The 72,089-nt window shown below is 41.9% G+C and overlaps 2 protein-coding genes and 1 pseudogene across 2 annotated transcripts; 2 read left to right on the top strand and 1 right to left on the bottom strand.

Annotated features, from left to right (window-relative positions):
- Nucleotides 1-6,373: 6,373 nt before the first annotated feature.
- Nucleotides 6,374-11,320, top strand: LOC100763432 (phospholipase A2). Its single transcript, XM_027416071.2, has 4 exons — nucleotides 6,374-6,407; nucleotides 8,331-8,490; nucleotides 9,576-9,703; nucleotides 11,151-11,320. The coding sequence occupies exons 1-4, from the start codon at nucleotides 6,374-6,376 to the stop codon at nucleotides 11,318-11,320; spliced, it is 492 nt and encodes a 163-aa protein (XP_027271872.1).
- Nucleotides 11,321-21,027: 9,707 nt separating this feature from the next.
- On the bottom strand, nucleotides 21,028-38,006 carry LOC100766341 (phospholipase A2). The gene is made up of 4 exons (XM_027416069.1): nucleotides 37,973-38,006; nucleotides 30,484-30,643; nucleotides 22,364-22,491; nucleotides 21,028-21,101 (listed from the first exon to the last, which is right to left on the bottom strand). The coding sequence occupies exons 1-4, from the start codon at nucleotides 38,004-38,006 to the stop codon at nucleotides 21,028-21,030; spliced, it is 396 nt and encodes a 131-aa protein (XP_027271870.1).
- Nucleotides 38,007-47,709: 9,703 nt separating this feature from the next.
- Nucleotides 47,710-59,559, top strand: LOC100766047 (annotated as a pseudogene).
- The last annotated feature ends 12,530 nt before the right edge of the window (nucleotides 59,560-72,089 follow it).

Raw genomic sequence — 72,089 nt, 5'->3', positions numbered from 1 at the left:
ATGTCAAATACAGATGTTACACATGATGATCTCATCACTGGTCATGTATATGAGCTGTGCATTGTCATAGAACAGATTCTTTCTAATTCTCCCAATGGAAAGCAATAAGCATATTGCTGGCTGCTTCTCTGGCTCAAGGTCTCAGCTAGAATTGTGATGACTCCCACTGCTGGCTAAGGCTTGAGTAGAGGTGAGGCATCTTTCAAACTCAAGAGATGGTTGGATTGTTCAGTAATTGAACTAAGAGGTCAGTCCATTCCTGGCTGCTGACAGCAGAGTGTTATCAGCTCCTCAACACAGGGACCATAGGGTAACTCACAGTGTGGTGGCTGTCTGTCCTGACAGGGAGAAATGAAAGGCAAAAGGCAATCTCTGTAGAACTTATTTAAGAGAGTCAGCACAGCTCAGTAGAATAGTATTGATTTATAATCCTCCCACTCAGGAGGCTGAAGGTGAATGGTTGCTACATAGTCAGAGGATAGCCTGGGTTACAGGGCACCTCTCTGTCTCAAATAGGTAGACAACATCCCCAGTCAAGCTTGGTGACTTGAGGTTGCTCTCCAAGACCCACAGAGTGGAGATAGAAAACATACTCCCTAAAGCTGAGCACTGACCTCATGTGTAGCATGACATTTATGAGTGCCCCCAAGTTCATTCTCTCAACACACACACACACACACACACACACACACACACACACACACACACCTTTATTCACTGCTATCCTGATGCAGCAGCTGGTAGAAGTCAAGGAGGAAGCTAGCAAGCAGACATCAGACCCCTGGTAAAGCCAAGTGGGATTGTTGGAATGTGCTGTGCATTCTTGCAGCAGGCGCTACTGCACAGAGCATCAGCACTCAGGCTGTGTGGCAGTTCGGCAATGTGTTCAACTGTAACTTACATTGGAGTCATCCCTTTGAGTACAGCTACTATGGATGCTACTGTGGCTTGTTTAGCTGGGACAACCCAATGGTGAGTGGTCCATCTGGGGAGAGACTAGAGTGTCTGGCCTGGGGTGGGGACATGGCACAAGCACAGCATTGCGTGAGACAGGAATGAGTAATTCATATTCACTAACAGCATAGATTTTATCTTGTTTATTTATTTATTTTGTTTGTTTGTTTCCAGAAAGGGATTCACTGTGTGGCCCTATTTGCCCTGGAACTCTCTCTAAAGACCAGGCAGGATTTGAATTCAGAGATCTTCCAGACTCTGCCTCCTGAGTCCCGAGATGAAAGGTGTGCATTACAAACCCCAGCATGCATTTTTCCCTCTAGCCGTGTAAAGAAATCACCCCTATAAGATCATGCATCTCATGGTCCTTGAAAGCACAATGTGTGAGGTGTAAATAGTGGAGAATGCTGGCATCAGGCACCAGACTAGGGCACAGAGAACCATCATAGCTACCAACAAAGTGTCAGCCTTGGGGATCTCTGTGAGCTCAAGCCAGCCTGGTCTACAGAGCATGTTCCAGCACAGCCAGAGATACACAGAGACCCACTCTTTAAAACAAACAAACAAACAAACAAACAAAAAGTGTCAGCCAGGTCTTTAAAAAGTCATCAAAACTGCAGAATATTTACTTTCACTATACTCCTACAGCTTTGTTTTTTAAAAAATCACTTTTTTGAGACAATGTCTCACTTATGTATCCCTGCCTGATCCCAGACTCAGAGATCCAACTCCCTCTGCTTCTCAGTACTAGGATTAAAGACCAAAGCTGATGACACTCCACAGGAGTTCCTTTCAATAAATGTGTACTAATAGAAATCACAGATTCTCAAGCCTTAGGAACATTTCTTCAGAAACATTGTGATTAAGTTATCCTCACATGTTTGAGAAGGACTACAGGTGAGAACTCCTGGGGCTCCATGCTCCTTCCTCAGGGGTTCCTTCCTCTCTCCAGGTTCTTCAGGACTCCGGACAACTGCTACTCTCAGGACTATAACCTAGGAAACTGTGGATTGCTCATAAAAAGTGCCTACTCATAATCCTGCTCTGGGAATGAGGTCACCTTCAGTGGTAGGTTTACCCTCAGGAACCTCTGGATTCTGCTTGGCCCTCTGTAGATTTGGAAGGGGCAGAGAAGTAACAAGGACAGTCACCATTTAGTGGTCATTAGCTTCATCATTTGACATCACAACAGTCTTACCAGGTGGATACTAAGATATAGATGAGTTCCCTGATACAGAAGATGAGGAAGCCTGGTCCAGATGCCCCAGGTGACCTAGGCTAGAAGTGATGTCACATGGTTCTGGAACAAAGAGCTACATCATATCAATGTCCTTTTCAAAGAAGTTAAAGATTTTACATAATTGTGAGGAAGTTATGCCTATGTGAAAACACACCTGTGGATCTCTGAGGACAACATGCAGGAGTCTATTTTGCCCTTGAACCATGTGAGTTCTTGGGATAGAATTCAGATTCAGACGTGGCAGCAAGTGCCCTCTTTATTCCCTGAGCCATCTTGTCAGCCAAAGCCTCTCCTATTAGCTGCTTGTTATACTGATTCCATATTTACTAAACAACTGAAAGCTGTGTCGTTGACTGTAAGCCAAACTCTGGACTAAACACCTATGCAGGGCAAGATTTATCATTCCCATTTTACAAGTGAGGATTCAGAGAAATGGAATATAGCTCAGCTGCTAGAGAGCTTGTCTAGTATGCACAGAGCCCTGGGTTCCACCTCCAGAACCCATACATTGAGCATCATGATGCACGCCTGCAATCCCAGTTCTTGGGAGGTGGAGGCAGAAAGATTGTCTTAACTCATATGATTTTTGAAGTGGTAGTTAATATTTGTACTTTTCTTGGATTTTAGAACCAAATATCTGTGTTTCTTTATTTTTATGTGTAGGAATGAGTTGGCATCCAGTGTCATCTTCAGTCATTTTTTACCATGTCTTTAGAGTCTGGGTCCCTCACTAAACAGGACATTCATTTTTAGCTAGCCTGATGGACCAACAAGTTTTGGGGATCCATACTCTCCACTTCCCAATAAAGTTACAGATGCCCCAAGCCCACCTTGGTTTTTACATGGTCTCTGAGTATCCTAGCTCAGGCCTTCATGCTTGTATGGCAACTGGTTCACCAATTGTGCTGCCTTCCCAGCCCCATAACAACTAATTTTTTTATTGTAAGGTTGTTCCAGCAATTTGGGCAACCCCAATGTCCTTTTGTGTGCTTTGTCTCTCAATCCTGAGTCTGCGCCTGTGGGAGGGTCACCGATGTCTTTTGCTTATGAACCATATGGAGCAGAGTCATGGAATCCACTCAACTTCCTTTCTTCTGCTCTGCAGAAAAAAACAACACCTATGAGACCTTCATCTGCAACTGTGACCAACAGGCCGCCATCTGCTTCTCCAAGGCTCTGGACAAGAACAACAAAGTCATTCACTGTTAGACTTGTCACCTCAGTTACTGCCTACACCACCCCTGCCTGCTTGGTTGTGTTCACTACACACTGTGCCTTCTGATAAAGAGCCTATAGGAAAATCTCAGCTTTGGTGATTATATTCTCTGCCTACCAAACATAACTAGATCCTCAGAGAGCATCATTCTCTTTACCCCTGGAAACTGAGATTAATGGGAAAGATATTTCCAGGAAGCAAGCACCTTGAGGTGTGGATTATGGGCCTGGCCATGCCTTTCACCCCAGCACTCTGGGATGCAGAGGAAGAAGCAGAGTCAGAGGTAGACAGATCTCTTCTTGAGTTCAAGGCAAACATGATCTGAAAGGCAAATTCCAGGACAGCCAGGACTATTAAACAAAAAAACCTTGTCTCAAAGATCTAAAGAAGAAGAAGAAGCACGTCTGAGACATACAGGGGTAGGGGGCACGTCAAGGAGAAGAGGGGAGGGAAGAATATAAAAGAGGGCCGCCGGGCGTTGATGACGCACTCCTTTAATCCCAGCACTTGAGAGGCAGAGGCAGGTGGATCTCTGTGAGTTCGAGGCCAGCCTGGTCTTCAAGAGCAAGTGCCAGGATAGGCTCCAAAGCTACACAGAGAAACCCTGTCTTGAAAAATAAAAAAAAAGAAAAGATAAAGAGGTAGCTGGGCAGTAGTGGCACACGCCTTTAATCCCAGCACTGGGGAGGCAGAGGCAGGTGGATGTCTATGAGTTCGAGGCCAGCCTGGTCTACAAAGCTACACAGAGAAATCCAATCTCAATAATTAAAAACAAAAAGATAGGGAGGAAGAATAGGAGAGAAGAGAGAAAGATGAAGTGTCACATGGGCACAGAAGCAACATCTTATACCTAAAAATACTGAACTTCTGGGGGTGCTGGTGGCCCACACTTTTTTTAAAAATTTATTTATTAGTTCTAGTTAGGGAACAAGCTTGTTTCACATGTAAGTCCCTTCTCCCTCTCCCTCGCCTCACCCCCATCCCTCCTCCCCAACTCCCAGCCTACCCCATCCACCCACCACTCCCCAGGCAGGGTAGGGCCCTCAACAGGGGCTCTGCAAAGTCCACCAAATCTTCCTGTGCTGGGCCTGGGCCCTTCCCCATGTGCCCAGGACCAGAGTGTATCCCTTCATGTGGGATGTGGCCCACACTTTTAATCCCAGCACTCTGTACACAGAGTTACGTGGATCTATGTGGATCTGAGGCCACTGGTCTACAAAGCCAGTTCCAGGATAGGGTCCAAAGCTACAGAGAAACCTTATCTTGAAAACAACAACAAAATACTACTGGACACAAAGAGCCTCTGCTGTGTGCTCCTCATAGGAAGCAGGGTACAGGAAACCAAACTGGAGTGACAGTAAATGACATGAAGGCACTTCTTTCATCCTGGTGGCCTTCAAGTTGTCACAGTGCCTAAACACAACACAGGATAATTGTTCTGCTCAAGTACATAGCAGCCTAACTTTTCCCATCTAACAAAAGAGAACATGTCATCTCCTCTAACTTTTATTTTAAGTAAACCTGTAGATAAAGCCATGTTAATCTCTGGTTTCCTGGCCAACCAGATTGGCTGGTTTAAGGCTCCCTGGTTCTCAGTCTCTCATTTCCTTTAGTGAACAGCTGCCCAGTCCCCCCCCCTTTCCACCCCACTTGTGTCCCAAAGCTCAGGCATGGCCCCACCCAAGTTCAGGCCTAGTGAGAAAAAGGTGCAGCCAGGGCCTGCGCAGGTGCAGTGAGTGATAGTACTTGCAGTGGCTGTCCAGAGTCCTGCTGGAAGGACAGGGGGATCCTGAGTGTGGAGACAACCAACTCAACTCACCCCTACATGGTTTTTATCCAGGGAAGAGGTGAGAAGTGGGGAAAAGGAGGTGCTAGGGCTAAGTTAGATGGTACATGAGAGATGGCAAAGTGCAGAGGCAACAGGGCATTGGGCCAGCAGACATTATTCACCAGTCACTATGTTGTCAGTAAAACCTGAACTCTGGTCCTCAGCAAAAGCAGAAAGTGCTCTTAAGTGCTGAGCCATCTCTCCAGTGCCTGTAATGGTTGATTGTCAGCTTCACACACTGGGGAGGGAGAGCCTCAGCTGAAGGGATTGCCTGTTTTATATTGGCCTGTGGGCGCAGCTGCTGGGCATTTGCTGTCTTTTTCTTTCATTTTTAAAAATAGTTTTTGAAACAGGGTTACTTTGTATATTTCTAGCTGTTTTGGGACACTCCTGTAGATAGTCTGGCCTGGAACTCAGATAGTGGTCTGCCTCTGCCTCCTGAGTGCTGACATTAAAGGCATGCACCAACAACAACATCTGGCCACATTCCCAGTGTTTAAATGGAGTAAGAGGCTTCCTACAATGCAAGCCTGTAGGTCTGACTTCAATTTCTAAAACCCAAATAAAAGTAGAAGGAGAGAACTGACACCAGAGTTGTCCCCTGACCTCCACATGTGTGTGTGCTCGAACACACATTAATTAATCAATTAGCTGATTAATTAAAGATGGAATTTGTAAATGGATTTACCTCAAAGGCTGTGTCAGGTCTTGGAACAGACTTAGCACTTTGTTTATACAGTTAACATGGAGGATTGCTGGGGCCAGATACTTCTACCTTGGACCACATGTCACTGTCAGCATCCCTCAGACCCAACCCCAGGAGCAATGTCTATATCTTCTTGTGACCTCAAAGTATCCATGGAGGACAGGACTTGGCACTTTGTAAGTCACTGCATTTGAGCTGCTGTAGGGCATTGAGCCAGCCCTTTCTCTTTGCCTCTGTGACAGTGCTGATTCATGCTCTGCCACCATCTACAGTAGCTCTGTCAGCTGCAACTGTCTGTGAGGGTGGACACATTCTACTTTTGTGCTTCACACACAGTAGTCACAGGCCTTGTGTGTTGACTGGACACTGTCAGAGCACAGCTACAGGACTATACAGAGAGAAGTCACTTGAGTCCTCCCCTAACTCAAGATGAAACTCCTTCTTCTGGTCACTCTGCTCACAGGTAGGACCCTTGTCCCCTCTGAGTGCCCCACCATCTCCCTTGTCTTCTATGCTAATGCCCACTGGTCACACCTGAAGTTCTAGTTTGGGGTCCCATTGGTATCTAATGGCCTCTGGGTTGGGGCTCCCTCCTCAGCACCCTGTCCTCAACAGCTGGTATCTTTAGCCTCTAGGTCTGAACTGAGATGATTCCTTAGAAAAGTCCACTACATTCACCTACACAAGCAAAGAAAGGCCCTCCGGCTCTGCCATATTGCCCTGGCACCCATTTCTCTGGTGCTAAGCTGCCCTGGCAATTTGCTTCTTCTTCTTATCCTTTTAAAAAATATATACTCTTATTTTATTTTATGTGTATGACTATTTTACCTGTGTTTTGTCATGAACCATGTGTGAGCAGTGCCTACAGAGGACAGAAGGGGGGTTTGAACCTTCAAAATTGGAGTCAGACAGTCATGACTTACATGTGGGTGCTGGAACAGATCCTGGGTCCTACACAAACTCAGAAAATGCTCCTGACTGCAGAACCATCTCTCTAGCCCTTATTATTATGTTTGGCACAATGTTATTGTGCAGTTGAGGATGTCCTCCAATTCAACATTATTGCCCAGACTTGATTCAACCTCCCAAGAATTAGTATTACATGAATGCCTGGCTGGAGTCTGCAATTCTTTCTTCTTCTCCTTCTCCTCCTTCTCCTTCTTCTTCTTTTCATTTTACAAGACAGGATTTCTCTGTGTAGCCCTGTCTGTCCTGGAACTCACTCTATAGATAAGGTTGGCTTTGATCTCAAATATCCACCTGACTGTCTGTCCAGAGTTCTGGGATTAAAATCTGGGAACCTTGAACTTCTGATCCTCTTGCATCTGCCTTCACAGTGCTGGGATTACCCAGTGTGTGTTCACTGTACCTCGCTTCTTTTTCATTTTAATGTTGACCAAGTATCTCACTGTAGACTAAATCCTGGCTTATTTACCTACTCCTCAGATGGTGAATAGTTTCTTATGGCAAATGCTAACATTACACATGATAAGTTGACCATTAACCTTGTATATTGCTGTGCATGGCCATACAACAGATTCCTTCTAATTCTCCAGTGTAAAACAATAAGCATGTGTTGGCTGTATCTCTGACTCAAGGTCTCAGCTAGAACTGTGATGAATCCCCCTGCTGGCTAAGGCTGGGGTTTCACCTAGGCTTGAGTAGGGGTGGGGCAGGTTCCACACTCAAGAGACAGTTGGGTTGTGGGGTTATTGAACTAAGAGATCCCTGGCTGCTGACTGAAGAGTGTTCTCAGTTCCTCAACACAGGGACTACAGGGCATCTCACAGCGTGGCAGCTGTCTGTTCTGACAGTGAGAAATGAGAAGGCAAGTAAGGCAAAAGGCAATGTGCATAGAACTTAATCTTGGAGACTCAGCCCAGCCTGGTACAGTGTGTTTATTTATAATCCTACCACTTGGGAGGCTGAGAACACAGGGTTGCCAAAGAGTTGGAGAATAGCCTGGATTACAGGGCAACTCACTGTCTCAAATAGGTAGACACCTTCCTGCTCAGGCCTGGTGACTAGCGTTTGGTCTCCAAGACCACATAGTAGAAGGAGAAAAACACCTCACTATAGCTATCCTCTGACTTCCTCATGTGTAGCATGACATTTATGAGTGCTCCCAAGTGTGTGCTTGCTTACTTGTCTTCCAGCAAGCACAAGCACAAACACAGACACACAGACACAGACACACACACACAGACACATACACACACACACACACACACACACACACACACACACACACACACACACACACCCCTCTATTTACTGCTTTCCCAATGCAGCAGCTGTTAGGAGTCAAGAAGGAAGCTAGCAGGCAGGAATCAGACCCCTGGTAAAGCCAAGTGGGATTGATGGAATGTGCTGTGCATTCTTACAGCAGGCACAACTGCACAGAGCATCAGCCCTCAGCCTGTGTGGCAGTTCCACAATATGATCAAGTGTATCATCCCCAGGAGTCATCCCTTGTTGGCGAACAATGACTATGCCTGCTACTGTGGCACTGGGGGCTCAGACACCCCAATGGATGACTTAGACAGGTGAGTGATTCATCTGGTGGGACACTGGAGTGTCTGGGTTGGGGTAGGGACAAGATACAAGCAGAGACTGTCACGAGGCATGAATAGGAGACATGCATATTCACCAAACTGTGTAGCCCTAGTTGTCCTGGAATTCTCTCTGGAGACCAGGCTGGCCTTGAATTCAGATCTTGCAGCCTCTGCCTCCTGACTGCTGACATTAAAGGTGTGCATCACCATGTTCAGGATGTATTTACCCCTCTTCTCGTGTAATGAAATCAGTCAAGAGGACCATGTATATAAGTGAGTCCTGAAAGCAGAATGTGTGAGATCTAAATAGCAGGCAATGATGGCCTCAGGCACCAGAGTAGGGCATGGCTATCACAGTCAACATCAAAGTGTCAGTCTTGGCTTTAAACAGTTATCACAGCTTCACAGTGTATAATTTCACTGTATTACTTGATAAGTATTTTGAAAATACCCTGGTTAGTGGGTTTTTCTGCCAATGTAATAAGTCAAATAAATAAAGCCAGATTTAATCAGCAGAGCTAAGCAGCTCCTGGTTGGCTCTTGGGGAAGGCAGGAGAGAAATCACACCATGAGTCTAGGGGCCAGGTCTTAAGTACCCTTTAGTTGTGGTCTTGAGTGGCTCTGGGGAGGAGCTAACCCTTAGTGGGCTTTCTGAGGCGTGAGATCTGGAATAGGAGGACTGGGGCTGGGGTCTCAGGGAACTTCTGGATGGGGTTTGGAATGGGGGAATAAGACCAGAGTAGAGAATCCCAGGACTCCTGAAGCTTTGTTTTAAAAAAATCACTTGTTTTAAGAAAAGGTCTCACTTATGTATCCCTGGTTGACCCCAAACTCAGAGATCAATCTGCCTCTGCCTCCCAAGTACTGGGACTAATGGCAGACAGCACCACACTCCACAGAAGTTGCTTTTTCAGTAAATATATGCTTAATAGATATCAGAAATTCTCAAGCCTCAGGACCATTTCTTCTGGAACAACATCTTTAAACCATCCCGGCATGTTTGAGGAAGACTGCAATTGAGAACTGACCTCCTGTGGGTCCATGCTCCTCTCTTAGCTGTTCCTTCCTCTCTCCAGGTGCTGCCAGACTCAGGAGCACTGCTATGATCAGGTCAAGGGCCTGGGAAGATGCAAACAACTCATAAATAACCCCTACACCACCTCCTATTCATACTCATGCTCTGGAAGTGAGATCACCTGCAGTGGTAGGTGTACCCTACAGGATATCTGGACTCTGCTTGGCTCTCAGTGGATTTGGAAGGGGCAGGGAAGTAACAAGGACAGCCACCATTTAGTGGTCATTTCTTGGTCTCATTTGACCTCACAACAACCTTATCAGGTAAATAGTAACATATAGACAAGGATGTTGATGAGGAAGTTGAGGAAGAATGGGCCACTTGCCCAAGGTCACCCAGCTTAGAAGTTATAGCATTTGGTTCTGAAACAAAGGTCGACATCATTCCAAAGCCTCTTTTAAAAAAACATTTAAAGATTTTATGTATTTCTGGTAGGGCATGCCTGTGCCACAGCACAAGTGTGGAGCTCTGAGGACAGCAAGCAGGAGTCTGTTGTTTCCTGAGTCCTAGGGATGCAACTCGGGCTCAGACTTGGTGGCAAGTGCCTTTATTCCCTGAGCCATCTTGCCTGCCCAAAATCTGTCCTAGTAGCTGATATGTTTATTGATTCCATATTAGCTAAACTATTGGAAGCTGCATCATTGTCTATAAGCCCAACACTGGACTAAACACCTATGCAGGGAAAGATTTACCATTCCCATTTTACAGGTGAGGATTCAGAGCCCCGGGAAATACAGCTCAGTTGCTAGAGAGCTTGTCTTGTATGCACAGAGCCCTCGGTTCCACCTCCAGAACCCATACATTGAGTGTGGCTGTGCACACCTCCAATCCCAGCACTTGGGAAGTGGAAACAGGAGGAATGTCTTAAAGCATATGATTTTATATGTGGTATTTGATATTTGTAGTTTACCTTGTTTTAGGATGAAGCACACAGGTTTATTTACTTTTATATATAGGAATAAGTTGGCATCCTCTGTTTTCCTTAGTCACTCTCCACCATGTCTTTAGAGATTGGGTCTCTCACTAAAGAGGATACTCACCTTAGCCCACCTGACTTACCTCAAGTTTTGGGGATCTGTGCTCCCCACTTCCTCAGTATAGTTACAGATGCCCCAAACACACCTTGCTTTTTATTTATTTTTTAATTTTATGTTATATACATTAGCTTGAGTGTTGCTGATTCCCTGGAAGTGGTGCTATACACAGTTGTGAGCTGCCATGTGTGTGCTGGGAATTGAACCTGGGTCCTCTACAAGAGCAATCAGTGCTCTTTACCATTGAGCCATCACTACAGGCCCAGACCTTGCTTTATTAATGGGCTCTTGGCATCCTAGATCAGGCCCTCATGCTTGTACGGCAACAACTTTACCAACTGAGCCATCTTTTCAGCTCCATATCAACTAATTTTTTATTATATGTATGTTCTAGTAATTTGGGCTACCCAATATACTTTAGTTTGCTTTGTCTCTCAAGGATAAGTCTGCGTCTGTGGGAGGACCACCAATTTCTTTTTGTTAAGAATCATAGGGAGCAGAGTCATGGGCTCCACTCAACTTCCTTTCTTGTTTCTCTGAAGACAAAAACAATGTCTGTGAGGACTTCATCTGCAACTGTGACCGACAGGCCGCCATCTGCTTCTCCAGGGTTCTATCAACAAGCAGTACAAGGGCTTTAACTATTAGACTTGCCATCACTGATAATACTGACACCATCCCCACTTGCCTGATTGTCTTCATTACAAGCTAAAACCTCTAATAAAGTGTCTATTGAAAGAGCTCGGGTCTGTCTGTCTAACAAACCTATTTAGATCCTCAGAGAACATCATTCATTCTAGTCCTGGAAGCTGAAGATTAATAGAAAAGACATTGCCTTTAGGGGAGCACCTTGAAGAATGGGTGATGAGCCAGACATGCTTTTCATCCCAGCACTCTGGGGTAGAGAGGCAGAGGCAGGCAGATCTCTTGAGTTCAAGTCAACCTGGGCTTGAAAGGGAGTTCCAGGACAGCCAGGATTATTACAAAACGTAACCCTACCTCTAAATCCCCCTTTAAAATAAAAGAAGTATGATGTTGGAGGCACATACTTTAATCCCAGGACTCAGGAGGTAGCAACAGGTGGGTCACTGTGTGTTCAAGGCCAGCCTAATCTACAGAGCGAGTTCCAGCACAGGTACCGAAGCTACAGAGAAATCCTGTCTCAAAACACCAGAAGAGGAGCATTAGGAAAAGGAAGAGGAAGAAGAAGAAGCTCCTCAGAGTTACATAGGGAGGGAGGACTAGGGATAGAGATGGGGAGGAGAGAGATGAAGGTTAAAGCACTGATTCTAGGGCATTGGATATAGGAAACCAAACTGTATAGACAGTAAATGACCTGAAGGCAGGATAACATGTGGGTGGGCTTCCAGTCTTCACTGTGACTAAACACACACCACAGGATAATTGTTGCTAAAGTACACAGCAGCTTAACTTTTTGCAACAAACCAAACAGAACATGTCATCTTCTCGAACTTTGTCATCACTGGACCCCACAGGTAAAGCCAGGTTAATCTCTGGTTCCCTGGTCAACCAAATTTAGGAATAAGATGTCTCGTTGACTGGTTTAAGGCTACGTGGTTCTCAGTCTCTCTTTTCCTTTAGTGAACAGCTGCCCAGTCCTCTGCCTTTCCACCCCTATTGCCATCCTCACTCCTATCCCAAAGTTCAGGCCTGGCCCCTCCCAAGGTCAGGCCTGGTGAGCAACAGGTGCAGCTAGAGCTGCCTGCAAAGGTGCAGTGACTGGTAGTAGCTGTTAGTGGCTGTTCAGAGTCTGCTGGAAGAGTAGTGGGGTCTTGAGTGTGGAGACAACCAACTCAACTCACCCCTACAAGGTTTTTATCCAGGGAAGAGGTGACAAGTGGAGAAAAGAAGGAGCTGGGATGCTAAGTGGGAGGGTACAAGAGAGATGGCCAAACACAGAGGCGATAGGGCATTGGGCCAGCAGACATTGTTCTCCATACACAAGTGGTTGCTGAGAATTTAACTCCAGTACTCAGCAAGAGCAGAAAGTGCTCTTAAGTGCTGAGCTATCTCTCCAGCCCCTGTAGTGGTTGATTGTCAGCTTCACACACTGGGGAGGGAGAGCCTCAGCTGAAGGATTGCCTGCATCACATTGGTCTATTGGCACAGCTGCTGGGCCTTTGCTTTCTTTTTTCTTTAAAAAATATTTAAAGGGAGTCAAGTCACTCTCTCTTTCTCTCCCCTCTCTCTCTCTCTGTCTCTGTCTCTGTCTCTCTCTCACTCTCTTTCACACACACACACACACACAGAGAGAGAGAGAGAGAGAGAGAGAGAGAGAGAGAGAGAGAGATTAAATAATTAATTAAAGATGGAATTTGTAACTGGATTTATAACTCAAAGGTTGTGTCAAGTCTTGGGATAGACTTGACACTTATGTTATACAGTTAACAGCAAGGATTGTCAGAGCCAGCTACTTCTGCCTAGTACCACAAATCACTATCAGCATCCCTCAGACCCAACCCCAGGAACAATGTCTATATCTTCTTATGACCTCAAAGCATCCATGGAGGAGGAACTTGGCACTTTGTCAGTCACTGCACTTGAGCTTCTGTGGGGTAATGAGACAGCCCCTTTCTCTTTGCCTGTGATTCAGTGTCTGCACACACACAGTAGTCACCAGGCCCCATGTGCTGACTGGACACTGTCAAAACAGTTCCAGAACCACAAAGAGAGCAGTCACTTGAGTCCTCCCCTCACTCAAGATGAAACTCCTTCTGTTGGTCACTCTGCTCACAGGTAGGAAGAACCCTTGTCCCCTCTGAGTGCCCCCACCACCTGCCTTGTCTTCTATGTGCAGTCCCCAATGGTCACTCCTGAAGTTCTGGTTTGGGGTTCTCATTGGAGTCTAATAGCCTCTGGATTGAGGTTCCCTGATCACCCCACATCTACAACAGCTGGCATCTTTATCCTCTAGGTTGAACTCAGATGAGCCCTTATTAAGTCTGCGGTGATATCTTGCTATCACCACAAAAGTCCACTACATTCACTACACAAGTGAAGAAAGACTTGTGTAGAAAGACTTATGCTTTTACCATATTGCCCTGATACCAATTTCCCTGGCCCTACATTGTGCTGAAAATTTGATTATTTTCATCCTTTTAAAACATTGACTTTTATTTTATGTGTATGAGTGCTTTCCCTGCATGGGTGTCATTGAACTGTGTGTAAGTAATGCCTACACAGGCCAGAAGAGGGGTGTGATCTTCCAAAATTGGGTTCATAGACAATTGTGAGCTGCCATGTTGGTGCTGGAACCAAGCCTGGGTCCTACACAAGTGCACCTGACTGCAGAGCCATTTCTCCAGCCCTTATTATTGTTTTATTTACATGATTTTATTATGTGGCTCAGGTTGTCCTCCAAATCAACATTATAGCCCAGACTTGCCTCAGCATCCCATGTGTTAGGATTACTTACATGTCTGGCTTGTGTCTGCGATTCTATTGTATTTTCTAGTTTTACATGTGAGGGTTTCTCTGTGTAGCTATGGCTCTCCTGGAACTCACTGTGTAGACCAAGCTGGCTCTGACTCAGATATCCACTTGCCTCCGCCTCCATAGAGTTGGGGTTACACAGTGTGTGATCCACTGTACCTGGCTTCTCCTTCATTTTAATGTCAACCAAGTATCCCACTGCAGACTGAATCCTGGCTTATTTTTTCCTCCTTAGCTGATGAATAGTTTGTTATGTCAAATGCTGACGTTACACATAATGATCTGATCATTAGCCTTGTATATTATTTGTGTGGCCACGCAACAGATTCCTTCTAATTCTCCAGTGTGAAACGATAAGCATGTGTTGGGTGCTTCTCTGGCTCAAGGTCTCAGCTAGAACTGTGATGAATCCCACTGCTGGTTAAGACTGGAATTTCACCTAGGCTTGAGTAGGGGTGGGGCAATGTAGTCAAAAGTTTTCTGTCTAGACCTCCAAGTCCCAAAAAACCACACAGAGGCTTATATGAATTATAAATGCTCTGCCAATAGCTCAAGTGTATTGCTAAATAGCTCATCCATTTTTAGTTATCCCATATTCCTTATCTGTGCTCTGCCATGTGGCGGTACCTTTATCAGCATATTACATTCATCTCCGTCTCCCTCTTCCTCTGGCCGGCAACTCCTGACTCCACCCTTCTCCTTTCCGTCATCTGTAAGAGTTTATCATTGGTCTCTGTGGAATTGTACTTTCTGTGGTTGGATTTTTTTGTAAACTTATCTTATACACTTGGTAATCAATAGAATCTCCTCTTTGTATTTTTTCAGGAGCAATTTATAAACTCCAACAAGGCGAAATTTTCTTGACTTCTTTAAACATTTTCCCTTAGGTATCTACATTTTAATCAGCTAGTAAGATATATTTCATATAATGGTATACTATGCATTGAGGAAACTGATTATGAATTATTTCCATAGGCTGTCATACAAAATATTGGCACAGGGTAGAACTGTTTAACATCCCTTGTGTAAGAACTTTCCACTGATATCTTTTTATTTGTTTGTTTGTTGGAGACAGGGTTTCTCTGTGTAACAGCCCTTGCTTTCCTGGGACTAGCTCTATAGATGAGGCTGGCCTCAAACTAACAGAGATCCCACCTGCCTCTACCTCCTGAGTGCTGGGATGAAAGATGGGTGCTACCACTGCCTGGCCCGCTGATATCTTTTAATGGACTGAGAATTATTAGGCAGTGTGTAGGAAAATTTTTCTCAATCATGTTCTTGCAAAGGTATACTGAAGAAATAATCTTTTAAGTCAATCACTATAATAGACCATCCTTTAGGTAACAGAGAAGGCAGGGAAATTTTAGGCCTTAAAATTTATATGGAAATAAAGAGCCCATCAGCTAAATTACTTTCTTTATGGTTCTCAAATCTGTTAACATTTTTCATTTTCCAGATTTTTTTAATGTCAAATATAGGAGAAATCCAAGTACTAGTGGATTCTTCAATACATCCAGCTTTTAGCTGAAGTTATAAGGCCTGTAATTTTCTGATATCAAAGGCCACTGTTTTATCAAGACAGGTTTGCTTGTAAACCATTTTAAAGGTAGGTTTGTTGGTTCCTTCGAAAGATCAGCAGCTGTTGTGCCCTATTACATACAACCTGAATGGTCACTGAATGTACTTTATAATACCTTTCATTTTTTATTTAGACAAAAGGGGGAAATTCTGTAGAATATTACTTTAAAATGTGTTACATTTGTTTATGCTGTGAACTGTGGGAGCATAGTTGGGATGTGACATAAGCAGATTATTGTATCTTCTTATATTTTACCTTTATGACTGTTAATTTTGGATACTTAACACTGTTAAGTTTTAATCCTCTTTTAGACTAAAAGAGGAATTGTAGGGGACACCATAACCACACCTGTTAGGGGCTGGCTACAGATGTGCCTGACCAAGCCTTCAAGGGTGTAGTCAGGGTGATGTAGGGAAGGTTTAAGAGTGAGGGGTGCACACATGGAGCTCCCTTCTTCCTTTTCATCCTTGGCTTGTTGTACTTACTCCTGCCCTGCTGGCTGGCTAGGTCGCTCTGTAAGTAAGGCATCTCCCCAATAAATATTTTTATATTTTTACCTGACTTCATATTGGTAATTCCGACATTAGTGAACCATTTGTTTAATGATGCAAAGATGTGTGGTATTCTTTTCATGTCGAATTGGTTTAACTCTGTAACGCTGTGTTACTTTGCCTGTCTAAAATAACTGATTGGTCTAATAAAGAGTTGAATAGCCAATAGTAAGACAGGAGAAATGATAGGCAGGGCTGGCAGGCAGAGAGAATAAATAGGAGGAGGTGCCAGCCCTGCCTATCATTTATAAATAGGAGGAGGAATCTGGGAAGAAAAATAGAGGACAAAAAAATGAGGAGGACTCCAGGGGCCAGGCACCCAACTGCACAGCAATCCAAGGAGTAACAAGTAGAGAAGAGATAAACAGACATAGAGAAAGATAAAAGCCAAGAGTCAAAATGTAGATGGGATAATTTAAGTTAAGAAAAGCTGTATAGAAACAAGTCAAGCTAAGGCTTGGTGTTCATGAGAAAGAATAAGTTTCCATGTATTTATTTGGGAGCTGGGTGGCAGGCCACACAAAGAATAAAAAGTCAAACCAACAATGACAAGTTCACTGATGAGGAAGGCCGAGCCACTTGCCCAAGGTCACCCAGCTTAGAAGTGATGGCATTTAGTTCTGGAACAAAGATCTTCATCATTCCAAAGTTTCTTTTTAAAAACCATTTAAAGATTTTGCTTCCTTGCCCCTCCACTGCCCCAACCTCAGGTGAGTGTACCCTCAGCTCCTGGCTGACTCCTGCCCAATTTCCCCCATCACCCCCCAATCCTCTAGGCCTGTGCCTGGCATAGAGTGGATCCACCAAGATAGGGAAGATCTCCCTAAGCACGGAAACACCTCACTCTCGGTTCCCCCTCTGCCATGACCTCTGCTGAGTGAGGAGACTACCAGGAGAGTCAAGACCATCCAGAGCTGCAGACATTGAAGTCTTGGCCCACATACACTACTGGGTGACAGAGGAGATAGAGAGAGACCACCTGCACCCACTAGAATAAGATATTGGAAGAATACAGAATAAGAACACACACAATGACAGAAAGACCAATATGACACCACCAGAATCTAGGGACTCCACACCAGCAAGATCTGAAAAACATAACACAGAGGAAGAAGAGACAGACCTAAAAATCTACTTTATGAAGATGTTTGAGACCCTTAAAGAGAAAACAAGAAAATTTAAAGAAATAGAAGAAAAACAAACAAAAATTCAAGAAATAAGTAATTCTCTTAAAGAATCTAAAGAAAGCCAAGAGAAAAAAAACAAACAAGTGAAGGAAGCAATCGAAACAGTTCAAGGCATGAAAGCTGAAATAGCAACAATAAAGGAAACACAGAATGAGGGGATGCTGGAAATAGAAAGGCTGGATAAACATCAGGAACTAAAGATGTGAGATATATATATATATATATATATATATATATATATATATATATATCAAAATAGTTATCAAGCAAGAACTATAGTTAACAATATTTATTCAACTAACATTTGGCAAAATTTAAAGAAAATATTCTATCATCTGTCCCATCTTTGTGAGTCTAAAGTTTTATATGCGACTTATCTTTATCATAACTAATGGAAACCATAACCATAACTATCTGTCTTCAATTCCATCAAAGACCACAGAAGGATTATATAGAATTGACAGAGACATCTTGCTTCCTGGACAGTTACACAAAGTTCCTCTGTAATGTTGGGGCATCTCTCTTCAGCCTATAGACCCAGAATGTCTGGCAGACTCTTTGATGAAGCAGAAACCTTGAAGGTCCATCCTGTCCCTTGGCAAGTTCAGCAGTTTCTTTTCTTTGTAACTTGCTTATCCAGTTTGGACAGGATGCTGTCAAGTAGTCCAGACAAGATCAAAGAGCAGTCTCTTGTCCAAAATGCTACCCCTGCCATGTTGAAGGCAAACTCCATAACCAGTTTCTTCGATGCCCATCTTCCTCTCTGAAGTAATTGGTGTTGCCAGGAGCAAGTGTGTCTCATTGTCATTAAAGGCACTAATAAACCATTTTAAATACCATATTCTGTAGTTCCTTGAAAAGTTTTGAAGAATACCTATCCATTTGAAAAATATCCCTGCATATCTAGAAAACTTAACTAACAGTAGTGTAAGTTTTGACTATTATAGGTGACTACGGATAATCTTATTTAATTATATGTTACATTTTAAAATGAGCTGTATAAAACACAATACCTATACAAGAGTAGAAATATACATATAACAAATTTGACCTTAAATTTATATCAATAAACCCAAATCCATGACAATGCAAAGTATTCATTTCTATTCATATTACCTTTTTTACATTAGAAAGAAATTGACCAACCCCATGTAGCTGCAATTTCTTATCTGACCAGGTCCTGCTGCAGTTTCAGCCCCAAATAAGCACACAAAGAATTATATTATTAAACTGTTGGCCAGTGGCTAGGGCTTCTTATTGGCTATCTCTGACTTAATTATTAACTCATTTCTATAAATCTATGTATTTCCACATGGTCTTGGACCTGCAACTTCTTTGGTGTCTACATGGCATCTCTCTCTCTCTTTTTAGCATGCCTCTCTGCCTACTTTCCCAGAATTCTCCTCATCTCCTGTGCCTGCCTGTCTTCCTGCTTGGCCAAACAATGCTTTATTAATCAACCAATAAGAGAAACATATATACAGAAGGATATTCCCCATCAATCCTGTTTAAATGAAAACAAACATTTATAAATAATATTTGAGAATGTGGTTGTAGTTCTCTCCAAACTGCTTCCTGCTATTTGTGGGTACTGTCAGTCCCCAGGGGATCCTAAGAAAACCCAGAAATCTGTCCAAACCCTGGCTGTAGCGATATATAAGGCTGCACGGTCTCAGATGTTTTGCATGTTGGATCACCTGGGTCACTGTTTCAGGGGGTCTTGCTTGATCAAAACATATTAGTCTGGAAGGAATCCACAGCTTTTCATCTTCTGTGGAAACAAAAGCAGAACCGCTTTTCCAAAGTAACATGTCCTTAGACTTAAAATTTGAAGTCAAGGCATTTTAAATATACATAGGTTGGATTAACCCAGCAGCATTTAAATAATAAAATGTCTTTTAGCAGCTGTTGCTCTTTCCTCAGCAATCAAACAATTCAAAGACAACACAGTATCATACAGTATCCAGACTCTCTGTGTATTTTCCATCTTTACATGGCTTTTTTTATTACTCTATTTCTTTAATTTTTATTTTCTGGGTTTTTGAGACAGGGTTTCTCTGTTTATCTTTGGCTGTCTTGGAGATAACTCTGTAGACCAAACTTGCCATAAAGCCACAGAAATCTGACAGCCTCTGCCTCCCAAGTGCTGGGATTAAAGGCATGTGCCACCACACCCAGCTAATCTATTTCTATTTTAAGGGCTTTCTTTATCATTCTTTTTCTCTCCCAAGCCTAGGTATATTTTAAACACACTGTAAATCCTTTAGAAGGTTTTTTTTTTCATCTGAATCAGTCTTTACAGTATATATCTTTTTCTGAACATGAGTCTTTAATCTGCTAAACAGCATGTCTAGGATTAAAGCAGCTGTGGATAATGTCCTATTCCTTGGCTTCCTGAAAGAGTCTAGCTTCATAGAAGAAGTACTTCATGGAGGAGTTACTAGGAAGATAGGACATCTGGGAATTCTCCAGTAAGCCAAGACCACGGGGAGATATATAGATTAATATAAATGGGTTAATAATTAAGAGAGATGTAGCCAATAAAAAGCCTGAATCACCAGCCAAGGAGTTTATAATGCATATAAGCCTCTGTGTGCTTATTTGGGACTAAATGGTTTTGGGAAAGTAAGGACAGAAACTCTATCCACAGACTGGGCAGCTGTCCACTAAAGAAAATGAGAGACCAAGAACCACATAGCCTTAAACCAGTCAATGAGACATCTTATTCTTAAATCTCATTGACCAGGGAACCAAGGATTATCCTGACTTCACCTGTTGTTTCCCATGAAAGAAAGGCAGAGGTGAAGATCTGTTCTCTTTTGTTTATTGTAAAGCTAGGCTGCTGTGTACTTTAGCTGGACAGTTGTCCTGTGGCCTGTGTTTAGGCACAGTGAAGACTGGAAGGCCACCCAGATGTTATCCTGACTTCAGGTCAATACTGTCAGTCTGGTTTGGTTTCCTATATCTCACATCCTAGAATGGGCACAGAGCAGAAGCTCTTTGAGTTCAATATTTCTAGGGCCAAGATGTTCCTTTAGTGTCCATGTGACATGGCAACTTTCTCTCCTCTTTCCCCTCTTACCTCTCTGTCTTTTCTTTTCTTCCCTTTCCTTCCCAACCCTCCCCTCCTTTCCATTCCCTTTCCATGCCTCATCTCTCCCCTCTTCTTTCCATTTTTATCTACCCTCTTCCTATGTATTTCATACTGGCTTCTTCTTCTGCTTCTGCTTTTTATTTTGGAGGAGGGTAAGTTTAGAGATAGGGTTTCTTTGTCTAATAGTCCTAGACATCGTGGAACTCTATTTTTAGATCACTTTGGCCATGAACTCAGAGAGATCTGCTTTCCTCTTCCTCTGCATCCCAGAGTGCTGGGATAAAAGGCATAGCAGGACTCATTACCCACTCTTTCAGGTGCTCCCCTAAAGGCAATGTCTTTTCCATTAATCTTCAGCTCCAGGGGTAGAGGGAAGGACTTCTGAGCATCTAATTATGTTCAATAGGCAGAGAATAAAATCACCAAACCTGAGCTCTTTCTGTAGCTTCTTTATGACAGGATAGGTTGTGTAGTGAACACAACCAGGCAGGCAGGGATGATGTAGGCAATAACTGAGGTGACAAGTCTAACAGTGAATGCCTTTGTACTGATAGCTCATAGAGCCTTGAAGAAGCAGATGGCAGCCTGGCGGTCACAGTTGCAGATGAAGTCCTCACAGGTGTTTTTATCTGCAGAGAAACATGAAAGGAAGTTGAGTGGAACCCATGACTCTGCTCCATATGATTTGTAACCAAAGACACCGTTGATGCTCCCACAGGTGCAGACTCAGGGTTGAAAGACACAAAAGGACATGGGGTTTCCCAAATTGCTAGAACACACTTTTAATAAAAATAATTAGTTGTTTGGGGGCTGGGAGATGGCAGAGTTAATAAAGCAGTTGCCATACAACCATAGGGGCCTGATCTAGGATCCCCAAAGCTAATGTAAAAAGCAAGATGTGGCTGGGGTATCTTTAACTCTTTTGGGAAGCAGGGAGCACAGATTCCCCAAAACTTGATTATAGTTCAGACTAGCTAAAGATTAATGTCATGTTTTAGGGACAGACCCAATATCTAAAAATATGGTAGAGAGTGACCAAAAAGGACACACGATGACAACATATGTATATGTATATGGATATGGATATTTAATGCTAAAGTCCAGAAAAGGACAAATATCAACTACCACTTATAAAATTATGTGATTAGAAGCAATCCTCCTGCCTCCACCCCCACCCCCCAGTGCTATGATTGCAGGCGTGCACCACCACACTAAGTTATGGGTTCTGGAGGTGGAATACAGGGCTCTGTGCATATTAGACAAGCTCTCTAGCAAGTTAGCTATATTCTCAGCCCTCTGAATCCTCACCTATATAATGGCCATGATAAATCTTGTCCTGCATATGTGTTTAGTCCAGTGTTTGGTTTATAGTTAATGATGCAGCTTCCAATAGTTTAGTAAATATGGAATCAGTATAACACAGCAGCTAATAGAGACTTTGGGCTGGCAAGATGGCTCAGGGAATAAAGGCACCTGCTGCCAAGAGTGAAGCCAAGTTCCATCCCCAGGACTCACATGGTTGCAGGAGAGAACAGACTCCTGCACTTTGTCCTCAGAGCTGCACACCTATGCTGTGGCACAGGCATAACTCCCCTAGAATTACATAAAATTGATCAAAACAGGCTTTGGAATGAAGTAGGCCTTTGTTCCAGATTCAAATGCCATTACTTCTAAGCTAGGTGACCTTGGGCAAGTGGCCTGGCTTTTCTTCCTCATCTTCCTCAACAGTTAGCTCATCCATAATGTAGTGTCTACCTGATAGGGTTGCTTTGAGGTCAAATGAGACCAAGAAAAATCACCACTAAATGGTGCCTGTCCTTGTTACTTCCTTGTCTCTTCCAAACCTGCCAATAGCCAAACAGAGTCCAGAGGTCCCGCAAGGTAAACCTACCACTGCAAATGATCTCATTCCCTGAGTAGGCGAATAAGTAAGAGCTGTTATAGGTCTTGTCTTTGAAGAATTTGCAGTTTTTCATGTTCTTGACCTGATCATAGCAGTGCTCCTGAGTCTGGCAGCACCTGTAGAGAGGAAAGAACAGCTGAGGGAGCAGCATGGAGCCACAGGAGGTCAGTTCTCACTTGCAGTCTTCCTCAAACATGGCTGGAAGGTTTAAAGATGATGTCCCAGAAGAAATGGTCCTGAAGCTTGAGAATCTCTGATTTTTATTAAGCATATATTTATTGTATGCAACTTCTGTGAACTGTGGTGCTGCCTGCCCTTCATCACAGTACATGGGACCCTGGCTCAAAAAAAGTTTTTTTTTTTTAAACAAAGCTGCAGGAATATACTGAAATGATATATTCTGAAGTTTCAATGACTTCTTTAAATTCTTTTTTTAAAGATTTTATTTATTTATTATGTATACAACATTCTGCTTCCATGTATATCTGCACACCAGAAGAGGGCACCAGATCTCATAACGAATGGTTGTGAGTCACCATGTGGTTACTGGGAATTGAACTCAAGACCTCTGGAAGAGCAGTCAATGCTCTTAACCTCTGAGCCATCTCTCCAGCCCTGACTTCTTTAAATTCTTTTTAACATTAATTTTTTAATTAAAAAATAATTTTATTTTACATGCCAGTCCCTGTTCCCTCTCCCTCCTGTCCTCCCATGCCCCCACCATCCAACCCCCTAGGAGGGTGAGACCTCCTATGGGGTATCATCAAAGTCTGTCACATCATTTGGCGCGGGGCCTAGGCCCTCCCCAGTGTATCTAGGCCAAGAGAGTATCCCTCTATAGGGAATGGGTTCCCAAAGCTCATTCATGCACTAGGGATAAATACTGGTTCCAATGCCAGAGGCCCCATAGACTGTCCAGTTCCTAACTGACACCCACATTCAGGGGGCCTGGATTGGTCCTATGTTGGTTCCCCAGCTGTCAGGCTGGGGCCTATGAATTTCCACTTGCTCAGGTCAGCTATTTCTATGAGTTTCCCCAGCATGGTCTTGACCCCTATGTTCATTACTCCTCCCTCTCTACAATTGGATTCCAGGAGTTCAGCTCAGTGGTTGGCTGTGAATCTCTACTTCTCCTTCCATCAGCTACTGGATGAAGGCTCTATGATGGCATTTAAGGTAGTCATCAATCTCATTGTAGGGGAAGGGAATTTAAGGTTGCCTTATTTGGGTTCACCCTTGTGGATCCCTGGAAACTTCCCTAGTGCCTGATTTCTTGGTAAGTCCATAATGACTCCCTCTATTAATGTATCTCTTTCCTGGCCTCCTCTGTTATTGCCTCAACTTCACCTTCCTGATCCCTCATGTTCTCCTCCCACTCCCTTCCTCCCCTCCTCTTTCTCCTATCTCTTTCCTCCCTAACCCCATGTTCCCAATTTACTCAGGAGATAGTGTCCCTTTCCCCTTCTTGGGGAGTGGGGGGATATCCACGTATGTCTCTCTTAGGGTCCTCCTTGTTACCTTCTCTAGGGTTGTAGATTGTATACTGGTTATTCTTTGCTCTATCTAATATTCACTTATGAGTGAGTACATACCATGTTTTTCTTTCTGTGTCTGGGATACTGTCAAAAGACCAAACCTAAGAATAATAGGTATAGTAGAATGTGAAGAAGCCCAACTCAAAGGCATGGAAAACATATTCAACAAAATTATAGCTTTTTCCAAGAGCTATTACACTTGGGGTTTTTCCACTGTACTGTAAGTGTATATAAGGCTGCTCTCCCCCTGCAATAAGGAAGAAGAATAAAGATGGACAGACATACATAGCACAACCAGCTGGATGTCTCTGCTTTTAATTAAATCTCCAGGATTTCACCTGATACTCCAACTTAGTTGTGGCACCAATGACACACCAAGTAACATATAAAGGCAGACCTATCAGAATTACACCTGATGTCTCAATAGAAACTCTGAAAGCCAGAAGGTCCTGGATAGATGTTTTGCAGATACTTAAAGACCACAGAAGCCAGCCCAGACTACTATACCAAGAAAAGCTTTCAATCACTATAGATGGAGAAAACAAGATATTCCATGAAAAAAAAAACAGATTTAAACAATACATATCCACAAATCGAATCCTACAGAAAGTACTGGAAGGAAAGCTCCAACCCAGGTAAGTTAGCTACACCCAAAAAAAACATAGACAATACATAAAACCGCACACACTTATGGTGGGAGACTTCAACACCCCACTCTCACCAGTAGACAGGAACACCAGACAGAAACTTAACAAAGAAACAAAAGAACTAATAGAAGTTATGGCACAATTGGAATTAACAGATATTTATAGAACATTCCATCCAAATACAAAACAATTTACCTCCTTCTCAGCACCACATGGAACCTTCTCTAAAATCGACCACATACTTGGCAACAAAGAAAATCTCCACAGATACAAAAGAATTGAAATAACCCCCTCTATCTTATCAGACCACCATGCTTTAAAGTTAGAATTCAACAACAACACAAATTACAAAAAACCTACAAACTCATGGAAATTAAGTAACACCCAATTGCAAAATTCCTGGGTCAAGGAAGAAATAAAAAAAGAAATTAAAGATTTCCTAGAATTCAAGAAAATGCAGACACAACATGCCCAAACCTATGGAACACTTTGAAAGCAGTGCTAAGAAGAAAGTTCATAGCACTAAGTGCCCACCTGAAAAAACAGGAGAATAATCACACTAGAGAATCAACAGCACAACTAAAAACTTTAGAACACAAAGAAGCCAATACACCCCAGAAGAGCAGATGCCAGGAAATACTCAAATTGAGGGCTGAAATCAATAAAATGGAAACTAGGAGAACAATACAAAGAATCAATATAACGAAGAGTTGATTCTTCGAGAAAATCAACAAGATAGACAAACCTTTATCCAAACTTACCAAACAGCAGAGCGTGAACACGCAAATTAAGAAAATCAGGAATGAAAAGGGGGACATAACAACAGACACAGAGGAAATCCAGAAAATCATCAGGTCATACTTCGAAAACCTATATTCCTCAAAATTCAAAAATCTAAAGGAAATGGACAATTTTCTGGAGAGATTTCACTTACCAAAATTAAATCAAGAACAGATGTGTCAATAACCTTGATACCCAAGCCACACAAAGACACAACTAAGAAAGAGAACTGCAGACCAATATCCCTCATGAACATTGATGCAAAAATTCTCAATAAAATACTGGCAAATCGATTCCAAGAACACATCAGAGAAATCATCCACCATGGTTAAGTAGGCTTCATCCCAGGAATGCAAGGATGGTTCAATATACGAAAATCCATCAATGTAATCCACCATATAAACAGACTGAGGAAAAAGAAACCCATGATCATCTCAATAGATGCTGAAAAATTGTTTTTGACAAAATCCAACACCCCTTCATGATAAAGGTCTTGGAGAAATCAAGGATAACAGAAACATACCTCAACATTATAAAAGCAATATGCACCAAGCAGATAGCCAACATCACATTAAATGGAGAGAAACTCAATGCAATGCCTCGAAAATCAGGAACAAGACAAGGCTGTCCACTCTCTCCATACCTCTTCAATATTGTCCTTGAAGTTCTAGCTAGAGCAATAAGACAACAAAAGGAGATCAAGGGAATACAAATCAGAAAGGAAGAAGTCAAATTCTCACTATTTGCAGATGATATGATAGTCTACATGAGTGACCGAAAAACTCTACCAGGGAACCCCTACAGCTGAAAAACACCTTCAGCAAAGTGGCAGGATACAAGATTAACTCAAAAAAATCTGTAGCCCTACTATATACCAATGACACATTGGTGGAGAAAGAAATCAGAGAAACATATCCTTTACAATTGCCACAAACAACATAAAATACCTTGGGGTAACACTAAGCCAAAAAGTGAAAGACCTATACCAAAAGAATTTTGAATCTCTAAAGAAAGAAATTAAAGAAGATACCAGAAAATGGGAAGATCTCCCATGCTCTTGGATTGGCAGGATCAACATAGTAAAAATGGCAATCTTGCCAAAAGAAATCTACACATTCAATGCAATCCCCATCAAAAACTCAACACAATTCTTCACAGTCCTTGAAAGAACAATTCTCACCTTTATATGCAGAAACAAAAGACCCAGGATAGCCAAAACAACCCAGTACAATAAAGGAACTTCTGGAGGCATCACCATACCTGACTTCAAGCTCTATTACAGAGCTATAGTCCTGAGAACAGCTAGGTATTGGCATAAAAATAGACAGATAAACAAATGGAATAGAGTTGAAAACCCTGATATTAACCCACACACCTATGAGCACCTGAATTTTGACAAACAATCTAAATTTATACGATGGAACAAAGAGAACATCTTCAACAAATGGTGCTGGCATAACTAGATTCAGCCATGTAGAAGACTACAGGTAGACCCAAGCCTATCACCATGCACAAAACTTAAGTCAAAATGGATCAAAGATCTCAACATAAACCCAGCTACTGGACAATTTTCTGGACAGATTTCATCTACCAAAATTAAATCAAGAACAGATAAGCAACTTAAATAGACCTATAACCTCTAATGAAATTGAAGCAGTCATCAGAAGTCTCCCAACCAAAAAAAAGCCCAGGGCCAGATGGCTTCAGTGCAGAATTCTACCAGAAATTCAATGTACAGCTAATACCAATTCTCCTCAAAGTATTCCACACAATAGAAGCAGAAGGGTTATTACCAAACTCTTTTTATGAGGCCACAATATTCTTGTTACCCAAGCCACACTAAGACAAAACTAAGAAAGAGAACTACAGATCAATATCCTCATGAACATTGATGCAAAAAATTCTCAATAAAATATTGGCAAATCCAAGAACACATCCCAGGGATGCAAAGATGGTTCAACATACAAAAATCCATCAATGTAATCCACCATATAAACAGATTGAGGAAAAAAATCACATGATCATCTCACTAAATACCGAAAAGGCCTTAGACAAAATCCAACACCCCTTCATAATAAAGGTCCTGCAGAAATCAGGGAATACAAATCAGAAAGGAAGAAGTCAAACTCTCACTATTTGCAGATGATATAATAGTCTACATAAGTGAATGGATAGAGAAAATGAGGTACATTTACACAATGGAGTACTACTCAGTGGAAAACAACAATGGAAGCTTGAAATTTGCAGGAAAATGGATGGAACTAGAAGAAACCATTCTGAGTAAGTTAATCCAATCATAAAAAGACAAACATGATATGTACTCACTCATATGTGGATTTTAGACATAGAGTAAAGGATTACTAGCCTACAATCCACACTGCCAGAGAAGCTAGTAAACAAGGAGGATCCTAAGAGAGACATACATGGTCTCCTGGAGAAGGGGAAAGGGTCAAGATCCCCTGATCCAATTAAGAGCACAGGAAGATGGGTGAGGGGGCTAGGAGAATGAGAAGGGAAGAAGAGGAGGGATGCAGAGGACATGAGGGAGCAGAAAGGTTGAGTCAGGGGAAGAATAGAAGAAAACAAGAATGGAGATACCATAATAGAAGGAGTCATTTTAGATTTACAGAGAAATCAGGTACTAGGGAAATGTCTGGAGATCTACAAAGATGACACCAGCTAACAATCTAAACAACAGAGGAGAGGCTACCTTAAATGACCTCCCCTGGTTATAAGGTTGATAACTGATTTATATGCCACCCAATAGCCCTCATCCAGCAGCTGGTGGAAATAGAAGCAGACACCCACAAATTATCACTGAGCTGAACTGGAATCCAAATGCAGAGAAGGATGAGTGAAGAGCAAAGGCGTCCAGACCAGGCTAGTGAAACCCACAGAAACAACTGACCTGAACATTGGGGAACTCTTGCTCCTCAGACTGATAGCTGAGATACCAGCATGGGACTGATCCAGACCCCAGGAACATAGATTTCACTGAGGAAACCTTGGAAATCTCCAGGACCTCCTGCAGTAGTTCAGTACTTATCCCTAGCGTAGGTGTGGACTTTGGGAGCCTATTCCACACAGAGGACTATTCCCTGAGCCAAGACACATGGGGGTGGGCCTAGGCTCTATCCCAAAGAATATGACTCTGATGACACCCTATGAAAGACCTCACCATCTAGGGGGAGCAGAAAGGATATGTGATAAGTAGGGTTTTAGTTGGGGGTGGTAGGGGAGGATGGGAAGGTGAAGGGAATTGGGATTGTCATGTAAAACAATCTTGTTTCTAATTCAAATAAAAAAATCTGATAAAACATAGACAATAGATAATCCTACACTTTCAGAATCCCCAAAATGGAAACATGCACACAATACCACCACCAGCAACAAATTCAAAACTAACAAGAATCAGCAATCAATGATCATTACTATTCCTTAATATCAATGACCTTATTTCACATATAAAAAGACACAGGCTAACAGAATGGATACAAAGACAGCATCCATCCTTCTGCTGCATACAAGAAACACACCTCAACTTGAAAGACAGATGTTACCTCAGTGTTGGGAAAAGATTTTCCAATCAAAAGGACCTAAGAAACAAGCTGGTGTAGTTATCCTAATATTTATCAAATTAGACTTCAAACTAAAATTAATCAAAAAGATGAAGTATCAATTCTGAACATGTATGCCCCAAATACAAAGGCACCCACATCCATAAAAGGAACATTATTAAAACTCAAATCTTCAAATATATAAAAAAATTAAAAAATTCAAATATATATATATATAATAAATTAATTAAAAAACCTCAAATCACACATAAAACCTCACACACTTATAGTAGAAGAATTCAACACCCTGCTATCTCCACTAGACAGGACCATCAGACAGAAACTTAACAAAGAAACAAAAGAACTAACAAAAGTTATAACCCAATTAGAATTAACAGACATTTATAGAACATTCTATCCAAATACAAAAGAATATACCGTCTTCTCAGCACCACATGGAACCTTCTCTAAAAGTGACCACATACTCAGAAACATTGCAACATCCTCAGACATAAAAATTGTAATAACACCCTGTATCTTATCGGACCAGTATGGCTTAAAGTTAGGAATCAATAACAACACAAATTGCAGAAAGTCCACATACTCATGGGAATTAAACAATGCTCAATTGCATCACTCCTGGGTCAAGAAAGAAATAAAGAAGGAAATTAAAGACTTCCTAGAATTCAATGAAAATGAAGGCACAACATACCCAAACTTATGGGATACTTTGAAAGCACTGCTAAGAGGAAAGTTCATAGCAGTATGTACCCACATAAAGAAACTGGAGTTACATAGAGACTTAACAACACACCTGAAAGCTCTAGAATAAAAAGAAGCAAACTCACCCAGGAGGAGTAGATGCCAAGAAATAATCAAACTGAGGGCTGAAATCAATAAAGTACAAACAAAGAAAACAACACAAAGAATCCATGAAACAAAGAGTTGGTCTTTCAAAAAAATCAACAAAATAGATAAACGTTTATCCAAACTAACCAGAAAGGCAGAGTTAGAGAATATGCAAATTAACAAAATCAGAAATAAAAAAGGGGGACATAACAATGGATACTGAAGAAATCCAGAGAATCATTAGGTCTTACTTTGAAAGCTTGTACCCAATGACTTTTTAAAGCCAAGGCTGACACTTTGATGGTGACTATGATGGTTGGCTGGACCCTAGTCTGGTGCCTGAGGGTAGCATTACCCACTATTTACATCTCACACATTCTACTTTCGGGAACACTAAATACAGGGTCCTCTTGGATCGATTTCTTTACATGACAAGAGGGGAAAGTATATGCTGGGTGGTGATGCACACCTTTCATCTCAGCACTCAGAAGGCAGAGGCTGGAAGATATCTGGTTTCAAGACCAATGGGGTCTCTAGAGAGAGTTCCAGGATAATTAGGGCTACACAGTGACCCCCTGTCTGGAAACAAAGAGACAACAAACAAAAATAAATAAACTAGACAAAGTATGGTGTTTAGTGACTATGCCTCTCTTCATCTCATGCCACATGAGATGCTCTGCTTGTGTTCTGTCCACACCCCAACCCAGACACTTTAGTCTCCCACAGGATGGATCACTCACCTGTCTAAGATTTCCAGCCGGTTGTTCCAGGTGATATAGCCACAATAGCAGCCATAGTAGTTGAAGTCTGAGAAGGGTTGAATGAAAGGGATGGTGCACTTTAAAGCATTGTCGAATTGCCACACAGGCTGAGGGCTGATGCTGTGTGCAGTAGCACCTGCTGTAAGAATGCACAGCACATTCCATCAGTCCCACTTGGCTTTACCAGAGGTCTGATGCCTGCCTGCTAGCTTCCTCCTGACTCATGCCAGCTACTGTATGGGGAGAACAGTGGGGAGAGAGAGAGAGAGAGAGAGAGAGAGAGAGAGAGAGAGAGAGAGAGAGAGAGAGAGAGAGAGATTGCCCAAACAGTTTGAAAAGCACACACTTATTAGCACTCATAAATGTCATGCAGCACAGGAGGACATCAGAAGACAGCTTTAGGGAGGTTTTGGTTTGTTTTGCATCCACTATGTAGGTCTTGGAGACCAAACTCAAGTCACCAGGCCTGAGCAGGAAAGTGTCTACCTATTTAAGACAGCGAGTTGCCCTGTAACCCAAGCTAGCCTCCTAATTTGTAACAACCCTGAAGCCTCAGCCTCCCATGAGTTAGGATTGTAATCGAACACTACTGTGCAGCACTTGGTTGCCTCTCTGAGGTTAAGTTCTAAAGACGTTGTGTAGGGGACACCTTAACCACGCCTGCCAGGGGCTAGCTAGAGGTATGCCTGACCACGTCTTCGAGGGCATGGTCAGGGTGACACAGGAAAGGTTTAAGAGTGAGGGGTGCACATGTAGGCTTCACTTCTTCTGTTTCATCTTCCGCTTGCTGTACTTACTGCTGCCCTGCCAGCTGGCTAGGTCACTCTGTAAGCAAGGCTTTTCCCTAATAAATACCCTTATATTTTTATCAGACTCCATATTGGTAATTTCCCACATTATCTCGTGTCAGAAGTGGGATCTTGTAAACCTAAGCCCCATTTGAGAGTGACCTCAGGTCCCACAGGGACAGTAGACTAGCTGACCAGGAAAGCCCCTCTCTCCACAGGTGCTCCTGCCTCTGCAGCCGACGTGCTCTGCCATACAAGTGCATTCCCACTACTGCTGAGCCGCTCAGAACTGTCCACCCAGCTGGGAGAGTTCTACAGACTCCCCACGGTTTACTGCTGCAGTTTCTAACTGCACCTGCACCGGATCTGCCCAGACTTGAGCCTACTGCGCCCAGAGGCCACTTGCCCTTTGAGTGTCCTGGGGCCTGCACAGGCCCTAAGCCAAGTTGGCCTTGGCTTTCAGCAGGATCCATGGCTTCCCTGGCTTTGGCAGCCGTAAAGACATGCCTCTCTCAGCGGTTTTGGCTGAAAGGCCTTACATGCTCCCAGCTAAGCACAGCCACCTGTGTGACCTCAGCCCCACCGCTGGCGCGATCTTGCCTGACTGGCCGCTGCACAAAGCTGTGTGGACTAGCTGAATGCCTGTGCCACCTGCTGGTCAAAGATAATTACTGCATCTGGAGTAGAAGCCACCAGGTAAAATCATGGGAGAATATCTATCATTTGCTTCAATTGGTAATATCTTTGCTTCTTAGGTGAATTTGATGTTCGAGGAGGTTGCTGATTTGCCAATCACCTGCCTGTATGCAACAGCCGCAATTATCCTGGTACAAATAGCATTACTAGCCAGAGGTATCAGGATCAGGGACAAAGATAACCTCACCACCTACTTGCAGGGAATAACAGCTTTACACAATGAGGTTTTCGAGAACAGATTAGGTCATGCCACATTTGTGCAGCACGTGGAAGAGAAGATGGATGATAAGTTTGGCTCTGTGTCCAATATGCTAAAGGCAGAGTTGTCTGTTACTCAAGATGAGATGCAGCATATTTATGATAAGATAAACACAGAGAGATGCTCCATGTCTGAGGCATTAGAGGCTAGGCTGTCAGAGAACTGTGATGAACTAAGGAATATCTGTAGCCAACTAGAAACTCAGATAGGCTCTGTGTCACAGAAATTAAATGCAAAGGTGCAAAATACCCACAATAGGGTTCAAGAATTGGATAATGACATTCAATCAATTGTAGAAGCATCTAAGTCAACAGATGACAAATTTGAGTCTAGGTTCAAATGTTTGGAAGATAATTTACAGAACAGGGATGACAGATTAGATAGGTCCATTCAGTCAATTGCTGAGGCCTCCACATCAACAAATCACGACCTCGAGTCTAGACTCCAATATTTAGAAGGAAATTTCTATGCCATCCAGATGCTGTCTAAGGATGAGCATATTAAAGACCTAGAAAAATGTGTAGAGGAGCAGTTAGAGCAATTTACAGATTCGCTAATATGCTTGGAATACTTTATGATGCAGGAAATCGAAACTTTTCATGAGGATATTATTGCTAGACTTAAAGATAATTGGGATGCCTCAGAGGCAGAATCACTCCAATCTGAGGCACCTACTCCACCCAGGTATCATGACTATTCTTCTAAGGTTGTTACTCGTACACCATTAGTGTACCCAGCTACCATGGTAGAAAAGCCAGCTTCTAAGAAACACCCTCAGGGATAGATGGTTTATATATGGCAACCTATACAGCTGAAGGATCTTAAGAATATTAAAGAATCAGTTGTCTCACATGGTCTGCATATCTCATGTGTAAAACAGCTATTATCACATTCGTGGGCAACCTTTAACAGGGTGACACCCACAGACTGGGAACAATTGGTGGTAGCTGTACTTGAGAATTCATGCCAAACCAAATGAGGGCTTTGGTCAGGGAAGTGGCGAAGCTCCTTGAGCCTCAAGGCATAAATGACAGTTATGAAGCCTCCCTAGATAAGATTCTTGGTGAGGGTATTTATGCTAACCCACAGGCTCAGGCTGAATATGATGACTATATACTGTCCCTATGCAGGAAAGCAGCATTAAACACTTGGGATAAGTTTCGTGAGCCAGGAGAACACCTACAAGCTTATACCAGAAATAGAACAGGGACCCACAGAACAGTTCCAGGACTTCTTACAAAGGTTAACTAGGGCAGTAGAATTACAGGTAACAATATGGAAACAAGACAATAAATTATATATACAATAGCTTGTGAAAATGCAAACCCAATATGCAAAAGAATACTTTTGCCTTTAAAGATCAGATAGCTCCGCTAGAAGAATGGGTTTTGCATGCAGGCAATATTGACTATACTGTGCAAGATACTGGAGCTTGGGTAGGAGAAGCTATCTCAGAAGGTTTAAAAAGGCAACAGGATATTTCTCAGTTACAGACGATTATTGGGGTAGAAGGACATGACTTAAGGCATTTAAAAATGGCCCTTAAAGGTGATAAGGACCTAAAGAGTCCACGAATACTATCCACTAATTTGGAAAAAGAATTACAATGGGTAGAAAACAGAATATTGGATGCGCATGTAGATCAGATAAACCTTGATTTAGACTGTATTCTTGTTATCTTGCTATCCAGAGAACATCTTTCTGGGATTCTGATGCAGAGGGAAGATACCATATTGGAGTGGATATTTCTGCCACATAAACAGAATAAAAAGTTATACATATATGCAAAAGATTTCTGATTTGATTCTAAAGGGCAAATTAAGACTTCGCCAGCTGACTGGAAAAGATCCAGCAGAAATTATAGTACCTTTAACTAATGAGGAAATTTCCTCCTTGTGGAAGGATAATGAATATTGGCAAATAGTTCTTACTGACTTTTTGGGAACAATTAGCAACAATTATCCCAAAACTGACAGAATTAAATTCATAAAAAAGACAGTCTGGATTCTTCCACGTATTGTAAGACAAACTCCCAATTCTGGAGTTCTTACTTTCTACACTGATGCCAACAAATCAGGTAAGGCTCGTTATAAAGTAGGTGAGGTAAGTAAAGTAGTTCAAACTCTGTATACATCTGTACAGAATGCAGAATTATATGCAATTCTCATGATACTCATGGATTTTACAGAGCCTCTCACTAAAGTTACTGATTCTCAATATGCAGAGAGAGTCATGTTACACGTTGAGACTGCAGAATTTGTTCCTGATAATACAGAATTAACTTCACTGTTTTTACAATTACAGGAGAAAATCAGAAACAGAATTGATCCTCTATACATTACACATATCAGATCCCATATGGGTCTGCCAGGCCCATTAGCACAAGACAATGATGAGATTGATCATTTATTAATTGGAAGTGAGCTAGAAGCCTCAGAATTTTATAAGAAACATCATGTAAAGAGCAAAGGTTTGAAAAAGAACTTCTATCACTTGGCAACAAGCCAAGGAGATAGTGAGAAACTGTCCTACTTGTTCCTTTTATAATCAAACTCCATTGCCAGCAGGCTGTAATCCTAAGGGCATTCAGAGAAATGAGGTTCGGCAGATGGATGTCTTTCACGTTACAGAATTTGGAAGTTTGAAATATGTGCATCATACTATAGATACATTCTCAGGGTTCCAATGGGCTACTGCTCTTAACTCTGAAAAAGCCGATTCTGTTATTACACACTCCTAGAGGTGATGGCAGTTATGGGTATACCTGCACAAATAAAAACTGGCAATGCTCCAGCATATGTCCCCACAAAAATGGAACAGTTTTTCAAATATTATAACATAAAGCATGTCACCGGCATACCACACAATCCTACAGGAAAAGCAGTGGTTGAGAGATCTAATAGAACACTTAAGGAAATGCTCCATAGACAGGCTGGGAAGACAAAACCCCCCAAACATAGGTTGCATAATGCTTTATTGACACTAAACTTTCTTAATGCCAATGAGAAAGGACAAACAGCTTCGGAAAGACACTGGACTACAGAAAAAAAACTGCTGAACTGCATCAGCTGGTATACTTCAAAGGTGTACTGACCTCTCTGTATGGAAAACAGGACATGTGTTAAGATGAGGAGAGGGTTTTGCATTGGTTTCCACAAGAGAAGAAAGACTTTGAATACCATCAAAGTTGATCAAGATTCGAGTTGAAAAGGAAAAACCTCTCGACGAGGAGTAATCACAGGTATTCTACTAAGGTATAGCTTATAAACTAAATAGAAACCTCCCAAAGGAAAGGGAAGTGTTTTGCTTTTATCTTCACTAGAAAACTCATCTCCAGAAGTCAAAAGACACTGCATGTGTAGATACTTAAGAAGAGAAGGTAGTTATAACAATCAAACAAAAGGAATGTGCCATATGGTAAACTTTACAGCTGTCTCTCAGAAAACTCTTTTTCTCTTTGTTTCCTAGTTCCTATTCAATTAAACCAATGCTGGCTTTAGAGGTGGATTTGGCTTTCCTTCTCTAAAATCCAAGCATGTTGTTTAACTAAACTTCAGAGGTTCTGTATTGTATCAAGAAGCCAATTAATGTAATACAGAATAAGAGAAAAGTTGGGGATTGTCTTGTCTTTTCTTGGCTCTTTCTTTCAAGGTATATACACTCTCATAATTGTTATTCTTCCATGGTTGCATTTCCCAGTATACAAACTTACACAAGCAAAGATTTCTCTGCTAACATTTTCGTCCCACACAGCCAATGAAGACCTGCCTGACAGCAATCCCTGGACGCCTCGGAAAGAAAATAGACCACACCTCTTTGACTGCACTGGATCCAACTTGTTCCATTTCAACTGACACTCAGCCCAGAGCTTTGGATACTGACTTCAATCAAGTTGAGGATTTCAAGGGAGCTCTTCAATCAAGCAAATACCATCTAACATGGACTGGATACAATCCATTCAAGACTTTCACTACACTAACATTTTCTTCCTATAGGACCCCATGAGGCTATTGCTGTCCCATTTCAGCCGGAAGTAACTTGGAGGATTCTACGTCCCCTTTCCCCCATTGTTGTCACTAAAAATAGTGTATACCTAGTTAGGGATAGCTTCCTATTGTTTATGGTTGAGACTGGAAGAAGGTGTTCAGGCTTGGACACCTCTTTCAGATGACTTTAGAGTTTAGTTAAAATAGATATAGTTAGGATGTGACATAAGTAGAATGTTGTATCTTCTTACATTTCACCTTTATAATTGTTAATTTTGATACTTTACACTGTTAAGATTTAATCCTCTTTTAGACTAAAAGGGGAATTGTAGGGAACACCTTAACCAAGTGGGCTTCCCTTCTTCTGTTTCATCTTCGGCTTGCTGTACTTACTGCTGCCCTGCTGGCTAGCTAGGTCACTCTGTAAGTAAGGCTTCTCCCTAATAAATACCCTTATATTTTTACCTGACTCCGTATTGGTAATTTCCCACATTAGCATTGCCTTTTGCCTTGCTTGTCTTCTCATTTCTCACTGTCAGGACAGACAGCCACCACACTGAGCTGCCCTCTGATCCCTGTGTTAAGGATCTGAAGAAACTCTCCAGTCAGCAGCCAGGGATGGACTGACCTCTTAGTTCAATAACCCAACAATCCAACAGTCTCTTAAGTGGGAAACTTGCTCCACCCCTGCTCAAGCCTAGGTGAAACCCTAGCCTTAGCCAGCAGTGTGATTCATCATAGTTTTAGCTGACACCTTGAGCCAGAGAAGCAGCCAACATATGCTTATTGTTTTACACTGAAGAATTAGAAGGAATCTGTTGCTAGCCACACACAGATAATATACAAGGCCAATGGTGAGATCATCATGTGTAACATATGTATTTGATGTAACAAACTGTTCATCAGCTGAGCAGTGGGTAAATAATCTAGGATTCAGTCTGCCTTGTTATTCCTGGTTGTCATTGAAATGAAGAAGAAGCCAGGTGCAGTGGATCACACACTGTGTAATGCCAGCACTCTGGACACAGAACAGGTAGATATTTGAGTTGAACGTCAGCCCAGTCTATAGAGTGAGTTCTAAGACCCCATGGCTTTCAGGGGAAAAATAAGAAAAAAGAAAGGCATGTATGTAATCTGAACATTTGGGAAGTTGGGGCAGGAAGGTTTCAAGTCTATGCAATAATTTGAGTTGGAGGACATCCAGAGCCACACAATAATGCCATATAAAGTTATAATAATGGGTAAAGAGATGGCACTTTCTGACCTTGTGGTGGACCCAGGCTTGGTCCCAGCACCCACATGGCAGCTCACAACTGTCTGTGACCCCAATTCTGTAGGAGCAGACCTTCTTCTGTCCTCTGTAGTCACTGCTCACACAGTTGACAGACAGAAATACACATTAAGTAAGTGTAAATACTTTTTTAAAGGATGAGAAAAATAAAAATGCCATGGCATCTTAGAGCCAGGGAGATGAATGCCAGGGCAACATGCCAGAGATGGAGGGTCTTTCTTTTCATGTGAAGATGCATGTAGTGGATTCTTCTAAGGGATCATCTGAGTTCAGACATACAGACTAGAAGTGCCAGCTGTTGAGGACATGGGGTGAGCAGGGAACACCAAACCAGTGCTAATAGACCCCAATGAGAACCCAAAACCAGAACTTCAGGAGTGACAAGACAGGGTCTGTGCATTTAAGACAAGGGAGATGGTGAGGCACTCAGAGGAGACAAGAATCCTACCTGTGAGGAGAGTGACCAGCAGAAGGAGTTTCATCTTGAGTGAGAGGAGGACTCAAGTGACTTCTCTCTTTATAGTCCTGTAGCTATGCTCTGACAGTGTCAAATCAGCACACAGGGCCTGCGGCTACTGTGTGTGTAGCAGAGAAGTAGGATAAGTCCACCCTCACAGACAGTTCCGGCCGGTAGAGTAACTGTAAATGTTGGCAGAGCCTGAATTAAGGCTCAACACCCCACAGCAGCTCAAGTGCAGTGACTGACAAAGTGCCAAGTCCCTTCTCTGTGAATGCTTTGAGGTCATAAGAAGACATGGACATTGCTTCTTGGGTTGAGTCTCAGTGATCCTGGGAGTGACATGTGGTCCCAGGCAGGAGTAGCTGGCTCCAACAATCCTCCATGTTAAACTGTTTAAACTAAGCACCAAGTGGGTCACAAAAACTGACACAGACTAGGAGGTAGGTCTACTTGCAAATTGGATCTTTGACTAATTAGTTATTAATTTGTAGGGGAAGCTGTAGCCACGCCTTCTTAGGGGCTGGCTACAAGAGTACCTGAGGGCTTGTGAGGGCGTGGTCAGAGTGAGTAGGGGGACTGCGTTTTCGGTTTCGGTTTCTCTTTGCTGCTTGCTGTACAGACTACCACCAGCTGGCTGGTTCGCTCTGTAAGTAAGGCTTTTCCCTATTAAATACCCTTATATTTCTACCTGACTCCGTACTGGTAATTTCTTACTATATCTGGTGTCAGAAGCGGGATATTGGAAACCCACACCCCATTTGGGACAGGCTGTGGGTTCCATCGGGCCCGCCGCCTAGGCCCGGAAAGCACCCACTCTCCACAGGCGTTCCCGGCTAGCAGCCGACCCACTGCTGCTGAGCTGCTCAGAACCATCCACCCAGCTCAGAGACAGTTTCTAGCTGCCTAGAGTCCAGGTAGGCCTCCGCTTTCAGCTGTGGCTTCCCCTGGCCTGCGGGAAAGCCCGAATCTGTTTCAGTGGTTGTAGCCGCAAGGCCGTATACTCTCTAAGATAAGCGCAGCCGCTTTTGTGACCTCTCTCCACCGCTGACCGACTGCTGCCAAACGCCTCGGAATAACTGAACGCCTGTGCTACCTGCTGATCAAATATATTTACTGCATCTGGAGTAGAAATCAGGTAAAATCATGGCGGAATATTTATCATTTGCTGAAATTGGTAATGTTTTTGCTTATTACGTGAATTCACTGTTTGAGGAGGATGCTAATTTGCCAATTATTGGCCTATATGCTGTCATGGCAGTCAGCTTGCTGGTACAAATAGTATTACTAGCCAGAGGACTCAGGAACAGGGACAGAAATAACCTCACCACCTGCTTGCAGGAAATAACAGCTTTACGCAATGAGGTTTTGGAAAACAGATTAGGTCAGACCACAATTGTGCAGCAAGTGGAACAGAAATTGGATGATAAGCTTGGCTCTGTGTCCAATACACTAAAGACAGAGCTGTCTGATGAGATACAGCGTATTTATGATAAGATAAACACAGAGAGATCCTCCATGTCTGAGGCCTTAGAGGCTAGGCTGTCAGAAGACCATGACCAGCTAAAGAATATCTGTAGCCAGCTAGAAACTCAGATAGGCAATGTTACTCATCAACTAGATGCAACGGTGCAAAATACCCAGCATAGGGTTGAAGAATTGGACAATGCCATTCAATCAGTCATTGAAGCATCCAAGGTAGCAGATCAGAAGTTTGAGTCTAGATTTGAATGTTTGGAAGATAATTTACAGTACAGGGCTGACAGATTACATAGGTCCATACGGTCGATTGCTGAGGACTCAAAATCAGCAAATCATGACCTGGAATCTAGACTCCAATACCTAGAAGGCAGTTTCCATGCCATCCAGATGCTGTCTAAGGATGATCGTATGAAAGACCTAGAAAAACGTGTAGATGAGCAGTTAGAGCAATTTACAGATTCACTAACGTGCTTAGAATCTTTTATGATTAAGGAGATTGAAACTTTTCAAAAGGATATCATTGCTAGGCTTAAAGATCAGTGGGATGCCTCAGAAGCAGAATCACTCCAATCCCAGGCACCTACTCCACCCAGGTATCGTGACTATTCTTCTAAGGTTGTTACTCGTACACCATTAGTGTACCCAGCTACCATGGTAGAAAAGCCAGCTTCTAAGAAACACCCTCATGGACGAATGGTTTATGAATGGCAACCTATACAGCCGAAGGATCTTAAGAATATTAAAGAATCAGTTGTCTCATATGGTCTCCATAGCCCATACGTAAAACAGCTATTACATTCATGGGCAACCTTTAACAGGGTGACACCCACAGATTGGGAACGATTGGTAGCAGCTGTACTTGAGAATTCATGCCAAATCCAGTGGAAGGCATTGGTAAGGGAAGAGGCAAAGCTCCTTGAACGTCAGGGCATAAAGGAAGGTTTTGAAGCGCCTCTAGATAAGCTTCTTGGTCAGGGTATTTATGCTGACCCACAGGTTCAGGCTGAATATGATGACGATATACTGTCTCTTTGCAGGAAAGCAGCATTAAATGCCTGGGATAAGGTTCGTGAGCCAGGAGAACGTCTAGAAGCTTATACCAGAATAGAACAGGGACCTACAGAACAGTTCCAGGACTTCTTACAAAGGTTAACTAGGGCAGTAGAATTACAGGTAACAGATCCAGAAACAAGACAATCAATTATATATACAATAGCTTATGAAAATGCAAACCCTATATGCAAAAGAATACTTTTGCCTTTAAAGATCAGATCAGCTCCGTTAGAAGAATGGGTTTTGTATGCAGCCAACATTGACTATAATGTGCAAGATACTGGAGCTTGGGTAGGAGAAGCCATCTCCAAAGGTTTAAAACGGCAACAGGAAATTAAAAGGTCTAGAGGTGAGGATGTAAGGGCTTGGCAAGGAGAAGCACCTTACAGAGGTCAACATAGATACCAAGAGGCTAGAGGTTACTACTACTATGAACCAGAACCTTGGGTAGGAAGAGCCTTCCCCTGGAGACCACGAAGGCTCCAGGAACCTAGATGTTTCAACTGTGGTAAAATGGGACATACTAAGAGAAATTGTAGACAAATGAATTCTAACAATGCCTCATATGGAAGGCCACTGCCTTCTGGATTGTGTAGAAGATGTGGTAAGGGCAGACACTGGACCAATGAATGTAGATCGACCAGGGACATACAAGGAAACCCCTTAAGGTCGGGAAACCCCGAGGGGGGCCTCAAGAAGGCCCCCACATCGAGAAAGGTCAGGTCATTTCCAATAGCAGTGGAAGACAATCTCTCACAGGAACAATAGACAGTTCTTTGCATATTGTGAAAAAAGATATTGCTCTAGATGGTAGTTTGAATAGTGATGAAGAATCAAGTGTGAATGGACAAAATGAGAAACGCATATTTTGGCAAGCTTCTATTAATGATAAAAGGCCTCAGTTAAAAGTTAAAATTAATAATAAAGTTATTTCTGGCTTAGTGGACACTGGGGCGGATGTAACTATTATTACTCAAAAGTCTTGGCCTCAGAAATGGCCTCTTAGAGAGGCAAATGTACAATTTTTAGGAATTGGAACTCTATCTAGAGTTCGACAGAGTGTTAACTCAGTGGTCTGCATTGGACCGGAAGGACAGAAAGGGATACTGAAACCATACGTGGCAGATATAGCTATAAATCTCTGGGGTCGTGATCTCTTACAGCAATGGAATACTCAGATTAATATTCCTCCAGTGTCAGATACAAATTATGAAAAAGATCTGGTAAGACGCTATGGAAAACGGTTACCAACCATCCACGCTGTACAGAAACTAGGTACAAATGATGGACCTTCAGAGGAGCCAAAGGCCCTGCCATTGAAGTGGCTTACAGATGAACCAGTTTGGGTAGGACAATGGCCTATGACCTCTGAGAAGCTAGAGGCTTTAGAAAAGTTAGTACAGGAACAGCTAGATGCTGGACACATAGAGGAATCTACCAGTCCTTGGAATTCTCCTGTCTTTGTCATCAAAAAGAAGTCAGGTAAGTGGAGAATGCTGACAGACCTGAGAGCTATAAATAAGGTAATTCAACCAATGGGCTCTCTGCAACCTGGAATGCCATTACCTTCCTTAATACCTAAAGGATGGCCTATCATAGTCATTGATCTAAAAGACTGTTTTTTCACAATACCGTTACAGGAAAATGATAGAGAAAAATTTGCATTTACTGTACCAACTCTTAATAATTCACAGCCAGTTAGGAGATATCAATGGAGGGTTTTGCCACAAGGAATGCTAAATAGCCCTACTTTGTGTCAACACTTTGTACAGCAACCTTTGGGAATAATTCGTAAGAAATTTCCACAATCTCTTGTTTATCATTACATGGATGATATTCTTTTATCAGATTCTAATAAGGAAACTTTGGAACGTATGTTTGAAATGGTGAAGGAAGTTCTGCCTCGTTGGGGATTACAGATTGCACCAGAAAAGATACAAAGAGGAAATTCTATTAACTATTTAGGTTACAAGATAGACTTACAGAGAATCAGACCTCAAAAGGTACAAATTAGGAGAGATCGGTATCAAACTCTTAATTCTCTTCAGAAATTATTAGGGGAAATTTCTCAATTACAGACAATTATTGGTGTAGAAGGACATGACTTAAAGCATTTAAAAATGGCCCTTAAAGGTGATAAGGACCTAAACAGTCCTAGAATATTATCTGATGAGGCAGAAAAAGAGTTACAATGGGTAGAAAACAGAATATTGAATGCACATGTAGATCGGATAAACCTTAATTTAGACTGTATTCTGGTTATCTTGCCATCCAGAGAATACCCTTCTGGAATTCTGATGCAGAGGGAAGACACTATATTGGAATGGATATTTCTGCCACATAAACAGAATAAAAAGTTAAAGACATATATAGAAAAGATTTCTGATTTGATTTTAAAGGGTAAATTAAGACTTCGCCAGCTGACTGGAAAAGATCCAGCAGAAATTATAGTACCTTTAACTAATGAAGAAATTTCTTCCTTATGGAAAGATAATGAATATTGGCAAATAGCTCTTACTGACTTTTTGGGAACAATTAGCAACAACTATCCCAAAACTGACAGAATTAAATTCATAAAAAAGACAGTCTGGATTCTTCCACGTATTGTAAGACAAACTCCCATTTCTGGAGTTCTTACCTTCTACACTGATGCCAACAAATCAGGTAAGGCAGGTTATAAAGCAGGTGAGGTAAGTAAAGTAGTTCAAAGTCCATATACATCTGTACAGAAGGCAGAATTATATGCAATTCTCATGGTACTTAAGGATTTTACAGAACCTCTTAATATAGTTACTGATTCTCAGTATGCAGAGAGAGTCGTGTTACATATTGAGACTGCAGAATTTGTTCCTGATAATACAGAATTAACTTCTCTGTTTTTACAATTACAGGAAACTATCAGAAACAGAAGTAATCCTATGTATATTACACATATCAGATCCCATACGGGTCTGCCTGGCCCACTAGCACAAGGCAATGATGAGATTGATCGTTTATTAATTGGAAGTGTGCTAGAAGCCTCAGAATTTCATAAGAAACATCATGTAAATAGCAAAGGTTTGAAAAAGGACTTCTCTATCACTTGGCAACAAGCCAAGGAGATAGTGAAAAACTGTCCTACTTGTTCCTTTTATAATCAAACTCCATTGCCAGCAGGTTGTAATCCTAAGGGCATTCGGAGAAATGAGGTTTGGCAGATGGATGTCTTTCACTTTGCAGAGTTTGGAAATTTGAAATATGTGCATCATACCATAGACACATTCTCAGGGTTCCAATGGGCTACTGCTCTTAACTCTGAAAAAGCTGATTCTGTTATTATACACCTGCTAGAGGTGATGGCAGTTATGGGTATACCTGCACAAATAAAAACTGACAATGCTCCAGCATATGTCTCTACGAAATTGGAACAATTTTTCAAATATTATAACATAAAGCATGTTACTGGTATACCACACAATCCTACAGGACAAGCAGTGGTTGAGAGATCTAATAGAACACTTAAGGAGATGCTCAACAAACAAGCTTGGAAGACTAAACCCCCCAAACATAGGTTGCATAATGCTTTATTAACACTAAACTTTCTTAATGCCAATGAAAAAGGACAAACAGCTGCAGAAAGACACTGGACTACGGAAAAAACTGCTGAACTCAATCAGCCAGTATACTTCAAAGATGTACTAACCTCTGCATGGAAACCAGGACATGTATTACGTTGGGGTAGGGGTTTTGCATTGGTTTCTACAGGAGAAGAAACACTTTGGATACCATCAAAGTTGATCAAGATTCGACTGGAAAAGGAAAAACCTCTCGACAAGGACAAATGACAGGTATTCTACTAAGGTATATCTTATAAACTAAATAGAAGCCTCCCAAAGGAAAGGGAAGTGTTTTGCTTTTATCTTCACAGGAAAACTCATCTTCAGAAGGCAAAAGACACTGCATGGGTAGATACTTAAGAAGAAAAGGTAGCTATAACCATCAAATAGAAGGAATGTGCCATACGGTAAACTTTACAGCTGTCTCTCAAAAAACTCTATTTCTCTTTATTTCCTAGTCCCTATTCAATTAAACCAATGCTGGACTTAGAGGTGGATTTGGCTTTCCTCCTCTAAAATCCAAGCACATTATTTAACTAAGCTTTAGTGTTTCTGTATTGTATCAAGAAGCCAATTGATGTAATACAGAATAAAAGAAGAATTTGGGGACTGTCTTTGTCTTTTCTTGGATCTTTCTCTCAAGGTGTACACCCTTTCATAATTGTTATGCTCTCATGGTTGCATTCCCTAGCATGTGTACATACACAAGCAAACATTTCTCTGCTAACTGTTCATGTTTGAGTCCCACACAGCCAATGAAGACCTGCCTGACAGCAATCCCTGGACACCCTGGAAAGAAAATGGGCCACAGCTCCTCGACTGCACTGGATCCAACTTGCTCCATTTCAGCTGACACTCCGGCCAGAGGTTCGGGTACTGACTTCAATCAAGTTGAGGATTTCAAGCGAGATCTTCAATCAAGTGAATCCCATCTAACATGGACTGGATACTAACATTTTCTTTCTACAGGACCCCACATGACTATCATCGTCCCATTTCAGCAGGAAGTAACTTGGAAAATGCTACGCCCCCTTTCCCCATTGTTGTCACTTAGGATAGTGTATATACCTAGTTAGGAATAGCTTCCTATTGTTTATGACTTTAGGGTTTAGTTAAAATAGATAGTTATCTTCTTATATTTTACCTTTATACTGTTAAGTTTTAATCCTCTTTTAGACTAAAAGGGGAATTGTAGGGGAAGCTGTAGCCACGCCTTCTTAGGGGCTGGCTACAAGAGTACCTGAGGGCTTGTGAGGGCGTGGTCAGAGTGAGTAGGGGGACTGCGTTTTCGGTTTCGGTTCTCTTTGCTGCTTGCTGTACAGACTACCACCAGCTGGCTGGTTCGCTCTGTAAGTAAGGCTTTTCCCTATTAAATACCCTTATATTTCTACCTGACTCCATACTGGTAATTTCTTACTATATTAATTTGCATAAGTGTGCATAAGAGTGAGAGAGAGAGAGAGAGAGAGAGAGAGAGAGAGAGAGAGAGAGAGAGCACTGCATATATGGAGGTCAAAAGACAATTGTCGAGTCAGTTCTCTCCTTCTACCTTTAAATGGGTTCCAGGAATGTACAGGCTTGCATAATAGGCTGCATCTTACTAGACTACAATCTCCATTGGAAACTGGGAATGCAGCCCAATAGTGGTAGTGGTGAGTCATGTGTTTAATGTCAGCACTAAGGAGGCAGAGGCAGGGGAATATATGAGTTCCAGGCCAATCTGAACTGAAAAGTGAGTTACAGGACAGCCTGTCTCAAAAACCAATAAAAAATAGAATGAAAGAAGAAAAGAAAAAGCAAGCAAATGCCCAACAGCTGTGTCCACAGGCCAACATGATGCAGGCAATCCTTCAGCTGAGACTCTCCCTCCCCAGTGTGTGAAGCAGACAATCAATCATTACAGGAGCTAGAGAGATGTCTCAGCCCTTAAGAGCACTTTCTTCTCTTGCTGAGGACCCAAGTTCAATTTTCTGCACCCACGTGGTGGCTGGTGAGCAATGTCTGCTGTCCCAATGCCCTCTGGCCTCTGTGCTTGGCCATTTCTCATGTTCCCTCCCCCTTAGCACCCCAGCACCTCCTTTTCCCCACTTCTCACCTCTTCCCTGGATAAAAACCATATAGGGGTGAGTTGAGTTGGTTTTCTCCACACTTAGGATCCCCCATCCTTCCAGCAGGACTCTGGATAGCCATTAACAACTCCTACCAGTAACTTCACCTGCATGGGAGGCTCTATCTGCACCTGTTGCTCACCAGGCCTGACCTTGGAAGGGGTGAGGCCTGAGCTTTGGGCAGGAGTCAAATGAGGGTGGGGGTGGGGTGGGAGTGGGGTGGAAAGGCAGAGGACTGGGCAGCTGTGCAGTAAAGGAAAAGAGAGGCTGAGAACCACGTAGCCTTAGACCAGCCAATGAGAGATTTTATTCCTAAATCTGCCAGCAAACCAGATATTAACTTGGCTTTAGCAAGGAGTCAGGTAATATACAAAGGTCAAAGAGATTTTGTGTTCTCTTTTGTTTGTTATAAAGCTAGGCTGCTGTGAATTTTAGGGAGACAATTATCCTGTAGTGTGTTTAGCTACCTTGAAGACTGGAAGGCTGCCAGGATGTAATCCTGCCTTCAGGTCATTTACTGTCAGTCCAGTTTGGATTCTCCCATCCCACTCTCTGTGAGAAGCGCTACAGCACACAGCAGCCCAATTTTTTACAATGAACAAAACAGAACCTGTTGTCTCCCCTAACTTTCTCCTCCATAAGACCACACAAGTGAAGCTAGGTTGATCTAGGGTTCCCTCATCAACCAGATTTAAGAATAAGATGTCTCATTGGCTGGTTAAAGGATCCCTGACTCTCAGTCTCTCTTTTCCTTTAGTAAACAGTTGCCCAGTCCTCCACCTTTCCACCGCCATTCCAACTCCTGCTCAAAGATCCAATCTCAGCCCTTCTAAGGTCAGGCCTGATGAGGGACAGGTGCACCTAGAGCCACCTGTGCAGGCGCAGTGACTGTACGACTTGTTAGTGGCTGGCCAGACTCCTGCTGGGAGGGTAAGAAGATGCTGATCACAGAGACAACCATGTTAACTCGCCCCTACATGGTTGTTACCAGGGAAGAGGTGAGAAGTGGGGGAAAGGGGCTGGTAGGGTGTGAAGTTAGAGGTACATGTCAGATGGCCAAACACAAGGGGAGAGGACATTGGGACAGCAGACATTGTTCAACAGCCACAATGTGGATACAGAGAATCAAATTCCAGTCCCCAGCAAGAGCAGAAAGTGCTCTTAAGTGATGAGCCATCTCAGTACTTATCCCTAGTCAATGGATTGGCTTTGAGAGACCATTCCCTATGGAAGAATACTCTCTCAGCCTAGACACATGGGGGAGGACCTAGGTCGTGCCCCAAATGATGTGTCATACTTTGATAATCTCCCATGGAAGTTCTGACCCTCCCTGGGGAGTGGATGGGGGAGTGAAATGGAGGGTCGGTGGGGGGCATGGGAGGAGGGGAGTTAGAGGGAACTGGGATTGGTATGTGCTAACTGGACACTGTCAGAGCACAGCTACAGGATTATAAAGAGAGAAGTCATTTGAGTCCTCCACTCACTCAAGATGGAACTCCTTCTGCTGGTCACTCTGCTCACAGGTAGGACCATTGTCCCCTCTGAGTGCCCCACCATCTCCCTTGTCTTCAATGCACAGCCCCCAATGGTCACTCCTGAAGTTCTGGTTTTGGTTTCCCATTGGGGTCTAATAGCCTCTGGGTTGGGGTTCCCTGCTCACTCCATGTCCTCAACAGCTGGCACCTTTAGCCTCTAGGTCTGAACTCAGATGAGCATTTAGAAAAGTCCACTACATAACATACCCAAGCAAGGAAAGTCCCTCTGCCTTTTCCACATTGCCCTGACACCCATTTCCCTGGATCTAAGGTTATTTGATTTTTCTTATTGTTTAAAAATATATATCCACTTTTATTTTGTGTATGAGCATTTTCCCTTCATGTCTGTCTGTGAAGTGTGTCAGCAGTGCCTACAGAGGACAGAGTGGGGTCTGATCTTCCAGAACTGGTGTCATAGAGAGCTGTGAGCTGCTATATGGGTGCTAGAACCCAGTGTGGGTCCTGCACAAGCTCAGCAAGTGTTCCTGACTGCTGAGTCAATTCTCCAGTCATCGTCATCATCATCATCATCATCATCATCATCATCATCATCATTGTTTTGATGATGTGATTTTATAATGTGACTGAGGAAATCCTCCATCTCAACATTATAGCACAGACTTGCCTCATCTTCTCAAGAGTTAGGATTACATACATGTCTGACTTGTACCTGCAATTCTGTTTCTTTTCACTTTACTAGACAGAGTTTCTCTGTGTAGCCATGGCTCTCCTGGAACTCACTGTGTAGACCAGCCTCTGGCCCCAGATAGCTGGGATTAACCAGTGTGTGATCCATTGTACCTGGGTTCTCCTTCATTTTTTATGGTGACCAAGTACCAAATTGCAAACTGAATCCTGGCTTATTATCCTACTCCTCTGCTGATGAGCAGTTTGTTATGTAAATGCTGACATACACTTGATGATCTCACAATTAGCCTTATACATGAGTCTTGTGTGGTCATACAACAGATTCCTTCTAATTCTCCAATGTAAACAATAAGCATGTGTTGGCTGCGTCTCTGGCTCAAGGTCTCAGCTAGAATTGTGATGAATCCCACTGCTGGCTAAGGCTGGGGTTTCACTTAGGCTTGAGTAGTGGTGGGGCAGATTCCACATTCAAGATACAGTTGGGTTGTTGGGTTATTGAGCTAATAGGTCAGTACATCCTGGCTTCTGACTGGAAAGTGTTCTCAGCTCCTCAACACAGGGACCACAGGGCAGCTCACAGTGTGGCAGCTGTCTGTCCTGACAGTGAGAAATGAGAAGGCAAGCAAGGCAAAAGGCAATGTCTATAGAACTTAATCTCAGAGAGGCAGCCTGGATCACTACAGTGGTGTTCATTTATAATCCTATTACTCAGGTGGGTGAGGCCAGAGGGTTGCTACAGAGTCAGAGGCGAGCCTGGGATACAGGGCAACTCTGTCTCTAATAGGTGTAAACCAACCTGCTCAGGCCTGGTTACTTGACTTTGGTCTCCAAGACCTACACAGTAGAGGGAGAAAAGAAACTCATCGGACCATCTCACACCTCTATTCACTGCTCTCCCCATGCAGTAGCTGGTAGGAGTCAAGAAGGAAGCTAGCAGGCAGGCATCAGAACCCTGGTAAAGCCAAGTGGGACTTGGAATGTGCAGTGCATTCTTGCAGCAGGCTCTACTGCACACAACAACATCAGGCGTAGGGCTTTGTGGCAGTTCAATACTATGATCAAGTGCATGATTCCTGGGAGTCATGCCTTGAAGGATTACAGCAACTGTGGCTGCCACTGTGGCTTTGGAGGCTCAGACACTCTGGTGGATGAGTTAGACAGGTGAGTGATCCCTCTGGTGGGAGACCGCATGGTCTGTGTTGTGGTGGAGCATCTCATGACACAAGAACAGGAGATGTGCATGTTCACTAAACGTCATATATTTGTTTTGTTTATCAACTATTCATCTTTATTTGCTTGTTCCGAGACAGTGGATTTCTGTGTAGCATAGGTTTCCTTAATTGTTGGGTCCCAGCCCCCACAGGGTCTCCATGAGTTACTTGTCAGCCAATAACCACAGGTGAATCCTATGTTCTAGTCCTGGCTTACAGTCTGGGCTTCGCCCTGTTACATCTGGGATAACATGAGCTCTTCTTCCATGAGCTTTCCATGAGCTCTTATACCTGGATTTTTCCTCTGTGCTGTAAGTGTATATAAGGCTGTTCTCTCCCTAGAAAACTGCAGACGAATAAAGATGGAAAGATACACATAGCACAAGTGGACGGACATCTCTGCTTTTAACTAAATCTCCAGGCTTTCGCCCAATACTCAGACTTAGTCGTGGTGCAATCGCCACATTTAGTCTGTCTCTGGAGACCATGCTGACATTGAACTCAGAGATCCTCCAGCCTCTGCCTCCTGAGTGCTGGCATTAAAGTCCTGCACCACCAGACCCAGCATGTGTTTTTACCTCTTGTCATGTGGGAAATCTGTGCAAGAGGACCCTGTATCTAGTGGTCCTAGGAGGCAGAATGTGTGAGATGTAAATAGTGGAAAATGCTGTCCTCAATTGCCAGACTAGGGCACAGCCAACCATCACAGCCACCATCTAAGTGTCAGCCTTGCCTTTGAAAAGTCATCAAAACTTCTGAATACATAATTTCACTATTCCTACAGCTTTGTTAAAAATCACTTTTTTGAGGCAAGGTCTCACTTCTGTATCCCTGGCTGATCTCAAACTCAGAAATGCATCTTCCTCTGCTTCCCAAGTCCTCAGATTAAAGGCCAGCACTGACCAACACTCCACAGAAGATGATTTCAATAAATATATTCTTAATACAAATCTAAGATTCTTGAGCCTGAGGACGATTACTTCTGGAACAGTGTTTAAGTCATCTTGACATGTTTGAGGAAGACTGCAAGTGAGAACTGACTTCCTGTGGGTCCATACTCCTCCCTCAGCTGTTCCTTCCTCTCTCCAGGTGCTGCCAGACCCACTGCTATGATCAGGAAGAAGTGCTGGAAAGCTGAAGGTTCCTAGACAGCCCCTACACCACCTCCTACTTATACTCGTGCTCTGGGAATGAGATCACCTGCAGCGGTAGGTTTACCCTCTGGGGACTCTGAATTCTACTGGGTCCTGGACGGGTTTGGAAGGGGCAGGGAAATAACAGGGACAGTCACCATTTAGTGGACATTTCTCTGATCTCATTTGAAATCACAACCATCATATTAGGTAGACACTAAAATATAGATGAGGCCACTGATGAGGAAGACGAGGAAGCCTGGGCCACTTGCTCAAGGTCACCCAGCTTAGAGGTGATAATATTTGGTTCTGGAATACAAATCTACATCATTCCAATGTCCCTTTTTTAAAAAATGTAAAGTTTTATGTATTTCTGGTAGAGGCTTGCCTGTGCCACAGCACACCTGTGGAGCTCTCAGCATAACTTGCAGGAGTCTGTTCTGTCTTTTGATCATATAAGTCCTGTGGATAAAATTAGGGTTCAGACTTGGCAACAAGTGCCTTTATTCTTGGAGCCATCTTGCCTGACTGTAGTCTCACCAAGCTGCTATGTTATACTGATTTCATATTTACTAAATGGGTTTGTGACCAAGGACTGCATTAAACCTTCCTATGTGGTGATATATTATTTCTGATTTATTAACGTTTTCCTGGGGATTCAGAAATCAAAGCCAGCCTCAAGCCATAGAGATCAGGCAGTGGTGAAACTCACCTTTAATCCCAGTAGCCATCCATCTGGATGGCAGTATCTCAAGCCTTTAAATCCAGGATTTTCGAGTTATGCAAGGTAGAAGCATTCAGTCTGAGAATTAGCTTCTAGCCACTTTGAGGAGAGCATAGCAGTCTGAGTGACTCTGAGGAGCAGTGAAGTTGGAAGCAGTCTGAGGATTTCTTGGTCTACGCTGAGGTAGAGGTAAGAGCTACTGGCTTGGCTGCTTTGCTTATCTGATCTTCAGCTCGAAGCTTGAACCCCAGTATCACTCTCTGGGTCTTTTATTCATTGTTCTGTGCTTCTAGAGCTCTAGAATGCCAATGTTTTCTCTGTGGCCAGAGTTTTTTACTTAGCTTGCAGTTTCTATTTAGTGCTGTCAACTAAAATGCAGCTACTCCTTTTTTAAATTTCTATTAGTTCAAATTAGGAACAAGCTTGAATCACATGTCAATCCCTTCTTCCTCGCCCTCCCCTCTCCCACCCCTCACCCCTTACTCCCACCTACCTCCCACCCCATCCACCCTCCACTCCCCAGGCAGGGTAGGGCCCTCAATGGGTATCACAATAAATCTTTCTGCCAAAAGCTGCTGAGCCACACCGCCACGTGTGCGCTTTACGCCAGCCGCCTGCCCTAATTAGGCCCAAATGAATACACAGAAACTTGTACTAGGTTCAAAGCTGCTTGGCCAATGAAAAGGACTTCTCATCTGATAGCTCAGCCTATATATGTTATAAGACTTATCTTATTGGACGCCTTCTTGGCATCCCTCCTTGCCGGTGGATCACATTGTGCCGCTGGAGCAGGAGCCGAGTGGAAAAGAGGGACGCTTCCTGTTTCTCCTTCTTTAAATATGAGTCTCCTTGCTATGTCACTTCCTGCCTGGATCGTCACTTCTCTACTGCATTCCCATTTGATGTCTAGTCCCATCTAACTTCCTGTCTCATTGGCCAAACAGTATTTTATTTAACAATCACTAAGATAAATATACACAGTAGTACTTCCCCCATCATCTCCTCTTTTCTGTCTAAATAAAAAGAAGGGTAACTTATCTTTTATAATAACGGAAGAAAACTATAACCATAACTATCTGTCTTCACTCTATCGAAGACCACAGAAGGATAATATATAAACTGTACAATTGACAGAGACATCCGCTACCTGGACAGTCACCCAAAGTTCCTCTGTAATGTTGGGGCATCCATCTTCAGCCCACAGGCCACAGTGTGTCTGGCACACTTCTCCATTTCAACCAGAACCCTTCAGTACTGTCTTGTTTTGTAAGTTCAGCAGTCACTTTCTTTTTCTTCCCAACTTTTTTTATTTGAATTAGAAACAGGATTGTTTTACATGACAATCCCATTTCCTTTCTCCCACCCGTCCTCTCCTACCCGACCCTCAACTAAAACCTTATCAGTCATGTATCTTTTCTGCTCATCCTGGATGGTGAGGTCTTCCATAGGGTCATCAGAGTCTTTCGTTTCCTTTGGGGTAGGGCCTAGGCCCACCAGTGTGTCTTGGCTCAGGGAGTATTCCTCTATATGGAATGGGCTCCCAAAGTCCACACCTATACTAGGGATAAATACTGGGCTTCTACAGGAGGTCCCATTGATTTCTGAGGTTTCCTCACAGAAACCCATGTTCCTTGGGTCTGGATCAGTCCCATGCTGGTATTCCAGCTATCAGACTGGGGAGCAAGAGTTCCCAGATGTTCAGGTCAGCTGTTTCTGTGTGTTTCACCAGCGTGGTCTGGAACTCTGTGCTCTTCACTGGTCCTTCTCTGCATCTGGGTTCCAGTTCAGTTCAGTGATTAGTTATGTGTGTCTGCTTCTACTTCCACCAGCTGCTGGATGAAGGCATATAAGTCAGTCATCAATCTCATAATCAGGGGAGGGCATTTAAGGTAGCCTCTCCTCCATTGCTGAGATAGTTAGCTGGTGTCATCTTTGTAGATCTCCAGATATTTCCCTAGTGCCTGATATCTCTGTACACCAAAAATGTCTCCCTCTATTATGATATCTCCATTCTTGTTGTGTATTCTTCCCCTGACTCATACTTTCTGCTCCCTCATGTCCTCTGCATCCCTCTTCCTCTCCCCTTCTCATTCTCCTAGCTCCCTCGCCCCTCTTTTGTGCTCCCAATTTGCTCAGCAGATCTTGAACCTCACCCTTCTCCAGGGGACCATATATGTCTCTCTTCGGGACCTCCTTGTTTATTAGCTTCTTTGGCAGTGTGGATTGTAGGCTTACTCTATGTCTAAAATACACATATGAGTGAGTACATACCATGTTTGTCATTTTGCAATTGGGTTACCTCTCTCAGAATGGTTTCTTCTAGATCCATCCATTTTCCTGCAAATTTCAAGATTCCATTGTTTTTTTTTTTTCTGCTGAGTAGTACTCCATTGTGTAAATGTACCACATTTTCTCTATCCATTCTTCGGTTGAGGGGCATCTAGGCTGCTTCCAGTTTCTGGCTATTACAAATAGTGCTGCTATGAACATCGTTGAACAGATGTCCTTGTTGTATGAATGTGCTTCTTTTGGGTATATGCCTAAGAGTGGAATTGCTGGATCTTGTGGTAGACTGATTCCCATTTTTTTGAGGAGTCGCCATACTGATTTCCAAAGTGGCTGTACAAGTTGGCACTCCCACCAGCAGTGGAGAGTGTTCCCCTTTCTCCACATCCTCTCCAACATGAACTGTCATTGGTGTTTTTGATTTTGGCCATTCTGACAAGAGTAAGATGGTATCTCAGAGTTGTTTTGATTTGCATTTCCCTGATGGCTAAGGATGTTGAATACTTCCTCATGTGTCTTTCAGCCATTTTAGATTCCTCTATTGGGGATTGTCTATTTACTTCTGCACCCCACTTTTTAATTGGGTTGTTTGGTGTTTTGGAAATAGCTTCTTGAGTTCTTTGTATATTTTGGAGATCAGCCCTCTCTCAGAAGAGGGGTTGGTGAATATCTTTTCCCAGTCTGTGGGCTGCTGTTTTATCTTGATGACTAATCTTCTTAGTTTCAGAAGGTCCCATTTATCAATTGTTGACCTCAATGTCTGTGCTACTGGTGTAATGTTCAGGTAGCAGTCTCCTGTACTGATTAATTCAAGGGTATTTTCCACTTTGTCTTCTAATAGGTTCAGTGTAGTTGGATTTATGTTGAGATCTTTGATCCATTTTGACTTAAGTTTTGTGCAAGGCAATAGGCTTGGGTCTAACTGCAGTCTTCTACATGTCTGCAACCAGTTATGCCAGCACCATTTGTTGAAGATGTTCTCTTTGTTCCATTGTATAAATTTGGATTGTTTGTCAAAAATCAAGTGCTCATAGGTATGTGGGGTAATATCAGGGTTTTCAACTCTATTCCATTGGTCTGCCAGGATATTTTGTGCCAATACCTGTTTTCAGGACTATAGCTCTGTAATAGAGCTTGAAGTCAGGGATGGTGATGCCTCCAGAAGTTCCTTTATTGTGTAGGGATGTTTTGGCTATCCTGGGTCTTTTGTTTCTCCATATAAAGTTGAGAATTGTTCTTTCAAGTTGTGTGAAGAATTGTGTTGGGATTTTGATGGGGATTGCATTGAATCTGTAGATTGCTTTTGGCAAGATTGCCATTTTTACTATGTTGATCTTACCTATCCAAGAGCATGGGAGATCTTTCCATTTTCTGGTATCTTCTTTAATTTCTTTCTTTAGAGACTCAAAATTCTTATGGTACAGTCTTTCACATTTTTGGTTAGTGTTACCCCAAGGTATTTTATGTTGTTTGTGGCGATTGTAAAGGGTGATATTTCCCTGATTTCTTTCTCCACCAATGTGTCTTCAGTGTATAGTAGGGCTATGGATTTTTTTGAGTTAATCTTATATCCTGCCACTTTGCTGAAGGTGTTTATCAGCTGTAGGAGTTCCCTGGTAGAGTTTTTCGGGTCACTAATGTAGAATATCATATCATCTACAAATAGTGAGAGTTTGACTTCTTCCTTTCTGATTTGTATTCCCTTGATCTCCTTTTGTTGTCTTATTGCTCTAGCTAGAACTTCAAGGACAATATTGAAGAGGTATGCAGAGATTGGACAGCCTTGTCTTGTCCCCGATTTTAAAGGAATTGGATCAAGTTTCTCTCCGTTTAATTTGATTTTGGCTGTCGGCTTGCTGTATATTGCTTTTATTATGTTGAGGTATGTTCCTGTTATCCCTGATTTCTCCAAGACCTTTATCATGAAGGGGTGTTGGATTTTGTCAAAGGCTTTTGGCATCTAGTGAGATGATCATGTGGTTTGTTTTCTTCAGTCTGTTTATATGGTGGATTACATTGATGGATTTTCATATGTTGAACCATCTTTGCATCCCTGGGATGAAGCCTACTTAACCATGGTGGATGATTTCTCTGATGTGTTCTTGGATTTGATTTGCCAGTGTTTTATTGAGAATTTTTGCATCAATGTTCATGAGGGATATTGGTCTGTAGTTCTCTTTCTTAGTCTTTGTGTGGCTTGGGTATCAAGGTTATTGTAGCCTCGTAAAAAGAGTTTGGCAATGTCCCTTCTGCTTCTATTTTGTCGAACAATTTGAGGAGTATTGGTATTAGCACTTCTTTGAATTTCTGGTAGAATTCTGCAGTGAATCCATCTAGCCCCGGACTTTTTTTGGTTGGGAGACTTTTGATGACTGCTTCTATTTCCTTAGAGGTTATAGGTCTATTTAAGTTGCTTATCTGTTCTTGATTCAATTTTGGTAAGTGATAACTGTCCAGAAAATTGTCCATTTCCTTTAAATTATCCAATTTTGTGAAGTACAGGTTTTCAAAGTATGACCTGAAGATTCTCCGGATTTCTTCAGTGTCCGTTGTTATATCCCCCTTTTCATTTCTGATTTTGTTAATTGGCATGATCTCTCTCTGCCTTTTGGTTAGTTTGAATAACAGTTGTCTATTTTGTTGATTTTCTAAAAGAACCAACTCTTTGTTATATTTATTCTTTGAATTGTTTTCTTTGTTTCGACTTTATTGATTTCTGCCCTCAGTTTGATTATTTCCTGGCGTATGCTCCTCCAGGGTGAATTTGCTTCCATTCTTTCTAGAGCTTTCAGCTGTGATGTTAGATCTTTCTTGTGGCTATTCTCTAGTTTCTTCATGTGAGCACTTAGAGCTATGAACTTTCCTCTTAGTACTGCTTTCAAAGTGTCCCATAAGTTTGGGTATGTTGTGTCAACATTTTCATTGAATTCTAGGAAGTCTTTAATTTCATTCTTTATTTCTTCCTTGACTCAGGAATGTTGCAAATTCATGTTGTTCAATTTCCATGAGTTGGTAGGTTTTTTGCACTTTGATTTGTTTTTTATTTCTATCTTTAAAGCATGTTGGTCTGATAAGAAATGGGGGATTATTCCAATTTTTTGTACCTGTTGAGGTTTGCTATGTTGCCAAGAATGTGGTCAATTTTTGAGAAGGTTCCATGTGATGCTGAAAAGAAGGTATATTCTTTTGTGTTTGGATAGAAAGTTCTATAAATGTCTGTTAATCCCAATTGGGTCATAACTTCTGTTAGTTCCTTTGTCTCTTTGTTAAGTTTCTGGTGGTCCTGTCCAATGGTGAGAGTGTGGTGTTGAAGTCTCCCACTATAACTGTGTGAGGCCTTATTTGTGATTTGAGTTTTAATAATGTTTCTTTTACGAATGTTGGTGTCTTTGTATTTGGGTCATAGATGTTTAGAATTGAGACTTTTTCCTGATGGATTTTTCCTGTGATGAATGTGAAATGACCTTCTTCATCTCTTTTGATTGATTTTAGTTTGAAGTTTATCTTGTTAGATACAAGAATAGCTACCCCAGCTGGTTTCTTGGGTCCATTTGATTGGAGGATCTTATCCCAACCCTTTACTCTGAGGTAATGTCTGTCATGAATTCGAGGTTTGTTTCTTGTATGCAGCAGAAGGATGGATTCTGTCTTCTTACCCAATCTGTTAGCCTGTGTCTTTTTATAAGCGAATTAAGACCATTAATATTGAGGGAAATTAAGTTCCATTCAGTGTTTATTCTTGTTTGTTTTTGGTTTGTTGTTGGTACTGGTATTGTATGTGGATTTACCCTGCCTTTTATTTTGTGTTTTTGTAGAGTGGGATCATCTATTGCCTATGTTTATGTTAGTGTAGTTAATTTCCTTAGGTTGGAGTTTTACTTCCAGTACTTTCTGTAGGGCTGGATTAGTGGTTACATATTTTTTAAATCTGGGTTTGTCATGGAATATCTTGTTTTCTCCATTTATAGTGATTGAAAGCTTTGCTGGTATAGTAGTCTGGGCTGTCATCCATGTTCTCTCAGAGTTGGTAGAATATCTATCAATATCTATGCAGGTCCTTCTACCTTTCAGAGTTTCCATGGAGAAGTCTGGTGTAATTCTGATAGGTTTGCCTTTATATGTTACTTGGTCTTTTTCCCTTGCTGCTCTTAATATTTTTTCTTTATTCTGTACTTTGTGTGTTTTAATTATTATGTGACGAGGGGACTTTGTTTTGTGGTCCACTCTCCTTGGCGTTCTGTAGGCTTCTTGTGCTTTCATTGGCATCTCTTTCTTTAGGTTGGGAAAGTTTTCTTCTATGATTTTGTTGAATATGTTTTCTGCACCTTTGAGTTGGGTTTCTTCACCTTCTTCTATATCTATTATCCTTAGGTTTGGTTTTTTTCACAGTGTCCCAAATTTCCTGAATATTTTGTGTTATGGATTTGTTAGACTTCAGATTTTCTTTGCTTAATGAGTTTATTTCCTCTAGTTTGTCTTCAGCATCTGAGATTCTGTCTTCCATCTCTTGTATTCTATTGGTTATGCTTGCATCTGTGGTTCCTGATTGTTTAGTAAGCTTTTCCACTTCCAGCATTCCCTCAGTTTGTGTTTTCTTTATTGTCTCTAATTCAGTTTTCAGGTCCTGAACTGTTTCCTTCAGCTGTTTAATTGTATTTTCTTGGCTTTTTTGGCTAGGGTTCAGATTTGGGAGCAAGTGCCTTTATTCCGTGGGCCAACTTGTCTGCCCAAACCTCTCCTATTAGCTGTATTTTTATTCTGAATCCATATTTACTAAACACTTGAAAGCTGCATCATTGGCTATAAGCCAAATATTGGACCACACATGTATTCAGGACAAGATTTTATCACTCCCATTTTGCAGGTGAGGATTCAGAGGGCTGGGAATACAGCTCAGTTGCTAGAGTGATAGCCTTGCATGCACAGAGACCTGGATTCCACCTCCAGAATCCATACATTGAGTGTGCTAGTGCACACCTGCAGTCCCCACACTTGAAAGGTGGAGGCAGGAGGATTGCCATAAATGATATGATTTTAGAAATGGGAGTTGACATGTGCAGTTTTCCTGGTTTTAAGATTAAATATCCCTGTTTATTTATTTTTATGATTAGGAATGAGTTGGCACCCAGTGTCTCTTCAGTCACTCTCTAACATGTCTTTAGAGGCTGGCTCTCTCATTAAACAGGACACTCACCTTTAGCTAGCCTGACTGATGATCCATGCTCCTCACTTTCCAATAGAGTTTGCCCCAAGCACATCTTGCTTTTTACATGGACTCAGGCTATGCTAGATCAAGCCCTAGGACTTGTATGACAACAGCTTTACCAACTGTGCCATCTCCCCAGGCCCACAACAACTAATTTTTTATTATAAGTGTGTTCAAGCAATTTGGACAACCCCATGTCCTTTTGTGTGTTTTCTCTCTCAAACTTGAGTCTGTTTGGGAGGGGAACCAGGTTTCTTTCTTTCTTTCTTTCCTTCCTTCTTTCTTTCTTTTTGGTTTTTCAACATAGGATTTTTCTGGGGCTTTGGAACCTTTCCTGGAACTACCTCTTGTAGACCAGGCTGGTCTCAGATCTGCCTGCCTCTGACTCCCAATTGCTGGGATTAAAGGTGTGCACCACCACCACCCAGCCCCATCATATTTCTTTTGGCTATAAATTATAGGGAGAAAGGTGATGTGCTCCACTTAACTTTCTTTCTTGTTCATCTCCAGACAAAAACAAAGCCTATGAGGCCTTCATCTGCAACTGTAACCAACAGGCCACCATTTGCTTCTCCAAGGCTTCATACACCAAGTAGTGCAAAGACATTCACTGTTTAACTTGTCACCTCAGTTACTGCCTACACCACCCTGCTTGTCTGGTTGTGTTCACTATACACTGTGCCCTCTAATAAAGAACCTATAGAAAGACCTGGGCTTTGGTGACTGTATTCTCTGTCTACCAAACATAGCAAGATCCTCAGATAGCATCATTTATTTAGCATTGGAAGCCAAAGATACATGGGAAAGATATTTCCAGGAAGCAAGCAGCTAGGTGTGGTTCATGAGCCCAGCCATGACTTTAATTCCAGCACTCCAGGATGCAAAGTAAGAGAAAGGAAGATCTCTTGATTCCAAGGCCATCATGATCTAAAAAAAAAAAAAAAAAAAAAAAAGTTCCCGGTCAGCCAGGACTATTACACAAAGAAAAGCTGTTTAGAGAAACAGAAGGAGGAGGAGGAAGAGGAGGAGGAGGAAGAGGAGGAGGAGGAGGAGGAGGAGGAAAATGAAGAGGAGGAAGAGTAAGAGGAAGAAGAAGAGGAGGAAGAGGAGGAAGAAGAGGAAGAAGAAGAAGAAGAAGAAGAAGAAGAAGAAGAAGAAGAAGAAGAAGAAGAAGAAGAAGCAAAACCAGTCTGAGATACATAGTGGAGTAATGGAGATGTGTGGTGGGATATTATTTTAAGATGTGTAACATTTGTTTATGCTGTGGAACATTTGTTTTAATATGCAAAGATAGGCTGGACATTGGTGGCACACACCTTTAATCCCAGCATTCAGGAAGCAAAGGCAGTCGGATCTCTGTGAGTTCGAAGTCAGCCTGGTCTACAGAGTGAGTTCCAGGACAGGCTCCAAAACAATATAAAGAAACCCTGTCTTGAAAAACCAAGAAAAAAAAGAAAGAAAAATATGCAAAAATATGTTGCATTTGTTTAACTCTATGAAGCTGTGTTACTTTGCCTATCTAAAACATCTGATTGTTCTAATAAAGAGCTGAATAGCCAAAAGCGAGGCAGGAGAAAGAATAGGCAGGGCTGGCAGTCAGAGAGAATAAATAGCAGGAGAAATCTGGGGAGATGAAACAGGAATGAGAAAAGGAGGAGAGGAGGAGGCAAGGAACAAGCCACCTAGCCACACAGCACAACACAGAGTAAGATGTAAAGAAAGGCATATAGAAATTGAGAAAGATAAAAGCCCAGAGGCAAAAGACACACAGAGACTAGATATGGTAAGTTAAGAAAAGCTGGCTATGAATAAGTCAAGCTTGGCTGGCAATTCATAAGACATAACAAGCTGCCCTTTGTTTATTTGGGAGCTAGGTGTTGGCCCCCACAAAGAGCCAAAATAATAAATCAACCAAAGAAAGGGAAAAGAGAGAGATAGATGTGTCAGGGAAAGGGCCAGGAAAGGAGGGGGGAGAAAAAGAAAGAGAAAATGGAGAGGGAGGGGAGGGAAGAGAGAAAGAAGCAGAGGATCAGAGGCAGCAAGTAGTCCCTAAAAATACTGGACTCACCCCGGTGGTAGTGACTACAGCTTTAATCCCAGCAATGGGGCACAGAGGCGGATATCTGTGAGTTTGAAGTCTACTGAGCGAGTTCTGGGACAAGCTCCAAATCTACAGAGAAACCCTGTCTCAAAACCAAACAAACAAAAAACCCACAAAAACTGGACTCAAAGTGCTTCTCAGTGCACTCATCATAAGCAGTTGGATAATGTAAAAAACAAACTGGAGTGACAGTAAATGACCTGCAGGCAAGATTACATCCTGGTAGGATTCCAGGCTTCACTGTGCCCAAACACACACCACAGGAAAATTGTCCCACTAAAGTACACAGGAGCCTAAATTTTGCAACAAAGAAAACAGAACACTTCCTCTTCTCAACATTTCTCTATCACAGAATCCCATAGGTAAAGCCAGGTTAATCTCTGCTTCTCTGGTCAACCAGATTCAGGAATTAAATGTCTCATGGGCTGGTTTAAGGCTATGTGGTTCTCAGTCTCTCTTTTCCTTCAGTGAAAAACTGTATAGTCCTTTGCATCCCCCCCAACCCTAGCCCCATTTATGTCCCAAAACAGGCCTGGTGAGCAATAGGTCCAGTTAGACCACCCCACGCAGGTGCAGTGACTGGAAGTCTCTGTTAGTGGGTGTCCAGAGTGCCACTGGAAGGGAAGGGGGATCTTGACCATGGAGACAACCAACTCAACTCACCCCTACATGGTTTTTATCCAAGGAAGAAATAAGAAAGGGGAAAAGGAGGGGGGAGTTAATGGGGGTGGGGATATGAGAGATGACTAAATGCAGAGGCCAGAGGGCATTGGGCCAGCAGACATTGTTCAACAGCCACCATGTTAGTGCAGAGAATTGAACTCTGGTCCTTTTGAAGAGCAGAAAGTTCTCTTAAATGCTGCGCCACCTCTCCAGCCCCTGTAGTGGTTGTCAGCTTCACACACTGGGGAGTGAGAACCTCAGCTGAAGGATTGCCTGCATCACATTGGTCTGTGGGCACATTTGAAGGTCATTTACTGTCTTCCTTCCTATTTGTCCATTTTTGGTTTTTGAACACAGAGTTTCTTTGTGTCTCTGACTGTCCTGGAATCACATATTCGCCTGTCTCTGCCTCCCAAGTGTTGACATAAAAATAGTCCTTCACTTCCACCATCTTGCTTCATTCCTACTTGTTATTTTTTTAAATCATTTTTATTTGAATTAGAAACAAGATTGTTTTACATGACAATCCCAGTTCCCTTCTCCCTCCCGTCCTCCCCTACCACTCCCCCCCAACTAAAACCCTACCTATCACATATCCTTTCTTCTGTTCTTCCCCTGACTCAAACTTTCTACTCCCTCATGACCTCTGCATCCTTCCTCTTCTTCCCTTCTCATTCTCCTAGCTCTCTCCCCCTCTTCCCGTGCTCTCAATTTGTTCAGGGGATGGTGACCCTTTACCCATCTCCAGAGGACCATGTATGTCTCTCTTAGGGTCCTCCTTGTTTCCTAGTTTCTCTGGCAGTGTGGATTGTAGGCTTGTACTCCTTTATTCTATGTCTAATATCCATATATGAGTGAGTACATATCATGTTTGTCTTTTTGTGACTGGGTTACCTGGCTCAGAATGGTTTCTTCTAGTTCCATCCATTTTCCTGCAAATTTCAAGATTCCATTGTTTTTTTTTTTTTTTTCCGCTGAGTAGTACTCCACTGTGTAAATGTACCACATTTTCTCTATCCATTTTTTGGTTGAGGGGCATCTAGGCTGCTTCCAGTTTCTGGCTATTACAAATAGTGCTGCTATGAACATCGTTGTACAGATATCCTTGTTGTATGAATGTGCTTCTTTTGGGTATATGCTTAAGAGTGGAATTGCTGGATCTTTTGGTAGACTCATTCCCATTTTCTTGAGGAGTCACAATATTGATTTCCAAAGAGGTTGTACAAGTTGGCACTCCCACCAGCAGTGGAGGAGTGTTCATCTTTCTCCGAATCCTCTCCAGCATAAACTGTCATTGGTGTTTTTGATTTTAGCCATTCTGACAGGAGTAAGATGGTGTCTCAGAGTTGTTTTGATTTGCATTTCCCTGGTGGCTAAGGATGTTGAACACTTTCTTATGTGTCTTTCAGCCACTTTAGATTACTCTATTGAGAATTGTCCATTTAGTTCTGTACCCCACTTTTTAATTGGATTGTTTGGTGTTTTGGAGACTAGCTTCTTGAGTTCTTTTTTATTTTGGAAATCAGCCCTCTGTCAGATGTGGAGTTGGTGAATATCTTTTCCCAGTCTGTGGGCTTCCGTTTTGTCTTGCTGACTATGTCCTTTGTCTTACAGAGCTTCTCAGTTTCAGGAGGTCCCATTTATCAATTGTTGATCTCAGTGTCTGTGCTACTGGTGTAATGTTCAGGAAGTGGTCTCCTGTACCAATTTGTTCAAGGGTATTTCCCACTTTGTCTTCTAATAGGGTTAGTGCGGTTGGGTTTATGTTGAGGTCTTTGATCTATTTTGACTTAAGTTTTGTGCATGGTGATAGGCTTGGGTCTATTTGTAGTCTTTTACATGTCCGCATCCACTTATGCCAGCACCATTTGTTGAAGATGTTCTCTTTGTTCCAGTGTATAAATTTGGATTATTTGTCAAAAATCAGGTGTTTGTAGGTGTATCGGGGTTTTCAACTCCATTCCATTGGTCTACCAGTCTATTTTTGTGCCAATACCAAGCTGTTTTCAGGACTATAGCTCTGTAACAGAGCTTGAAGTCAGGGATGGTGATCCCTCCAGAAGATCCTTTATTGTACAGGGTTGTTTTGGCTATCCTGGGTCTTTTGTTTTTCCATATAAAGGGGAGAATTGTTGTTTCAAGGTCTGTGAAGAATTGTATTGGGATTTTTGATGGGAATTGCATTGGATCTGTAGATTGCTTTTGGCAAGATTGCCATTTTTACTATGTTGACCCTGCCTATCCAAGAGCATGGGAGATCTTTCCATTTTCTGGTATCTTCTTTAATTTCTTTCTTTAGAGACTCAAAATTCTTATGGTACAGGTCTTTCACATTTTTGGTTAGTGTTACTCCAAGGTATTTTATGTTATTTGTGGCAAATGTAAAGGGTGATGTTTCTCTGATTTCTTTCTCCACCAATGTGTCTTTGGTATATACTAGGGCTACATAAAAGTTAATCTTGTATCCTGCGACTTTGCTGAAGCTGTTTATCAGGTGTAGGAGTTCCCTGGTAGAGTTTTTCGGGTCACTTATGTAGACTATCATATCATCTGCAAATAGTGACAGTTTGACTTCTTCCTTTCTGATTTGTAATCACTTGATCTCCTTTTGTTGTCTTATTGCTCTAGCTAGAACTTCAAGGACAATATTGAAGAGGTATGGAGAGAGTGGACAGCCTTGTCTTGTCCCTGATTTTAGAGGAATTGCATTGAGTTTCTCTCCATTTAATTTGATGTTGGCTGTCGGCTTGCTGTATATTGCTTTTATTATGTTGAGGTATGTTCCTGTTATCCCTGATTTCTCTAAGACCTTTATCATGAAGAGGTGTTGGATTTTGTCAAAGGTTTTTTGGCATCTAGTGAGATGATCATGTGGTTTGTTTTCTTCAGTCTGTTTATATGGTGGATTACATTGATGGATTTTCATATGTTGAACCATCCTTGCAGGCCTACTTGCTGATGGTGGATGATTTCTTTGATGTGTTCTTGGATTCAATTTGCCAGTATTTTATTGAGAATTTTTGCATCAATGTTCATGAGGGATATTGGTCTGTAGTTCTCTTTCTTAGTTGTGTCTTTGTGTAGCTTGGGTATCAAGGTTATTGAAGCCTCATAAAAAGAGTTTGGCAATGACCCTTCTGCTTCTATTGTGTGGAATACTTTGAGGAGAATTGGTATTATCTGTACTTTGAATTTCTGGTAGAATTCTGCAGTGAAGCCATCTGGCCCTGGCCTTTTTTTGGTTGGGAGACTTCTGATGACTGCTTCAATTTCATTAGGGGTTATACGTCTATTTAAGTTGCTTATCTGTTCTTGATTTAAATTTGGTAAGTGAAATCTGTCCAGAAAATTGTCCATTTCCTTTAGATTTTCAAATTTTGAGGAATATAGGTTTTCAAAGTATGACCTGATGATTCTCTGGATTTCCTCTGTGTCTGTTGTTATGCCCCCCTTTTCATTCCTGATTTTATTAATTTGCATGTTCACTCTGCTGTTTGGTAAGTTTGTCTAAAGGTTTGTCTATCTTGTTGATTTTCTCAAAGAACCAACTCTTTATTATATTGATTCTTTGTATTGTTCTCCTAGTTTCCATTTTATTGATTTCAGCCCTCAATTTGATTATTTCCTGGCATCTGCTCCTCTGGCTTCTTTGTTTGTGTTGGCTTCTTTGTTTTCTAAAGCTCTCAGTTGTGCTGTTAATTCTGTATTGTGACTATTCTCCAGTTTCTTCATGTGGGTACTTAGTGCTATGAACTTTTCTCTTAGCACTGCTTTCAAAGTGTCTCATAGGTTTGGGTATGTTGTGTCAGAATTCTCATTGAATTCTAGGAAATCTTTAATTTCTTTTTTTACTTCTTCCTCAACCCAGGAATTGCGCAATTGCATGTTACTTAATTTCCATGAGTTTGTGGGTTTTCTATAATTCATGTTTTTGTTAAATTCTAACTTTAAATCATGGTGGTCTTATAAGATACAGGGGGTTATTTCAATTTTTTGTACCTGTTGAGGTTTGCTTTGTTGCCGAGTATGTGGTCAATTTTAGATATGGTTCCATGTCGCACTGAGAAGAAGGTAAATTGTTTTGTATTTGGATGGAATGTTCTATAGATATCTGTTAAGTAATTGGGCCATAACTTTGATTAGTTCCTTTGTTTCTTTGTTAAGTTTTTGTCTGATGTTCCTGTCCAGTGGTGAGAGTGGGGTGTTGAAGTCTCCCACTATAAGTGTGTGGTTTTATGTGTGATTTGAGTTTTAGTAATGTTTCTTTTACAAACGTGGATGCCTTTATATATGGGGCATAAATGTTCAGAATTGAGACTTCATCCTGATGGATTTCCCCTGTGATGAGTAGGAAGTGACCTCCTTCATTTCTTTTGACTGATTTTAGTTTAAAGTTCAATTTGTTGAATATGAGGATTGTTACCCCCATGTGTTTCTTGGGTCCATTTGATTGGAAAATCTTTCCCCAACCTTTAATTCTTAGGTACTGTCTGTCTTTGAAATTGAGGTGTGTTTCTTGTATGCAGAAAAAGGAAGGATTCTGTCTTCTTATCCATTCTGCCAATCCGTGTCTTTTTATAGGGGAGTTAAGACCATTAATGTTGATGGATATTAAGGACTATTGATTGTTCATTCTTGTTTGTTTTTAATTTGGTGATGGTGGCAAAATTATGTGTGGGATTCTATCCCTTTTTCCTTTTGTCTGTTGGTAAAGTGGAATTATCTATTGCCTGTATTTTTCTGCTTGTAGTTAACTTCCTTGGGTTGCAGATTTCCTTCCAGAACTTTTTGTAGGGCTGGATTGGTGGATATGTATTGTTTGAATCTGGTTTTGTCATGGAATATCTTGTTTTCTCCATCTATATTGATTTAAAGCTTTGCTGGGTATAGTAGTCTGGGCTGGCATCCAAGGTCTCTTAGTGTATGTAGAATATCTATCCAGGACCTTCTGGCTTTCAGAGTTTCCATGGGAAAGTCAGGTGTAATTCTGATAGGTTTGCCTTTATAAGTTACTAGACCTTTTTCCTTTCCTGCTCTTAATATTTTCTCTTTGTTCTGTATGTTTGGTAAAGTTTTGATTATTATGTGGCAAGGAGATCTTTTATTTTGGTTCAGTCTATTTGGTGTTCTGTAGGCTTGTATTTTTATTGGCATGTCTTTCTTTAGGTTGGGAAAGTTTTCTTCTATGATTTTGTTGAATATGTTTTCTGTGCCTTTGAGTTGGATTTCTTCACCTTCTTGTATACCTGTTATTCTTAGGTTTGGTCTTTTCATGGTATCCCATATTTTCTTGTGTTAGGGATTTGTTGGACTTAAGATTTTCTTTGTTTGATGATTCTATTTCTGCTAGTGCGTCTTCAACTCCTGAGATTCTCTCTTCCATCTGTTGTATTCTATTGGTTATGCTTATGTCTGTTGTTCCTGATCATTCACCCAGCTTTTCTATTTCCTGCATTCCCTCAGATTGTGCTTTCTTTATTGTCTCTATCTCAGTTTTTAGGTCTTGAACTGTTTCCTTGAGAGATTTGTTGATATCTTGTATTTTTTGTTTGTTTTTTTTCTTCCGTTTCTTTAAGGGATTTTCTCATGTACTCTTTGAGGTCCTCTATCATTTTCATGAAGATGTTTTTAAGATCATTCTCTTCTACTTCATCTGCATTGTGATGTTGGGGTCTTGCTGGTGTATGGTTCCTTGTCTCCAGTGGTGTCATATTGGGTTTTCTGTTGTTGAATGTGTTTTTCCCTAAACCTCTTCTCATCCTTTCTTCTGGTGGGTATAGCAGGAGTCTCTTCCTCTCCTGGTGGGTATGGGACCAAGGTTCCATTCTGGTAGATGCAAACAGTTCCAATACTCTGATGTCTGTCCTTTTGTTGTGGATGGAGGCAGAACTGCCTCTGGGGCCTCAGAAGTGTCCGGGTGAGTCAGGTCCTGCTGCCAATCTTGGATCCAGAAAGCAAACCCTTGGCATCAGATGCCTTTGAGCAGGGTCGCTGAACCGGATCTGGCCATTCCCGGTTTTTAATGGACTTGGGAGGCTAATAAGATGCAGTCTATGATGCAAGACTGTAGATCTGAGTTTGATTCCTAGAAACCACTGAAGAGTACAAGGAGAGAACTGACTCCATAGAGTTGTCCTCTGACCTCCACATGTGTACAATTGTGCTCTCTCTATCTTGCTATCTCTCTCCCACCACTAATTAATTAGTTAATTAATTAAATATTAAATTTGCAATTGAATCTACCTCAAAGGTTATGTCAGGTCTTGAGACAGACTTAGCACTTGGTTTATACAGTTAACATGGAGGATTGTTGGGGCCAGCTACACCTGCCTGTGACCACATGTCTCTATCAGCATCCCTCAGACCCAACACCAGGAACAATGCATGATATAAAAGCCAGCCAGGAAAATTTGATTTCTAAAATGGAAGACATGGAATGTTTACATAAAGAATTTGGGAATACTAAGTCTGGCCATACTACATTACTAACACAGGTAGAAAAAACTCATGGCCAAATAGAAACCAAAATTTGTTCCATGTCTGATGCTTTGAATACAAAAATAGCTAAGAACCAGGACAGGATTAGTGACCTGGCACAGACCATTCATTCCATGTCTGGTGAATCTACTTCCATGGGCCAAATGCTGGAGTCTAGGATTGGATATTTAGAAGGCAATTTACATGCCATACAGATACTATCTAAGGATGAAAATATTAAAGGTTTAGAAGCATGTGTATATGAAGAAATAAGGAAACTTACTGATTCTATGAAACTTTTAGAATCTCACATGACTCATGAGATTCAATCTCTTCATGAGACTACGGTAGCCAGGCTCAAAGCCTTGGAAGACACAGAATCCGATTCCTCCCAATCTGATGCACCTATTCCAATCAAACACCAGGAAAACTTTCCTAAAGTTGTCATTTGTACACCACTTGTGTTCCCAGCAACTATGATAGAAAAACCACCATCCAAAAATCATCCACATGGTCAGATAGCATATCAATGGGAACCCATACAACTAAAAGACCTTAAAGGAATCAGGGAGTCTGTTGTCTCATATGCTCTCCATAGCCTTTATGTCAAAGAATTGTTAAATTTGTGTGCAACCTTTAATATGGTTATGCCCATAGATTGGGAACCCCTAATATCAGCTGTGCTTGAAAATTCATTTCAGATACAGTGGAGAGCTCTCTGGAGGGAGAAAGCAAAAGTCCTCAAGCTTCAAGGCATGAAGAAAAGTTATGAAGCTCCCCAAGATAAGATTCTTGGTGAGGGTCTTTATGCTGACCGACAGGTTCAGTCTGGATATGATGAGTACATATTGTCCATACACAGGAAAGCAGCCTTAAATGCCTTGGACAAGATTCGTGAACCAGGAGAAAGAGTGGAAACCTATACTAAGATAGAACAGGGACCGACAGAACAGTTCCATGACTTTTTACAAAGACTAAACAGGGCAGTAGAGTTACAGGTAGCAATTCCAGAATCTAGAAAAATGAGCATATGCTCTCTAGATTACAAAAGTGCAAGCCCAGTATGCAAAAGAATACTTTTGCCTTTAAAGATCAGATCATCACCGCTAGAAGAATGGGTTTTCTATACAGCTAATCTCGACTATAATGGCTTGGGTAAGAGAAGCAATTTCAAAAGGTTTAAAATGACACCAAGAGCAACACAGAGAAACCCAGTCTTGAAAAACCAAAAAAAAAGACATCAAGAGGTTAAATGTTCTAAAGGTGATAATGCAGAAGTTTGGGAAGGAGAAGCAACTTCCAGAGGTCAAAATAGGCACCAAGAGGCCAGATGCTATCATTGTAATAGAACAAGAACTTGGGTAGAAAGAGCAATCCCCAGAGGACCAAGAAGGCACCAAAAACCTAGATGTTTCAAATATGGCAGAATAGGACATACAAGGAGAAATTGTAGGCAAGGAAATTCCAACAATGCCTCATATAGAAGGCCTCCACCTTCTGGATTATGTAGGAGATGTGGTAAGGGCAGACACTGGGCCAATGATTATATATCGAGCAGAGACATACAAGGAAAACCATTACAATTGGGAAACTCCTTGAGTTGCCTCTCTAAGGCCCCCACATTGAGAAAGATCTGGTTATTCCCACTCACTGTGGAGGAAAAGCTTTCATAGGATGAATAGATAGTACATTATCTATGGTAAAGAATAGTACCACTCTAAGTGGTAGTTTGGCTAGTGATGAGGATCAAGGATGACTGGAGGAGACAAAAACACATTTTTTGGCAAACTTCAATAAAGGATCAGAGGCCTCAGTTGAATGTAAGAATTAATAATAAAGTTATTACTGGTCTGGTGGACACTAGGGCTGATGTAACTATTATAACCCAAAAGTCCTGGCCTCAGAGATGGCCTCTGAGAGAGATGAATGTTCAAATTTTAGGGATTGGAACTCTATTTAGAGTACACCAGAGTGTAAACTGGGTTGTCTGCATTGGACTGGAAGGTCAGAGAAGAAGGTTAAAACCATATGTAGCAGACATAGCTATAAATCTCTAGGGTCGTGATCTTTTACAGCAATGGAATACCCAGATTAACATTCCTCCAGTATCAGATACAAATAATATACAATCTTTAGATGGTAGACAAAATAAAGTAAGGCACTATGGAAAATAGTTACTAACCATTCAGGCAGCACATAAACAAAGAACAGATGATAAACCTTCAGAGGAACCAAAGACCTACCCTTAAAATGGCTTACAGATGAACCTGTCTGGGTGGGGCAATGGCCTATGTCCTCTGAGAAGCTAGAGGCTTTAGAAAGTCTAGTGCAGGAACAGCTAGATGCTGGGCATATAGAAGAATCTACCAGCCCTTGGAATTCTCCTGTATTTGTTATCAAAAAGAAATCTGGTAAGTGGAGAATGCTCACAGATCTGAAAGCCATCAACAAAGTAATTCAGCCTATGGGCTCTCTACAGCCTGGAATGCCATTGCCTTCCTTGATTCCTAAGGTATGGCTGATCATAGTCATTGATCTGAAAGATTTTTTTCACAATACCATTACAAGAAAATGATAAGGAAAAATTTGCATTTACTGTACCAACTCTTAATAATTCACAGCCAGTTAAGAGATTTCAGTGGAAGGTTTTGCCACAAGGAATGCTAAATAGTCCTACCTTGTGCCAGCACTTCGTACAAAAACCTTTGGAGATAATTTGTAAGAAATTTCCACAATCAATTCTTTATCAATATATGGATGACATTTTATTATCAGATTCTAATAAACAAACATTAGAACAAATGCTTGAAACAGTGAAGGAATTTCTACCTTGTTGGAGATTACAGATTGCCCCAGAAAATATACAAAGAGGTGATTCTATTATTTAGGTTATAAAATAGACTTACAAAGAATCAGGCCTCAAAAAGTACAAATTAGAAGAGATCGTTATCAAACTCTTAATAGTCTTCAGAAGCTGCTAGGGGAAATTTCTCAACTAAGACAATAATTGGAGTGCAAAGACATGACTTAGAGCATTTAAAACTGGCCCTTAAATGGGACAAGGACTTAAACAGTCTACAAATATTATCAGGTGAAGCAGAAAAAGAATTTACAATGGGTGGAAAGCAGAATACTGGATGCACATGTAGACTGTGTGGATCCTAATTTAGACTGTATTCTTGTTATTTTACCATCCAGAGAATACCCTTCAGGGATTCTGATGCAGAGGGCAGATATTATATTAGAATGGATATTTCTGCCACATAAACAGAATAAAAAGCTAAAGACATACATAGAAAATATTTCTGATTTTATTCTAAAAGGCAAATTAAGACTTTGTTAACTGACTGGAAAAGATCCCGCAGGAATTATAGTACCTTTAAGTAATGAGGAAATTTCCTCCTTATGGAAGGACAATGAATACTGGCAGATAGCTCTTACTGACTTTTTGGGAACAATTAGCAACAATTATCCCAAAATTGGCAGAATAAAATTCATAAAAAAGACAATCTGGATCTTTCCACATATTGTAAGACTCCTATTTCCGGAGTGCTTACCTTCTACACTGATGTGAACAAACCAGTTAAGGCAGGATATAAATCAGAACAGGTAAATAAAGTAGTTCAAAGTCCGTATACCTCTGTACAGAAGGCAGAATTATATGCAGTCCTTATGGTACTCATGGATTTTTACAGAGCCTCTTAATATAGTTACTGATTCTCAATATGCAGAGAGAGAGGGGGTCATTTTACACATTGAGACTGCAGAATTCGTTCCTGATAATACATAATTAACTTCACTGTTTATACAATTACAAGAAACAATCAGGAATAGAACTCATATATATATCACATATCAGATCCCATCTCTGGCCCACTAGCACAA

Source organism: Cricetulus griseus, chromosome 4 (genome assembly GCF_003668045.3).
Source record: "Cricetulus griseus strain 17A/GY chromosome 4, alternate assembly CriGri-PICRH-1.0, whole genome shotgun sequence".
In the NCBI taxonomy this organism is placed as follows: Eukaryota; Metazoa; Chordata; class Mammalia; order Rodentia; family Cricetidae; genus Cricetulus; species Cricetulus griseus.
The sequence above is the reverse complement of the archived record's forward strand: the minus strand, read 5'-3'. Positions and strand labels throughout refer to the sequence as shown.

Excerpts from the sequence above, each read along its gene's own strand:
- LOC100763432 (XM_027416071.2), top strand. The coding sequence starts at position 6,374 with ATGAAACTCCTTCTTCTGGTCACTCTGCTCACAG. Across the intron at positions 6,408-8,330 it reads TCTGGTCACTCTGCTCACAG|CAGGCACAACTGCACAGAGC; the intron begins GTAGGACCCTTG and ends GCATTCTTACAG. Across the intron at positions 9,704-11,150 it reads AAGTGAGATCACCTGCAGTG|ACAAAAACAATGTCTGTGAG; the intron begins GTAGGTGTACCC and ends GTTTCTCTGAAG.
- LOC100766341 (XM_027416069.1), bottom strand. The coding sequence starts at position 38,006 with ATGAAACTCCTTCTGCTGGTCACTCTCCTCACAG. Across the intron at positions 30,644-37,972 it reads GCTGGTCACTCTCCTCACAG|CAGGTGCTACTGCACACAGC; the intron begins GTAGGATTCTTG and ends GCATTCTTACAG. Across the intron at positions 21,102-22,363 it reads GAATGAGATCATTTGCAGTG|ATAAAAACACCTGTGAGGAC; the intron begins GTAGGTTTACCT and ends GTTTCTCTGCAG.